Here is a 68363-nt window from a genome sequence, read left to right on the forward strand (position 1 = left end):
GTGGAATATGAAATATTGGGGCTGCAAACACCCTCCTGCTCTTCATTGTTGGACAGTGTCTTAAAGGGACTCTAAATACTCTCCATGGGGTTAAAAATGTTCATCCATGGGTTAAAAATGTGCATTATAGGGTATGAATGTTCATCCATGGGGTTATAAGTGTTCATTGTAGGGTTATAATGTGCAACCATTTTTTAAAAAATGTTCATCCATAGAGTTAAAATGTTCATCCATGGGTTAAAAATGTTCATCCATGGGCTTATAAATGCTCATCCATAGGGTTAGAATGGTTTATCCATGGGGTTTAAGTGTTCATCTATGGGTTATAAGTGTTTATCCATCAGGTTGTAAATGTTCATAAATAGGGTTATAAATCTTCATTCATAGGGTTAATAATGTTATCTGTGGGATTATAAGTGTTACCCATCAGGTTATAAATGTTCATTCATGGGGTTAAAAGTGCTAATCCATGGGACTATGAATGCTCATCCACAGGGGTGTAAGTGTTCACCCCTGAGGTTATAAATGTCCATCTGAGGGGTATTAAGTGTTTTTCCACCAGGTTATAAATGTCCATCCAGCTCTTCAATCTGATTGGGAGAGTAATAACTCTGCTCATGTGCTCGTTGCTATTCCAGGCAGGAAAGCTCCTTAAGCATGGGAGGAACCCTCCCCTCCCCTCCCTGACTCAGGGTGATGCCTTCCCAGTGATGCACTGAGGCTTTGGGAGAGAACCTGCCTGGGATACAGCTCCCAAAAATGGGCCTTGACCTCTCCCAGGCATGGCAGCATCACCTGGGTGCTATAGAAGGCAAAATAACAGCTTTCTATTAAAATAAAATAAAGTAAATTAAATTAAAACCAAATAAAATAAAAATATAAAATAAAATAAATTAAAAATACAATAAATAGATTTAATAAATAAATAAATAAATAATAATAAAACCCCCCCCCCAAATAAAATAAAATGCTTATTTGGAAATACTTTCTCATTTTGGAATAAGAACTGATAATACAAGTGCTTCAAAATACAAAAAAATAAATCAGGTTTGTCTGTTTGAGCCTCCATCTGGATTGATTTGTGGGAGATGGGAGAAGTCAGTCCCACTTGTGGAAGATATTTGGTGTCTGCTCCAGTTTCCTCCCAGCTTTGGATTTAAAAATAACCTTTCCCAGTGCCCTGGGAGCAGGACACGAACAATCCCCTGCTGTGTTGGGGAAAAGGCCGTAACCCTGCCTGGAAAGGGCTCCTTCTGTCCTTGGTGTCAACAAACCTCCTGTTCCTCCCGCGGGGCAGCGTTTTGTGCTCCTGCAGAACACGCTGTTCCTCCCCGGAGCTCCAGAACAAACCCCTTCCCAGCCAACCCAGGCCAGCTCCCCACAGAGCGGGGCCTTCCCCACCTGGCTCCTGCGCAGGAAAAGCTGAATATCCTGTTTTCCTTTCCTGGAGCGGGGTTTGCAAGACATGACTCACCGGGAGGTTTTCCTCTCCTTCTCTCCCGTTTATTTTTACCCTGCAATCCCCTTTCCGGGCTCGGAGCCACCCGGGGTGACACGAGCGGCCGGGCTGAGGTCACCCCGTCCGAAATAACCCGGGCACACCCGGGCCGGGGGAACTCGGTGCCGTCAGCTCGGGATCGCTCATCCCTGCGAGCTCGCATCCTGCTCCGGGAAACTGCTCCTTTCCCAGAATTCCTCAGCTGGGAGCCCAGAGCTCGTAGGAAATTCAGGCGGAGGGGTTTAAATGTACTCCCACGCAGAGACAGGAGCAGCTTGTGGAGGTGTGATGGACGCAGGGATAATATCCTTGGGCTCTTCCTGGCTGGGCTGAGTTGGGAAAAGGACAGGAGAAATCGGTTCTTGGGGCTCCCTGTGGATTCCTGGCTGGGTCGAGTTGGGAAAGGAGCAGGAAAAATCAGTTTTCATAGTGGGAAAATGGGCTGTGGGTGAGCTGGAGAAAGCTGAACCCCAGGAAATGCAGGTAAATGCTTGGTTTTTATTTAAAAATAAACTAAGTCGACTGATAGACTGAAACAAGGACCAGGTTGGAGAGGGAGAAATATTTTTTAAATATATATTTTTAAAATATTTTATTTCTAAAATATCTTTTTAAAATATTTATAATATTTATTAAATATTTATAATATAATTAATAATATTCATATTTTAAATATTCATTTTTAAATATTTATATTCAAATATTTATTGTTAAATTTTAAAAATTATTTTAATTTAATTTAATTTTAATTTTTATTTACTTTGATTTTAATTCTCTCTTTTATTTGTTTGAATTTTAATTTAAAACTTATTTTTACATTTTAAAAATGTATTTTAAAATTTTTTAAATTATGGTTTTCTCTTACACATCTAATTTTGGCCCAGGATTTTGCCTTGTTTATTCACCTGAGAACAAAACAAGCTTTCACCTCCCCTGACCTGGTTTCTCACTCACATGCTTGGTGAGGATGAGATGATTAAACCCAGCTGGCTCACAAAATTGTCGTGTAAATCCTCTTAGATGAGCTGGGGAGGATGTTTCCACTCAGATTTTCCCCTCTTCCTCCATGGAAAGTGTTCCCAGGGCTGGGGCTTTGTGGGGTTTCATCCCCTTTTGCTCTGGGTGTAAATGAGAACAAGCAAAGACAAGTTGGGCGTGGGAAATGTGTTGAGGGAAATCAGGTCAGATTTTTAGGATTAAATGATTTCCCATGGGATGTGCCGCCCCCCCATCCCTTTTGGAGCATCTTCCAGCTGGGATGTTGCCCCAGGATGACACATGACTCTGTCCAAAGCCTTCCTTTCCCCTAAAGCAACAATTTCAAGGCTTGTGGTTTATAAATGTACCACAGGGACCTTTATACACCAAATATCCTGGCATTAGATGTCAAATCTGCTCCTTCTCAGGCCCTTTTTCTTGGAAAGGGAGCTGCTGCTGAGGAACAGCTTTGCCATCAGCTGTGTGGGAGCAGGAACAAGCCCACAGTCATTGTCTGGCACGAGGAAAAGCCCAGGGGAGCCTGGGCTGCTCTGGAGATGCTCAAGATGCTCCTGGGGAGTTGTCATGGGTACGATGCTCATCTCCATGGCTACAGGGGAATGTGAGGGATGTGGGAACGGTGCTGGGAGCTGAAATGCTGCACGTTCTCCCTCAGCTGGTGTAAATAAATATGGTTGGAACCATCCAAGAGGTTTATTTCCAGGGTTAACAGCTGGGTTTTAGCTGGAGCTTGGGGACAGCTGAGATTCCAAACGGTTTTATTTATGAACAACTGAGATTTGCAGCATCTCCCCTGAGGTGTTTCCGTGGTGGATTCCCTGGGGATCCAAGTGTGATGCACTCAGAGGAGGCTCAGGGGGTTTTACTCACCCTTAGCCAATGTGATTGAAAATCCCAGATAACATTCCTGCTTCTGAGCCAAGATTATGTGACGGGAATGGCTCCCTGAGAAATAGTCGTGTACAGATGGGGCAGTTCAGTTTTGACAGGGATATGGAGAAGGAAACATTTTGAAATGAGGTGGGGGGGGTTTTCCCCAGTTAACAATATTTTGGATAAAAAAAGATTATGCACAGCAGGACCATCTAGTTAATACAGTCTGGATTTTGGATGTGCCAGTTTCGGGAGATGAGTGGAGAGACATCAGAGCCAACAATTCTCCTGAAGGATTTCTCCTTAATTTTATCTCTAACTTTACCAAAGCAGATCTCAGGCCGCATGGAGAACACCAGGACAACAGAAGTCATGTTCCATCTGTGCAGAGGGCTGGGATTCCAGGGGAAGGAGCCCACAGGCTTTTCAGAGCCTGGGATTGCCGTGACCTCTGTGCCCTCGAAAGAAAAAATCCAGAGGTACCAAGCACAGGATGCAAAGCATTTTATCTGGTGATGCTTCAAGGGGATGGAGAATGGTTTAGATGATGAAAAGAATGGTTTAGATGATGAAAATAAACCTTGTTGTGAGTCTGGTGGGAGGAGCACCAGAGGGCAAAGCCCAGCTTGGGAAATGTTTTACTCCATGATGGGCAAAGAGAATTTTTTCTCACCCTGTGATTATCCCCAAAGCTACCTCTGACTGAAGGACACAACAGGAAAGTGCCCTTTCCCAGTAGCTCTGGCGACCTTGGCTTGGTTTGCAGAGCATTTCTCAAGCCCAGAGGGACCCTGAGTGCAAAATAATGATCAAAAGGCAAAAAAGGGAGGAGATTCCATTTGCAGCAGAGGATCAGGATGGGCTGCTTATCCCGAGCTCACTCTGGGTTTGTTTCACAGGATCATCCTGAAAGCAAAGCCTCATCCAGAGCCATTAGACAACAAACAATAATCAGCACTAATAAAGCAACACAGTTTATTGTTCCCAAAACTTTATTCTGGCCTGAAAAATCTGTGCCATCCAAAATATTCTCATGGCATCAAAATTCCAGGGGGTTTTTCATGTTAAAAACAAGGAAACTGGAGCAAAGCCTCTGGGACTTGGGTTCTCACAAAGCTGAGCTTGTTTGGGAATTTGGGTTAAGGAGTCAGTGGGTAATTCATGGCTCAAAAAAAAAGGGATTTTGGTATAATTACATAACTCCTCAGCTGAGATTAAATGAAATTTAAGATGAGAATTGGGATCTTATTCCTCCCTCATTAATTGCTGGAGCTCTGCTGCACAAACAGCTTGAAAATGAACATTTTGGAGATGGGAATGAAATTCTGAACAACTCTCCATGGCAGCTGGTTTGTATCTAAGCTTCCTGAGCTGTTTTTAGGGGATGATGAGAAGAACAGATGGAAGAGGTCACGGATCCTTTTTCTGGAGGAAAAAGGGAGGTTGGTATTCATTGAAAAATAGGGAGAAAAGAAGGGAAACAAGATAACAATGGTAAAATTGGATACTATTGTAACTGCAGGAATAGACTGATTCTGGCAAAACTGGCTGCACCTTTCCTGTGTTTCTCCTTAGTTCCGGGAATAGAGGAGAACAATTTGGATCCTGAAATAGGTGTTGGGGGGAAACACACCTGGGGTGAGCAGAGATGCCAACCCAGGCAGAGTTGCTGCCTCCAGCCTTTGAATTATTAATTGGGATCTATTAATTATAGACACTTCTGGGGTCAGTGGGTGCAGCACAAGGAAGGTGAGGTGTCCCAGGGGTTGAATTCCAAGAGGAGGATTTGAGAAGGGAAGTGGTTTAATCAACACCAGTTTGGTTCAGTCTTTAGAAGTCGCCCAACACAGATCCAGACAAACTGAGATATGAAAAAAACCTCTCTGGCAGAGGGGACACCCACTTTTCATTAAAAAAAATACTTTAAGGAGCTGGAAACGAGTTGATTTCAGTCTTTAATTTATCAATACAAATAATCAAGCAGAGGGAAGGTCCCTGTGTGGGGTGGGAGTGGAGGTTAATCATAAATCATGACCTGGCTTTGGGTGGGGAATTATTATCCAGCTTGTCCTCGCTTTTTTTTTTCAAAATCAAAGTGCCCTCCAGGTGGTTTAGAACAATTTTCTGGGTTATTGCTTGGTGATTTACCATTAACTCAAAGTACTCATTTTTAATCCACCTACCTGCCAGGGAGGGAGCAGAGATAATGCAGTGCTGACCATACACATAATATGCATCTCTTTGGGGTGAATCTCCCTGTTATTCATTATTTATCTGTTATTTATTGTGACCCACCTACAAGAAATGATTTTAGGAAGAAAAACCAGATGAATTCACTTTGTTTGTTTGTTGGCCTTGATGATCTCAAAGTTCTTTTCCAACCTAAACAACTCTGTGATTTTGTGATTTTTTTAATCAATGGATGAGCTAAATAAATATTATTGCTTTTATGTTACTTAACATTTAAAGCAGATAATCCCTGTGCTCTTCTGCACCACAAAGTGGGTATTACTGAGTTTAAAATGTAACACTGCCATGGAGAGGAGCTTATAAAATGAGGCAGACCTTCCCTTTTTAATTATCAGCATTTCATGACTCTCAACCTTCAAAATACATCAAGCTGGGAGCAGGAAAGTCAAGAATGTATTTCCTGATTGAATCCCAGGTATGAACATCACTTTTCCCCACCACCAGCCCTCCTCTGACCACAAAATACTCCGTTTAAAGCTGATTTTTGCACATGACGCCACAGATGTTTTCCAGATGGGCCGAGGGCATCCCTGGAGATGGGGGTTCCTGTAGAAATCCTCCTTCGGGCTTCAACTCCCTAAATCCCTTTGGAAAAAGCCTTTCCAATACTGACCTCTGCAGGCGAGGAACTGCCTAAAACCAGCTGACTCTGGGCAACAATAACCTAAATAATACATAAACCAGGTGTTTCCTGCTGGCTGTGGGTAGGAAGAGCCTTTTAATAATGCATAAAAATGGGGCACTTCTCTCGTGGTTGGCAAACAGAGACTATTTCGGGGAGGGAGATCCTGGGAAATCCTCGTTTGGTGGATCTGCAAACTCCTGTATGGATTTTGTAAATAATTTGCTGGTTGGACAAAGCAGAAACGAGGGGATGAAGGATATGAAAGAAAAGCAGGATTTTCATGCCACAAAGGTATAAATTGGGAGGCAAAGCCCTGCCTGGGCTTCCCTGGGAGCAGGGGAAGAGCCCCCTGACCATGGCAAGGGGATGGAACGATGGATCTTTAAGGTCCCTTCCAACCCAACCCATTCCATGATTCCATGATTGACAACACAGCAACCCCCCTTGACCTGCAGTTTTGCCCCTGAGCCCCCAGCTCTAATTAAGCTCTAATTCAGCTGTAATCCTGAGGGCAGGAGAGCCCTGAACCCTACGGTGGGAGGGGGTTTTTTGTGCTGGATCTTGGGGGATGGAGTCGGGGGTCCCGTGGGCCACTACCAGGGGCTTGGCCCATTCACCTCCTCAGCCCCAGAGCCCCCTTGGCCCTGGAGTCTCCTTGGATCCAGCCCTGGAGCCCCCACCTCCATGTCACCCTCTCAGCCCTGGAGCCCCCTTGGCCCCAGAGCCCCCTCAGTCACAACCCCAGCCCTGAGACCCCCATGGCCAGGGTAATTCCTCAGCCTTGGAGCCCCCATTCAGCCCCTGAGCCCCCTCAGTCCCTGAGCCCCCTCAGCCATGGGCTCCCCTCATCCCCAGAGCCCACTCAGCCCCAAAGCACCTCCAACCCCGGAGCCCCCTTGGCCCTGGGCCCCCCCAGCCACAACCCCAGCCCTGGAACCCCCTCAGCCCCCGAGGCCTCCTTGGCTGTACCCCCCCCTCAGCCTTGGAACCCCCTCACCCCCAGAGCCCCTTGAACCCCAGAGACCCTCAGTCCTGGAGCCCCCTCAGCCCTGGAACACTCCTCAGCCCCAGAGCCCCCCTTGGCTGTGGCCCCCCCTCAGCCCTAGAGTTCCCGTGGTCCCAGAGCCCTCTTGGCCCTGGAGCCCCCTCAGCCACAATCGTGGCCCTGAGGCCCCCCTTGGCTGCAGAAATTCCTCAGCCTCAGAACCCTCTCAGCCCCGGGGCCCCCTCAGAACGGTTCCCTGTGGAAAGCAGGGAGAAGGAGGGTGCAAACAAAGGGATCAGTGGTGGGTTTGGCTGGGAAGGGCTTTAATGTGCCCCACAGCGCCCGGGGGTCCCGGGTGTGGGGAAGTGTTGTGGGGCAGTGGTGGGTGTCCATCCTTGGGGGTCTGTGAGGGGTGAGCTGGTGGTGAGAGAGAAATGGGGACCCTTCCCGTGCACCCTGGATCAGCCAGGCTCTGGGAGCATCCCTGAGGAGTGCTTAGACCCTGAAGGGGGAGGAGGGACCCCAAACTCCACAGAGCACTCCTCAACGGGGAAGGATGTCACACCCGCAACAACACCGAGGAAGAGATGTCAGAGGGATCTGAAGCCCTGTAAGATGTCAGAGGGATCCAGACCCTGCAGTGGTTGGGCACAGGTTTGGTGGGAGCTCATGGGGTGTGAGGCACACTCAGCAGACCCCCATCCTACAGCTTGAGTGCCGTGACACGGGGATGTGGAAGGGACAGGTCTCCTCTGAGCCTGTAGAGCTGCAAAGGAGAAGAAAACAGGGGGGGGGGTGTCAAGGAGGAACTGAATTCCCCCTTCCCTCTGTCCTCCTACAGCCCACCCTGTGCCCACCCCCCGCCCACCACTCACATGAGCCGGTTGCGGATGGGGCGGAAGTGTTTGGTGAGTCTGATGGCAAAGATGATGTTGGGGATGAGAAAGAAGGTGCAGCAGCCCAGGCTGAACCAGAAGGCATTCTGCAAGGAGAGAGCACGGGGCTCCTGCTGAGCTGTGGGGAAGGGGCAGCCCCCAGGCTCTGGGGGAGCTTGGGGAGTCATGGAATCACAGGATATGCTGAGCTGGGGGGACCCACAAGGACCATCAGTCCAACCCTCAGCCCTGCACAGGTCCAGCCCCAAGAGTCACCCCCTGTGCCCCAGAGGATCAGCCAAACCCTCCTGGAGCTCTGGCAGCCTTGAGGCTGTGCCCACTGCCCTGGGGAGCCTGGGCAGTGCCCAACCACCCTCTGGGGGAAGAACCTTGTCCTGGTCCAACCTGACCCTGCCCTGACACAGCTCCAACCATTCCCTGGGTGCTGTCCCTGGTCCCCCAGAGCAGAGCTCAGTCCCTGCCCCTCCTCTGCCCCTGCCCAGGCAGTTGGAACTGCAGTGAGGTCTCCCCTCAGCCTCCTCTGCTCCAGCTGAACACACCAATGTCCTCAGTGTCCTCACACTGGCCCTTCCCCAGCCTGGTTTCAGGTCCCCTCTGGGCCCCCCGGAGGGATGGGATCCTTACCCAGGGGTCAGCGATGCGGTCGCACAGGATGACCCTCCCGTTGTCCAGGGCCGTGGCCAGGGCTGGCACGAGGCCACGTCCTCCCTCAGCTGGAACAGGGGGTAGATGCAAGGCATAAGCGCTCTTCTGGGATGCATTTTGCTGCCAAGGTTCAGCTCAAGGATTGCATGTGGGATCTGTGGGAGGGTCCTGGCCCCAAAGAATCCCCCTGGGTTGAAGGGAGCACTCACTCACCGTTTGCCCCCCAGTTCAGGTACTGGGTGAAGTACCGCAGCTCCTTCCTCGTGAAGCAGCCGATCTCCTAGGAAGGGGAAGGCAGCGTGGAAGGACAGTGCCATGATTTCCAGCCCTGCTCCAACCACCTCTGGGCTAATGTCACACTTGGAACAAGAGCTGGAGGCTTCAGGTGCTCCTTCCCCTCTTGTGCTCTTTCCTTCTGTGATTTTGTACCCCCGAGGGCTCATTCAGCCCCGTCTCACCTGCCGCAGGATCTGCTGGGCTTGCACGGGCAGCCGGGCTTCCACCGAGGCCGTGGTGGCCAGTGTCCTCTTCACCCGCTCCTGGGGGGGCACAACAAGAGCATCCTTAGAGCAGGGAGCAGCAGGATGGGTGCCCCGGGTGCTGGGAGCAGGGTGTGCCAAGCTCTAAGCTGGGTCTGGTTGCCGGAGGGCAGGGAAAGAGGGATGTGCCCCTGTTGCAGGGGGATTTCTGATTTGCAGCAAATCTAATCACCAAAGGAGATTGATCCTCCCTGGATGGTGTTTTTCCTGGCTCTCCTATCACCCTGTAACTGGTTTTTTTTTGGGACACTGGCAGATAGGACCCACAGGGCACCACATTTTTTGGAGCTAGAAGATGTGGAAGTACCTTGAGATGTGGCGCCAAGCGGGAGAGGAACTGGACGCTTTCCCCCAGCTTTGCCTGTGGGACAGTGAGGTGAGAAGGATGAAAAAGCCTTCAAAGGGACACCACTGGGCAGTGCCAGTGGTACCACAAGCCACCAGCCTGGCACAGACTCACCACCAAAGCCTCCTGTGACTGCACTGTGGAGTTTTGCATCTGCCACAGGGCTCGGGCCTCGGCTCCCAGCCGTCCTGCCACCGTGCTGTTCCTCTGTGGGGGGACAGCGGGGTGAGGACACCCCCATGGGCACAGAGGGATCCCCCAAGGGCATGGAGAGATTCCCCACCACCCACCCTGCTGCTCACCTGCATTTTCTGCAGCCCCTCGAGGTTCCTGGCCAGGCCAGGCAGGTTGGTCTGCACTAAGGGGTTTTTCATCTGAGGGAAAACAGAGTCGGTGGCTGCCAAAAATCCAAACCTGGAGGACTGTCCTGGTATGGGGCTGCATCCTGCTCCCTGCAGAGGGATCCACTCCCCTCACCTCCTCCTGGAAGCGCCCATAGTCCACCTCATCCAGGCCGCTGCGGGCGAAGGTCTCCAGGTCCTGCCTGCCCTCGCTGCGCAGGAGCCGCACGTCCCCCAGGTGGGCAGTGAAGTCTCCCAGGCGTTTTTGGAAGTCAGCCGTGTACTGTGAGGGTTGGACAAGGGATCCTGCAGGGCTGAGGGCAGACACCTCCATCCCAGTAACCCCAGTAAAGCTCCTGCATCCCTGAGCCGTTACCAGCAGCTCTGGCTGGTGCCGCCCTCACCTTGGGGGTTTTCAGGTGCTCATCCAGGTCGTAGGACCTGTCGAGCTGCAGCACCTCCCACAGCCCTGCACCGCTCTTGCAGTCCCTGGAAGGCAAAGGGATGTTGGCAGCATGATCCCAAACTTGCCCTGGATGTGCAGGGACAGGGGTGGGCTCTTGCAGCACCCACCGGTACGTGGCACTGAGGTTGGAGTCCCTCCTCAGGTTGAGCTGGCGGGTGAGGTTCATGGATGGAGGGAGATTCCCAGGGGTGTCAATGAACTGGGTCAAACAGGAGGAAAGAGAGGGTCAGAGTCAGGCAGAGGCATTCCCAGCAATGATTCTGGGGGTGCTCTGCCCTCACAGTTGTGTCCTGAGGTACCTCATCCCATCCAGAACTAATCTTGCCTTTATTTGTACGGTCCCCACTGCAGAGACTCACCCAGTGTGTTCAGAGGGAAAGCAGTGGACAGCCCTGTGCTGGGACCTGCCTGCATGTGTCCAGCCATGGGATGAGTCCCGATCCCATCCCCAATCCCCCAACCCCTCTCTCAGCACCATCACACCATGTGCCAGCCCCAAGCACCCCAGGGATCCCCAAGGACCAGGAAACAGGGATCCCACAGGTAGCAAATTAACAGCCTGAAGGAAATTCCCTGCTGCTGATGCAAATCCAAGGACATCATCCTAAACTTAATCTTCTGGTCTAGGATGGGGCTTTTCCAGTCAGGTTTAGTGGGAGGATTAGTGGGAGGACAAAGAGTGTTTGGAGGCATTTTGGCTCACGCAAGCAGAGATTTATGTGGTGACAGGTGCATGTGTGGCCACCCACCTTATAAATCTCCTGGTTGACCCAATTCCTGCAAACCAGCGTCTGGATGTTGCCCCCAACCAGGAAGGTGGCAAAAACGAGGAGGATGAGGAGCCAGGAGAACAGGAAAGCCAGGCCCACACCGCTGCAGGAGGGAGAGGAGGGGGTGGGTCTGCAGCCCCAAGAGGGCAGGACCAGACTTGCAGGGACCTGCCCGTCCAGCTGCAGCCCCGCTGCTCCTTCCCGAGCCCGGGCACGCTGGGCTGGGAAGGGCCCTGGGAGTGGGGTGTGCCGGGCAGCGGGGCCAGGGCACAGGAGCTGCCAGCTCCCAGGGAGGAGCCGCTTCTCCCACTCCTCCCGGCGCAGGCGGTGGCATCAAAAACCTTTCCGCTGGGCTGCCTCCCAGCTCCTCCCTGGGCTTTGCCCTGCTGGGTTTTTTTTGGGGGAAGAGATGGAACAGCGCCTTCGGGACACAGGGGGATGCTTACACCAGGAGGAACTTGGCACCAGCCTCTCCTCGGCACTCGTAGTCACTCGGGTCCTCGCGCTTGGAAAGCCCGTAGGCTCCCAGGGCCATTCCCATCACGTTGCAGGCAAGGATGAGGAGGACGATGGAGCACAGCACCGTGCCCGCGATCCACCTGGGGGCAGAGCAGCAGGGCACAGCCTCAAGAGAGTATCCTGTCTGTTTAATCCTGAGAACCAGCTGAGGAACAGCTTTGTATCACAAGACCACTACGTAAAGGAGAGTAAGGTGCATCACTTCGGAAAAGGAAGGGCAGCACTCAAAGTGCTTGATCAACAACGACTTCAAAGTCTCTAAATCCATTAACCTGATGTTACCACAGTTCAGTTTAGCAGCACGTTGAGTGTAACATTTCTCAAAGTTGCTTCAAGTTGTCAGTTTGTGTTCGTGTTTGTGTTGTGCCTGGCTGAGATGGAGCTCATTTCCCCACAGCCCTCATATACGGGGCTGAGGCAAGCTGGGGCTCAGCAGGGCTCAGCACCCACCCCTGCTGCCCCCCTGCCCCCCTCCCTGCTCCCCAGAGTCACCTGTAGTGCTCGAAGCGCTCCACCCGCAGGTAGGGCCGGCTCCGCTCCTCCGCCGTCACCAGGGCTTTGCTGGCGGGCCGGGTGTAGTCGGGGAGGGGAAGCTGTCAGCGATGGATTGCACCTTCTGTGCGGTGTGGGACAGCTCCTCCCGCAGATCTGCAGGGCCAAGGCTGTGCTGGAGGCGTGGATGGTTCCCTCATCCCACCCTGTGCCCCCTCAAATCAGGGTTCGCCCCTTGGAGGGTGTCCCTGGTCCGACCACCTCACTCACCCTGGATGACCTGTGCCATCCTCTCCACGGCCAGCTCCGGGATGGAGTTGAAGGTGCCATTGCCCTGCAAGGAAAGAGGGGGTGCTGAGCTGGAGCTGCGTGTGGGCGCTGGACCCCCCTGCTCCACCCTGACCCCCCAAACCTGGCGAATCATCTCTGCAAAGTCGCTTCGGGGCAGCCCGGCCATGGCCTTCAAAACCTTCTCCACCGACGGCACCTTGGGGTGGAAGAATCACAGAATCACAGAATTACAGAGGCTGGAAAAGACCTCTGAGATTGTCAAGTCCAACCTGTGACCCACCCCACCTTGTCCCCCCACCATGGCACTGATGCCACATCCAGGCTCTACTTAAACCCCTCCAGGGACGGGGACTCCCCCCCCTCCCTGGGCAGCCCATTCCAAGGGCTGATCCCTCTCTCTGGGAAGAACTTCTTCCCCATGGCCAACCTAAACCTGCCCTGGGGCAGCTCCAGGCTGTGCCCTCTTGTCCTACTGCTGGTTCCTGGCAGCAGAGCCCGACCCCCCCCGGCTCCCCCTCCTGGCAGGGAGCTGCAGAGAGTGAGAAGGTCTCCCCTGAGCTCCTCCTCTCCAGGCTGAGCCCCCCCAGCTCCCTCAGCTGCTCCTCACAGCACTTGTGCTCCACACCCTTCCCCAGCCTCGTTGCCCTTCTTTGAACGCGATGCAGACAAGAAGGAACCCGTGAGCCCCGGGGAGGTGGTGGGTGCCCATCGCCCCGTCCCACCTTGCCGTAGTCAGCGCCCAGCTCCAGGCTCTGTGCCCTGCCCAGGGCGCTGGCGCAGGAGGTGCAGCGGGGATCGTCGAGCAGCGCGACCACCCGCCCCCGCCGCTCCCGCAGCGCCGGTTCCAGCTCGGCCCGCGCTGCCGCCAGCGCCCGCGAGGTCCCGTCAAGAATCTGTAAATGGTGCAGCGAGGTCTGTAGGTCTTAAAGAGAAAGCCCAGGGCTAGTTCACGCTGCTCCGGAGGCTCGGCCACCCCGGCTCCCCTTCGACCCGGGCCCCGACGGAGCCGCGCTCCGGCCATACCTGCAGCCCTGTCCTGCAGGTCTGAGAGCGCCGCGTAGGTCATGGCCTTGAGCTGTGTGTGGATGGAGAGCCCCACGCTCCGGCTGAGGCCTGCAAGGCACCGGGAGCCGCGTCAGCATCCCCGTGGGAAGCTCGGGATGCGCCCTCCCCAGTGCCCGGCGAGGCGCTTACCGCCCAAATCGGAGATTATCTGCTTGCGGGGCACCTCGAACTTGTCCACCACCATCTGCACGCCCTGCCGGGAGAGAGGAGCCGCTCAGCCCGGGGGAGCAGCCGCGGGGAGGGGAGGAAGCCCGCGTTGGCCATTCAAAACGCATTTTCAAATACAGCCGCGTCACCTCCTCTGCCTTCCAAACCACCCTCCCTGAGGGAAATGCGGCCACCTCTGGGCAGCGCCCTGTGCCCGGGGTGAGGCCGCCTGGGGACCCACCTGGGGACGTTGGCGAGGTGCTGCCGCAGCGTGCGCAGGGTGGTCGGCACAGCCCCCAGCCCCGGCTCCATCTGCCCCTTGACCCGCTGGCTGGTGACAAAGGCGCAGGTGACGCTGATCCTGCCGGGGATGAGCGGGCGGTCACGGGGCTGCCCGCGGGACACGGTTCCCCCCCACCCAGCACGAGTTCACGGGGCGTTCCGAGGGACTCACAGGATGACGAGGGAGGTGAAGGACAGGCAGGCCAGCAGGCAGTGCCGCCGGCAGCCCAGCGAGCGCCGGTGGGCGCGGAGGCGGCCCCCGCAGCGCCGGCGGCTCCGGCAGTAGAAGCACATCCCGGCCACCGGCATGGCCACGGTGAAGAGCAGGGCCACGGCGGCACAGACCACATAGCCCAGCTCGTACTGCACCACCTGAGTGATGGGAGAGCCTCATCAGTACTGGGACACTGAGTTCGGGGTGCTCTGTGTACCCAGGTGCCCTGTCCCAGGTGGATAACACTCTCATGGGATCCCCTGCCCCACATCCTGACTCACCTGCGATGTCCGCACTGATCCAGGGTCATTCAGGGCTGCCCGGAGCAACTCTGGAAATAAATCATGGCACTGGTGAAATAGGTCCCACCGATGCTCCCCCAACCTTCCTGGGGCTGCAGCACCAGGATGGAGGCAGAGTCCTCCTCTGTGGAGTGGCTCAGAACCCCTGGAGCAGATCCGGATGTGGGAAAAACCCTGGGATCCTGGCACTTGCAGCAGTGGGATCCCGGCACCCCCAGCAGTGGGATCCTGGCACCCACAGTGGGATCCTGGCACCCACAGCAGTGGGATCCTGGCACTTGCAGCAGTGGGATCCCAGCACCCACAGCAGTGGGATCCCAGCACCACAGCAGCGGGATCCCAGCACCCCCAGCAGTGGGATCCCAACACCCACAGCAGTGGGATCCCAGCACCCCCAGCAGTGGGATCCCAGCACCCACAGCAGTGGGATCCCAGCACCCACAGCAGTGGGATCCCAGCACCCCCAGCAGTGGGATCCCAGCACCCACAGCAGTGGGATCCTGGCACTTGCAGCAGTGGGATCCCAACACCCACAGCAGTGGGATCCCAGCACCCACAGCAGCGGGATCCCAGCACCCCCAGCAGTGGGATCCCAACACCCACAGCAGTGGGATCCCAGCACCCCCAGCAGTGGGATCCCAGCACCCCCAGCAGTGGGATCCCAGCACCCACAGCAGTGGGATCCCAGCACCCACAGCAGTGGGATCCCGACACCCACAGCAGTGGGATCCCAGCACCCACAGCAGTGGGATCCCAGCACCCACAGCAGCGGGATCCCGGCACCCCCAGCAGTGGGATCCCGGCTCCCCGGGCTCAGGACTCACCCGTGGGCAGGGGGTTCTGCTGGATGAGGTCCAGGCAGCGCCGGACGAGCCCATAGAGGGGGTCGAGCGGGCTGGGCACCCGGTGCAGCGCCGGCACCCGGATCTCGGCGTGGCGGTCGGTGAAGCGCAGGACGGTGGCGGGCCGGCGGGGTGACACTGCTGCGTGCCCGCGGGGTGCAGCAGTGCCCAGGCCACCAGCAGCGCCCGGGCCAGCAGTAGCCCTGCCGCCCGCATGGCTCCGGCGGCGAGAGAGAGAGCCGGGGGGCTCCGTCAGCCTGCGAGCGGGCGGAGGGGCATTCCCAGCTCCTGGACGGCTCTCCCCAGGCACGGCTCCTGCCCCGGGAAACCTGCCTGACGGGTCGGCCGCCGCGCACAGCCCAGACGCTGCCGTGGCTTGTTCCCCCGATGGGCTCCCCGGGGCGGCTGGGCTTGGCGAGGCTGCGTGGAGGCGTCTCCCAAACCATCCCGGGCCTGTTTCGCAACCCCCCCGGCATCCCTGAGTCACCGTCGAGGGGTCCCCCTCTGTCCTGCCCCTCCTCCTTTCCCAAAACTGGTGGCAAAGAGGGGTAGGGGGTGGTGAACCCTGTGTGCCTGGGCTGGAGGGTGATTGTCCCTGTCACAGACACATCAGAAGGAGGGATTTGGGATTTGAGCATCCCTTCGGGGGTGGAAAAGCCCTTGTGGGGGGATCCTCATCTGTGGGTGGGGTCCTTGTGTGGCAGAATCACCCTTTGGAAAAGCATCTCGAGACCTGGGGTAGCAACAAGAGGGGAAAACAGGGGGGAACACATGGAAAGGGATGCTGGGCCCCAGCTGGCAATGCCCACTCGCTGGCCAGTGTGAGATGAGTTTTCCAGGCTCAACCGGTCCCTGTCCCACACCCCGAGGCAGCCACAGCTCCTTCCCAGGGCCGGCTCCTGCTCCTCGGCCGAGCAATAATTACAGGCTTGGCTGGAAAAGCAGGAGGCTCAACCTGATCTCCTGTGGGGGGGAGCAGCCCCCCTGTGCCCAGACGGCCCGGGGCACCCCCGGAGCCGGGACCCTGCTCGGTCGGGCGGGTCCAACCGGCCCTTCCCGGTGTGGATGCTAATCCCTGTGCTTCCCCTCCCTCTGGAAAAGGGGCTCTGCTCCCAGCTGGAGGTGCCGGCAGGGTTTTTCCAGGCTGGGCACAGGGAGCTGCTCCCCACCACCCTATTGGGAGTAGGGTGCTGAGGACTGGAAAATCCTGCCCTGGCTGGGCTGGGTCCCCATCCTGGGACTAAATTCCCAGGGTCAGGAAAGCCTGGGATCTTAGCATGGTACATTTATATGCGTGTCTGTGCACGGCAAAGGAGCCTTGGCTGCCCACAGTGGGGTGGGGATGGGGACACCAGTGATGATTTCCCATTCTCAACACAATTTCCCACTCCCATGACAATTTCCCAGTCCCACCATGATTCCCATGCCCATGATGATTTCCCAGTCCCACCCTGATTTCCAATCTCCACCACAACTTACCATTCCAACCATGATTTCCCATTCCCACCGTAATTTCCCATTCCCATGATGATTTTCCATCTCCACCCTGATTTCCCACCCATGATGGTTTCCCATTGCTGATGGGATGGGGGATGCTGGTACTGGAGCTGTGGGTACTGGGAATGGGGTGGAGATGCTGGTTCCAGGGATGCTGGTGGCAGGATGGGGTAGGGGATGCTGACACTAGGAGTGCCAGTACCAGCAAGGGGTGGGGATGACAGTACTGGGGTCGAGTCAGGGATGGTGGTACCAGTGCTGGTGCAGGGTGGGGATGCCAGTCCTGGGGTTGTGATGCTGGTGTTGGGGTGAACTGGGGTGCTGGGACCGGGGCAGTGGTGCTGGTACTGGGGTGGTGATATTGGTATGGGGCAACGATGCTGGTTCTAGAGAGGTGGTGCTGGTGCTGGTTCTGGGGTGGTGACACTGGTATTGGGACAGTGACATTGATACTGGGGTGATGATGCTGGCACTGGAACCGAGATGCTGGTACAAGTTCTGGAGCAGTGATGCTGATCCTGGTACTGGAATGGTGATGTTGGTACTGGGGCACTGATGCTGGTTCTGGTACTGGAATGGTGATGTTGGTTCTGGGCCAATGACACTGGTTCTGGTACTGGGCAGCTGACAGTGGTCCTGGTTCTGGTTCTGGGCCACTGATGCTGGTCCTGGTCCCAGTCCTGGCCCTGGTCCTGGTTCAGGGCAATGCCCACTCACCGGCCAGGTGTGAGATGATTTTTCCAGGCTCAGCCAGCCCCTATCCCATATCCCATGGCAGCTACAGCTCTTTCTCAGGGCCGGCTCCTGCTCCTCAGCCGAGCACTAATCACAGGCTCGGCTGGAAAAGCAGGAGTCTTGGTGCCAGCCCTATCCTGGTCCTGGTCCTGATCTTGGTTATGGCCCTGCTCCTTGTCCAGGTCCTGCTCCCTGTCCCACTCCCTGTCCCTGTCCCACTCCCCATCCTGCTCCCTGTCCCGCTCTCTGTCCCTGTCCTGCTCCCTATCCCACTCCCTGTCCCGCTCCCTGTCCTTCTCCCTGTCCCTGTCCTTGTCCCTCTCCCTGTCCCTGTTCCTGTCCCTGTCCCTGTCCTCTCTCCCTCTCCCGGTCCCTCTCTCCCTGTCCCTCTCCTGTCCCTGTCCCTCTCTCCCTGTCCCTCTCTCCCTCCCTGTCCCTGTCCCTCTCCCTGTCCCTGTCCCTGTCCCTGTCCCTCTCTCCCTGTCCCTGTTCCTGTCCCTGTCCCTCTCTCCCTCTCCCTCTCCCTCTCCCTCTCCGTCCCGTCCCGCCGCCGTCGTTCCACCGTGACCGCTAGGCGGCGCCAGAGCCCCGCGAGGCCGTGGGGGGCGTGGTCTCACCACCTGTGGGCGTGTCCTTCACTCTGTGGGCTCACGAACTGTGGGCGTGGTCTCACAGCTACGGGCGTGGTCTTCAGCGTGGGCGTGGCCTTGCTGTCCCCGCGGGGCCGGGCGGAAGCGGAAGTGACGCGTGGGGCGCGGTGCCATCGCTGTCATGGCGGGCGGGGGGCTGCCCGGGTCCCCGAGCGGTGAGTGCGGCCCTCACCCACCGCGGTGGCCACGTCACTGGGAGTGGGCGAGGGAGGGGAGAGGGGTGAGGGTCTGCGGGACAGGGGGCGTTAAGGGTCCGCGGGCGTGTGAGGGTCGCTGGGTCTGGAAGGGTTGAGGGTCTCGGACCGGGGGGGTTGAGAGTCCCCGGGCCAGAGGGAGTTTGGGGGTCCCGGATTTGAAGGTCGGGGCAGTTTGAGGATCCTGGGCCTGAGGGGGTCAGAGGGTCCCCAAGCCTGGGGGCGTTTGAGGTTCTCAGAGCAGGGCGTGTTTGGGGGTCCTGGGCCTGGGGGGTTTGAGTGTCTCCAGACCTGGGATATGTTTGAGGGTCCCGGGCCAGGGGCTGTTTGTGGGTCCCAGGCCCGGGGTCTCCCCTCGGTTTAACCCCCCCGTGCCCGGATCCAGGTGGACAGACTACATCCCCCTGGGCAGGAGGATGCCAGGAACCCGCTTCATTGCCTTCAAGGTGCCCCTGAAGAAGGTGAGGGACCCCCAGGGGCCTGGGGGGCATTGGGGTTGGAAAGGACCCTGGGAAAGGGGCACTTTGTGGAGATCCAGGGAATGAATTCCTGATGAACACAGTGCCAGAGTCACATCTGGGGAGTGGGGGCTGTGAGGGGTCCCTGTGGCACAACAGACCCACCTGAAACACACCCAGGGGTGAGTCCAGGGGGGTCCCAGAGCTCGTGGTGGGGAGCAGGGCTGGGTGTTCACCTGGCACAGGGGGGAGAGTCGGGTTGGGGAGCTGGGGGGCTCAGCCTGGAGGAAATGAGGCTCAGGGGGGACCTTCTGTCTCTGCAACCCCTGACAGGAGGGGGAGCTGGGGGGGTTGGGCTCTGCTCCCAGGGAACAAGGGACAGGAGGAGAGGGAATGACCTCCAGCTGTGCCAGGGAGGGTCAGGTTGGACATTGGGGAAATTCCTTTATGGAAAGGATTGGTTAAACACTGGAACTGCCCAGGGAGGTGGTGGAGTCCCCACCCCTGGAGGTGCCCAGGGAAGGCCTGGATGTGGCACTCAGTGCTCTGGGCTTGGGGGGATCAGTCACAGGGTGGATTTGATGATCTTGGAGGGTTTTTTCAGCCTCAGTAATTCTGAGATTCCATGGGTCTGAGCTGAAGGACCTGGTTTACAGCTTCCACCAAACAGCACCTTCGGTGTCTGGGGCTGTCTCTCACCGTGGTTCTGCCTCAGGGGGAAGTTTTTGGTGACTTTTGGAAGCCCACAGCTGAGCTGTCCCAAAGCCCAGCCCTGCCCATGGCAGAGGTGCAGCTGGATGAGCTTTAAGGTCCCTCCCAACCCAACTCCTTCCCTGATTGGACCCAGTAACTCTGTGTCCACCTGCCTCAGCCTCTGCTCCTTCCCCGAGTCCTTCTCCCTCATCTCCTGGAGCAGGAAATTCTTCCCACCCCTCACACACACTCCAATTTAATGTCTGCTCTGAAACATGATTTCCCCTCAGAGTTTTGACAGGAATCTCCTTCCAGAGGAGAGGTTTTCCCCTCGTGACCTCATCAGGAAAGTCAGGGAGAGGAAGGAGGAGCTGGGGCTGATCATCGACCTCACCTACACCAGGCGCTACTATGGGCCAGAGGTGAGTCTGGACGGCTGGGAATGGGCAGGATTTGCTTCCAGGAGGAGAATTGGAAGAGTGTGAGGCACTGGAATCTCTGACAGGGGATGAGATGAACCATTGCAGCCCCATGGGGGTCTTTGTCCTTGCTCAAGTACCACGCTGGGGTCTCCAACCCCAGACCAACCAGCACAACTTTGGGGATACCCTAAAGCTGCTTTTATGGGATCTGCTGATTGCAAACAGCTCTGAGTGTGTGGATAATTGCTTGGAAAAGTGTTCCAGCCTCTGTGTGCCTGGGAGGAAAGAGAGGCAGAAAAAATAATGTGGAATTTTGGTGCCATGTCAAAGGAGTGAGCAGAGCTTTTCTTACCTAAAACTGTGTTACTGCTCTTTACGCTCAGTTGAAAATTTCATTTTCTGGCTTCTGGTTCATTATAATAAAAAAATCCTTATACTTTTTCTGGAAATTATGGACTGTGCTTCTTGCAGGAGCTCCCAGCCACACTCTGCTACTCGAAGATCCTGACCATGGGACACGAAATCCCAAACAAACAGACCATTTTCCAGTTCAAATGTGTGGTAAAGCAGTTTCTGAATGACAACAAAGACAATGGTGAGCGTGGGTTTCCCTGGTGTTCTGGTACTGGGGTGGGCCAGTGGTGTTTTAAGGAACAGCAGGAATTTTTTCCTTCCCTTGGCGTGGGAATGTCAAGGCAACAGGTTGGGTTTGTTTTAGGGATGGAATTCCTGTTGTCCCTGATAATCCAGGCCAGGTTGGACAGGGCTTGGAGCAACTTGAGACAGTGGTAGGTGTCCCTGCCCCTGTCAGGGACGGGCACTGAAGGGGCTTTAAAATCCTTTCCAGGCCAAACCATTCCATGATTCTGGGATAATTGGGCAGTGAGTGGAACTTTGATTGAGTTTGAGTCATGGGACTGTACCAGAAGTAAGGAGTTCTATCAGGGCTGCTGGTTAGACATAATAGACATAAATAAAGTTAGACATAATAATACAGTAAGTAAGAGAAGGTAAAAATAAATATTAATAAATAAATTAAACATAATTAGACATAAATGTCGTGATGTAATATTGTGTGTGCCCACCTCTGTGTAGTTTATTGGTGTCTGATGGAGGGTTAATGCAGAGGGGCTTGTTTGGGGGGATTTTGGGGAAAAGACACTTAAATATCCTCTGATTTGTGTGTTCCAGACAAACTCATCGGGGTTCACTGCACCCATGGCTTGAACAGGACTGGATACCTGGTGTGCAGGTGAGTTGTCCTTATCACGGGGGGTTAAGTGGTGGCATTTCCAGGAGGAAATAATGCCAAGGAAATAGAGTCAAGTGATCTGTGTAATCCCAGACTTCCATAGATTTCACTTTTTTTAGGGACACTTTTTATTCCAATTTCAGCACAGCAGATGCTGATACTCCATTCTGGCATGTAAAAAAAGCCCTGCAAACTTCCCAGTTCTTTCTTCTGCTTGAATCATCACCAACCTGTGGATGTTTTCCTCGTTAATTGTGTGTAATTAGGGTTTTCTTGCTGCTCTGCTCAGGTACCTGATTGATGTTGAAGGCATGGAGCCAAACACTGCCATAGAGTGTAAGTGTGGGTTCTTGATTGGATGTGGGGTGTTTATTGGGATTTGGGATGGTCAGAAGGTTTGGGGTGGCCCCAGGGAGGGGAGCTGTGCTTGGTTGAAGGGGTTAAAATCCTTGTGAAGGGTTTTAACTGCTCTTCAGCCCCAAGGTTGTAGCTCAGACCTGTCCCTCTCCAGTGTTCAACAAATCCCGAGGGCATCCCATAGAGAGAACCAACTACATCCAGGATCTCAGGAACAGAGCTGGGAAAAAGTGAGTCCTGGTGTGTCCAGAAGTGAGTGATGGGCCCTGGGAATGCTGCTGGAAAGGAACAGGGGATAGACATGGATGGCTCCAGGAAGGGAGGTGGGACAGGCAGGAGAAGGGCAGGGAGAACAGGACATTGGGAATGGTTTAAAACTCATGGAGGGTGGGGTTAGATGGGATATTGGGAAGGGATTCTTCCCTGGGAGGGTGGGGAGGGCTGGGATGGAGTTCCCAGGGAAGCTGCGGCTGCCCCTGGATCCCTGGCAGTGCCCAAGGCCAGGTTGGACAACGTGAGATAGTGGAAGGTGTCCCTGCCCATGGCAGGGGGTGGCACTGGATGGGCCTTGAGGTCCCTTCCAACCAAACCATTCTGGGATTCTGTGATGGCTTTAAAGATCCTTTTCTTTACTCTGCTTTCTTTCCTTGGCCCTTCCCTTTCTGGGTGAGCAGTGCCACAGAGGGGTGGGTTTGGGTGTGGGGAGCTGATGTGGTCACTCAGTGGACACAGGAACACACGGAATTCTCTTTAAGGAAGTGTGGACTGAAGAGTTTGGGCTCAGGCCCCTTCAGAGAAAAAAGCAGTGCCCCAGCAAACCCCAAAAAGCAGATGGTCAAAGCCCACCCTCCTCGCGCCAGCCCCCCTGGCAGTGCCCAGGTAGGTGTTTGCCCCTGCCCTCTGTGCCCTGAGCTGAGCAGGCACAGCCAACAGCTGCTCCCTCAGCTTTAAACACCCTGAACTGGACTTTTCCCGAGACCCACCCGTTGCTTTCCCAGCTCTGAGGGGGGAGAAAACCTCTCTGAAATGATTGTATCAGTGGTGAGGTTCTTGTGCCTGCAAAGCTCTGCCTCTGAGTGACATTCCTGTGCCTGTGGATGTGGAATGACATCACTGCCAGGGCTGGAGCTGGTTCCCAGTGGGGCTGGAATGTTCTCCTGCTGAGGCATTTAAAGGATTTTGGATCAGCAAGTGAGGCAGCTCCTCCCTGAGAGTGAAGTGGGGCCTCTCCCTGTTCCTGGGCTCAGCAGGGAAGGAGCTTCCCCTTGTCCTGGGGGGCAAATCCCAGCTGGGAGAGGTGTCCTCCCACCTCCCACCTGTGGGAGCTCCAGACCCACTGCAGGGACATGTGTGGAGCCAGGGGGCCTCCGAGGGGCTTGTCCAGCCCCACTCTGAGGGGCATGAAAAATGATCCCTGCTGAAAACTTCCTTGCTGTGGGAAATCAAGAGGGTTTTTTCCATTTCTCCCCCAATTTTCACCCTATTTCTTCCAGTTTTTCCTACTTCCTCCAGTTTTTCCTGTTTTCGCCCCATTTTCCCTTTTTCTTTGTTTTTCCCATTTCCCTCCGCTTTTTCCGGTTTTTGTCAATTGTCCATTTCCCCCCCATTTTCACTAGTTTTTCCCCTTTCACCCCATTTACCCCAATTTTTCCATTTCCCCCTGTTTTCCCCCATACCAGGCCCAGCAGGACTGGGGAGTCTGGAACGTATCCCCACAGACTCATTTTACACCAATTTAACACTGTTTTTCCCATTTTTCCCATTTCTGCCCATTTTTTCCCATTTTCTTTTCACCCTGTTTCCCCCCATTTTCTCCCTTTTTCACTGCATTTTCCTTTGAGCTGGGCGTTCTTCCAGGATGTCCCACCTTTCAGGAAAAGGCACCAGTAAGCCAGAGGGGGTTCACAACCCTCCTTTTGGGGTGATTGGGCTGATTCCTGATTTTTCCTTCCAGGAATGCCGGCAGTGCCAAGAGGAAGCACCAGCCAGCCCCACGGCCCTGGCACAGCCCCTGGATTGGGACACGGGCAGGAGGCCCCGGAGCAGAGGAGGATGTGCAGCCTGGCCCCAGGAACTGTTGGGTGTACCAAGGGACTCTCTTTCCCCCACCCCAGAATTCCCAGAACTCCAGGAGGCCACACCCGCCAGGAAGCGCCGGCACCGGCGCAGGAAACACGTGGGGATGGAGCAGGGAATGTCCTGACAGCGCCCAGGGAATGCTGTGCTCCGGGACAGCCCTTCCAGGGCCTCAGCTCTGCCCCGAGGGAGCGCGGGATGGGGCTGGAACGGCTGGAACCAGGGGCTGGAACTGCCGGGGACTGCCAGCCCGGGGGTTGCTCAGCTCAGCAGGGCTCTGGTTTTTAATTTTTTCTCTTTCCTCAACCCCCTCCCCCGCTGATTTTATGGATCTCACGGGAATTTTCTACTCTGCACCGTAACTCGCTCCCAGAGGGATGTGAGGGATAAACAAAGACTCGCAGCTGGGAGAATCCTAAAGGAACACCCTTAACCTTCAACAGAAAGAGCTTTTCGTGGTTTCTCGATATATGACAAAAAATAGGATTGGCCTGAAAATATAGCTTTTTTTTTCCCTTTTCACTCGTTTTTGCTGAAGTAAATCCCTGCAGTGTGTAAAACTGTGTGGAGCTGTGATTTCCCCTGGGTGGACCTGAGGAGCCTGGAAGGCTGAGCCCGACTGGACTCGGGGTTGTTGGGCCAGTTTTGGGGTGAGAAGGGCCAGTTTTGGGGTGGGAAAGGGGGTTTTGGGGTCAGAGGGCGGTTTTGGGGGTGAGAACGGCTGGTTTTGGGGTGAGAAGGGCAGTTTGGGGTGGGACGGCCAGCTTTGGGCGGGAGGGAGGGATGGGGGAGGGGGGAGGGATGGGAATGGCGATTTTGGGGAGCAGAAGGGCCGGTTTTAGAGTGGGAATGGCCAGTTTGGGGATCAGAAGGGCCGGTTTTAGGGCTGGGAGGGGGTTTTGGGGTGAGAAGGGCAGTTTTGGGGAAAGAAGGGCCGGTTTTGGGGCAAGAAGGGTCAGATTTGGGGTGAGAAGGGCGGGTTTTGGGGCGGGAAGGGCCCGTTTTGGAGCAAGAAGGGCCGGTTTTGGGGCGGTCCGGAGCCAAGGGCGCTGCCCCTTTAAGGGTGGCGTCATCGCGCCCGACGTCCCGCTGAGGGCACGAAGTCGCGGCACGGCCGGGCGGAAGCGGGCGGTGCGATTGGCGGTGCCCGGATGTGGCGGCGGCGTCGGATTGGTCGGCGGAAGCGAGGCAGTCGGGGCGGGGCGGCGGCGGTCGAGGAAGAACCCGGAAGTGCCGAGAGGAGGCGGTGGCAGGTCCCGGACGGGCCCCGGGGATGGGGGAGCGGCCTGAGGGGCTGAGCGGGAGGCTGGGGGAGCGGGACCGGGGAGGCCCGGTTGTGTGAGATGGGGTCTGGCATCGAGGGCAGGTCGGGGGGTCTGGCTGGGGGAGGTTTCCTTGGCAATGGGGATCCACTCGGGAGTCTCTGACTGGGGGGGTCTCACCTTAGGAAGGAGGATCTTCCCCTTAGGAAAGGTGAACTGCTCAGGAAGGGTCCGGCTGGGGGATCCTCCCCCTTAGAAAGGGGGATCTTTCCCCTAGGGAAGGGGGATCCACTGAGGAATCACTGGCTGTGGGACCCCTTAGAAAAGGGAATCTGGTCAGGGGGATCTGGCTGTGGGATCTTTTCCTTAAGAAGGGGCTCTGTGGGATCTTTTCCTTAAGAAGGGGGATCTTTACCTTAAGTCCCCCCTGCCTTAGGAAGGAGGATCTGGTCAGGGCTGAAGGATTTTCTTAGGAAGGAGGATCCATCCAGGAATCTCTGGCTGTGGGATCCTTCACCTTGGGAAGTGGTATCTTTCCACTTAGGATGTGGGATCCAGTCAGGGCTGTGGGATCTTTCTCCTCTGGAAGAGAGATCTTTCCCTTAAGAAGGAGAATCCACTTGGGAGTCTCTGGCTGTGGGATCTCACCTCAGGAGGGAGGATCCTTTCCCTTAGGAAGGGTGAACTGGTCAGGAGGGGTTTGGCTGTGGGATCTTTCCCCTTGGGAAGGAAGATCCGGTCAGGGGCTCTGGATGTGGGTGTGTTTCTCCTTAGGAAGGGGAATCTTTCCCTTGGGAAGGGGAATTCGGTCAGGAGTTCTCTTCCCAAAGAAGGGAATCCTCTTTGGCTGTAGGATCCTTCCCCTTAGGAAGGGGATCTTCCCCTTAGGAAGGGCTCTGGCTAGAGGATCCTTCCCCTCAGGAGGGGGACCTGGTCAGGAGGGGTCTGGCTGGAGGATCTTATCCTTGATAAGGGGGATGTCTCCCTTACGAAGAGGAATCTGGTCAAGGGCTCTGGGATCTTCCCTTAGGAAGGGGGATCCACTCCGGGGGCTCTGGATATGAGTGTGTTTCTCTCTGGGAGGGGGATCCTTCCCCTTATGAAGGGATATCTGCTCAGGAGGGGTTTGACTGTGGGATCTTTCCCTTAGGATCTGCTCAGGAGTCTCTGGCTGTGGGATTCTTCCCCTTAGGAATGGGGATGCAGTCAGGAGGGGTCTGGCTGTGGGATCTTTCCCCTTGGGAAGGGGGATCCACTCAGGAGGCTGTGGATGTGGGTGTGTTTCTCCTTAGGAGTTCTTGGCTGTGGGATCCTTCCCCTTAGAGAGGAAGATCCCTCCTTTAGGAAGGGTGAACTGAGGGAGGGATCTGGCTGTGGATTTTCCTTAATAAGGGGATGTTTCCCTTCAGAAGAGGGATCTGGTCAAGGGGGTCTGGCTGTGGGATCTTCCCTTAGGAAGGAGGATCTTTCCCTTAGGAAGGGGGAACTGCTCAGGGGCAGCTCTGGCTGTTGGATGTTTTCCTTGGGTAGGGGGATACGGTCACAGGGGCTCTGTGGGATCCTTCCCTTAGGAAAGGGGATCCAGTTGGGAAGGGCTCTGGCTGTGGGATCCTTCCCTTTAGGAAGGGTGAACTGGTCGGGAGGGGTCTGGCTGTGGGATGGGCAGGAGGGCTGTTTTGGGGGGACAGATAGTGGGAGGGGGCTGTTTTTGGGGGATCAGGTGGTCTTGGGGGGGCTCCTCTGCTCTCCCCAGCAGGGCTTGGGGGTTGTGGGGGGCTCTGATTTTGGGGAGGGGTCTCCCTCTCTCCTGGTGGGCTGGGGAGGGGCTGGAGTTTGGGGCTTGCAGTTTGGGGGGGTTGGTTTTGGGCACTTTATTTTGGAGGGGGGCTGTGGGATCAGAGGGGGGTTCTGCTCTGGGGACACTGGGAGTTATGGGGTGAGTGAGGTCTGTTCTCCCATGGGAAAAACTATGGGATTTGGTGTGTGGGATTATTTTGGGGAGGGATCAGAGCTCTGGCTTGAGGAAGGGGGACAGCTGAACCCCCAGCAGAAGCATCAGTTTTGAGGGGGAAGCTGAAACCCCCCCTGAGCTGAGCTGTCTCATCCCAGAGAAGCCAAATCCCACAGGGAAAGGGGCTTGTGGGGGCTGGGAAACATGGGAAAAAGGGGCTCCTGCTCCGGGATAACCCCAGGAGGGCCCTGTCCTCCTCCACCAGGTTCAGCTGGGGCCTTTTCCTCCTTCGGGAAGGAGCCACAGTCCACCCTGGCACTGTGGAATTGCTGGAAGGCTTGGGAGGTGCTCTGGGATTCCACAGGGAGTTTAACCCTTGTGTGGCTCCAGAGTGGCTTTTCCAAGGAAAACCTGCTCCTGGTGGAGGAGGAGGAACGTTGTGGAGGTTCCTGGGCTCAGTCTGGGCGCTTCCTCCCCGTGGAATCCATCGGCTCCTGCCGTGGGTGGGGAGGGTTTGTTGGGAAGCAGCCCCATGGATCAGACTGTGGAGCATTCCTGGGATCATGGGAGTGCCTCTCACAGCACTGGGAGAGGGACTGAGAGTTTGGGATGGAGCCTGTTGGGTGAGGAGGGATCTGGGAGGATCCCTTGGCACCGTCCACATCCCATAAGGAAAAGGCTGAAGAGTTGAACCCTCTTGTGGAGCTGCTCCTGGGAAATTCCTTGGCTTTGTGATCCCAAACTGGGCACCAGCACTGGGTTTGTCCTGTGGAGAAACAACTGGGGAGAGCTGCCTTGGGTGGGATTCAGAGGGACCAAACCCAGCAGAGCTTGAAATTAATGTCCAGGGACCAACATGATTATATTTCTGTTTATTCACACACACACACACACACACACACACATATATATAATTACATCTCATAATAATTTCATTAGTATATGTAACATATTATACATTCTATATTATATTATAGATAATATTACTTTTATTAATATACATCATTATATTACAATATATTAGATTACCTTATTAATATAATATTATATTATCTTATGATATATTATGTATTTATATATCTATTATATGCTATTAATTTTATATGTACATATATTAAAACACAGCTATATATTATATTAATTTTGTTAATATTAGATATTATTTATTTATATATACATTGTCTGTTTAATCTATTCTATTAATTTGTGTAATTTTACATAATAATATTTTTATTTATTATATTTATATATATATATTAATTATAAATTAATGCCAGGGACTGAACTTGCAGCTGCTTTGAGGTCCTAGAGGTGAATATCCCAGTGCTGTGTCCAAACAGAGCTAGGCTTTTCCCAGGTTTCTCCCTCAGGGCCTGGCTTGACTTGTGGATTAAATGTTTTTCTGCCAAGGGGGTGATTTGTGTCAGGGAAAGACAATCCTAAGGAACGTGGATGAGGCAGCTCAGGACTGGAACAGGAACTGGAATAGGGACTAGAACAGGGACTGGAACAGGACTGGAGTAGGAACTGGAATAGGAACTGGAACAGGGACTGGAATAGGGAGTGAAACAGAGACTGGAACAGGAACTGAAATAGGGACTGGAGCAGGGACTGGAACAGGGACTGGAACGGGGAATGGAACAGGGACTGGAACAGGATCCCCATGATTTAAGCCAAAGCTCCAGGAATGCTTGGACAGTGCTCTCAGGGACAGGGTGGGATTATTGGTGTGTCTGTGGGATCGTTGGGGTGCCTGTGGGACTGTTGGGGTGTCTTTGGGACTGTTGGGTTGTCTGGGGGATGGTTGGGGTGCCTTTGGGATTATTGGGGTGTCTGGGATAGTTGGGGTGCCTGTGGGTCGGATGGCTGATCCCGTGCGTCCCTTCCCAGCGGGGCCGTTCCCGTTTCACGGCCGTGCTCCCGCAGGGCTCCGCTCGGATGTGTGTGACCATGCCGGGCCGCGGGCTGCCCCCGGAGGAGCGGGTGCGGCGGCTGATCCAGGCGGGCAGCAGCGTGGAGGTGAACGAGGACATCCCCCCGCGCCGCTACTACCGCTCGGGGGTGGAGATGCTGCGCATGGCGGCGGTGTACGCGGGGGAGGGCAACGCCGAGCACGCCTTCATCCTCTACAACAAGTACATCACGTAAGGGCCGGGCACAGGGGCTGGGCTGGGGGGCTGGGCTGGGCTATGGGCTGGGCTATGGGGCTGGGCTGGGCTATGGGCTGGGCTATGGGGCTGGGCTGGGCTATGGGCTGGGCTATGGGGCTGGCTGGGCTATGGGCTGGGCTATGGGGCTGGGGGGGCTGGGCTGGGCTATGGGGCTGGGGGGGCTGGGCTGGGCTGGGCTGGGCTCTGGGGCTGGGCTCTGGGCTGGGCTGAGCTGGGCTGGGCTGGGCTATGGGGCTGGGCTGAGGGCTGGGCTAGGCTGGGCTGGGCTGGGCTGAGCTGGGGGCTAGGCTGGGCTCTGGGGCTGGGCTATGGGCTAGGCTGGGCTGGGCTGGGCTGAGCTGGGGGCTAGGCTGGGCTCTGGGGCTGGGCTATGGGGGCTAGGCTGGGCTATGGGCTAGGCTAGGCGGGGCTCGGCTGGACTGGGCTGGGCTCTGGGGGCTGGGCTAGGCTGGGCTCTGGAGCTGGGCTATGGGCTAGGCTGGGCTCTGGGGGCTGGGCTCGGCTCTGGGACTGGGCGCTGGGCTGGGCTGGGCTGGGCTGGGCTAGGCTCTGGGGGCTGGGCTGGCTGGTCTAGGCTGGGCTCTAGGACTGGGCTATGGGCTAGGCTGGACTGGGCTGGGCTGGGCTCTGGGGACTGGGCTGGGCTCTGGGCTGGGGGCTGGGCCATGCCCTGGCACTGCCAGGGACCCTTGAGCTGGGAGAGCTCTGCTCTGCCCCTCTGGGATTTGGGGTCCCCACAGCTGGTGGGACTGACCCACAGGGGTCATAAAAGGGATCTTTCCGCTGAGGAAGGGGGATGTGGTTGGGAGAGCTCTGACTGTGGGATCTCTTCCTTAGGAAGGGGGATGTGGTTGGGAGGGTTCTGACTGTGGGATCTCTTCCTTAGGAAGGGGGATGTGGTTGGGGCTCCTTTTGCTCTGTTGTGGGGGGTGGGAGCCTGTGGGGGCTTTGGCTGGGGGGGTCCTCCACTCGTTTAGAGAGGGGAGGGGCAGGGGGGCTGTTTTGAGGGACAAGTAGAGCAGGGGGGCTGTTTTGGGTCTCTTTTGGGGGGTCAGACGTGAGGTGACTCCCCACAGTTTCACCTCAAAGTGTGAGACACAAACCCACATGCAGCTGACTTGTAAAAGTTCACAGAATCCCAGAATTGTTAGGGGTGGAAGGGACCTCTGGGGCTTGGGGTGGACTGACCAGGCAATGTCACAGAGGTGTGAAGTAAAAACCCACAAACTCACTTCACAGAATCCAGAATCCCAGAATTGTTAAGGGGAAGGGACCTCTGGGATTTGGGGTCCCACAGCTGGTGGGACAGGCCAGGAGAGTCATAAAAGGTGTGAGGCACAAAACACAGAAGCAGCTGACTTGTAAAAGTTCACAGAGTCCAGAATTGTTAGGGGTGGAAGGGACCCTGGGGTTTGGGGTGAACTGACCAGGAATTGTCATAAAAGGTGTGAGGCAAAAACCCACAGAATCTCAGTTCACAGAATCCAGAATCTCAGAATTGTTAGGGGTGGAAGGGACTTCTGGGATTTGGGGTCCCACAGCTCTCTTGGTGAGCCAGGGAGGGTCTGGAGGTTGGGGTCCCTTGGGTGGGGTGGTTTGGTTTGGGCACTTTATTTTGAGAGGTGCTGTGGGAATTAGAGGGGGGTTCTGGTCTGGGGGCACTGGGAATTACAGTGTGTGACTGGGGTCTGTTCTCCCCCGGGGAGGACTGGGATCTGGCAGGAGAGGTTGTTTTGAGGAGGGGACTCAGAGCTCTGGCTGGTGGGACTGACCAGGAGATGTCATAAAGGTGTGAGGCACAAACCCACAGACACAACTCCCTTCACAGAATCCAGAATCCCAGAATTCTTGGGGGTGGAAGGGACCTCTGGAGATCCCCCAGTGCAAACCCCAACCCACCTGGAGCAGGTGGCACGGGACATGTCCAGATGGGTTTGGAAAGGCTCCAGGTGGGTTTGGAATGTCTCCAGAGGGAAACTCCACACCCTCCCTGGGCTCTGCCACCTCCTCCATGGAAAGTTCTTCCTCCTGTTGAGGTGGAACTTGTCATGGTTCACTTTATGGCTGTTGCTCCTCATCCTGTTGCTGTGAACCACTGAAAAGTCTGGCACCATCCTCTTGGTACCCTTTGGAGATATTTATATGTATTAATTAATGAGATTCCCTTTGGAAAGAGGCTGATCTTGGATTCCTCTGTCCTTCTGGAGACTCCTGTCAGCAGCAAAGGGGTTTTGTCCACCTGTAAGTCAAAGCTTCCAGGTGTTTTATCACCACAGAGGGGCTAAATTGGCCTTGTTTTTCACTAGGTTGGTTGTGACATCATATGGATTGGCAGGGATCCATCACCAGGAATATCAGAATCTAGTATCCTGGAAAGGATTGAGGTTGGGTGGTGGTTTCTCTAATAAACCACTTTCAAAGCCTGTTTTAGGTTACTACAGCCTTTTACAGCAGGGAGTGAGTCCCTCTTTCAGGAGCAGGGACCAGTGGGAGATTTATTTTTACATGTCAGGTTTGTTTTTACGTTTCATAAGGATTATAATTCTCTCCCAACCCCCTCAACAATGCCCTGGTGTTTATGGGGCTGAAAATTGTGGTCCTCAGAAAATACCCCAATGTCATAGTGACCTGTTCCTGTAGGTTTTTTGGGAAAAATCCTGCCCCTCCCACCCAGTGCCCCTGGTGAGGTCTGTGCTGTGCCCACACTGCCTGCTTACCCAGAACATGGTTGGCACCTCCGTGGGCATTTCCCCTCCCTGCCCTTTGTGCAGGTTCCTGCCCCTGAAATCCAACACATTTTTCCCTGATTAGGCTTTTCTTCCCGCCTTGCACTTCCTGAGCTTTTATGGGCATGGGAGCAGGGCCCTGGGAGGCTGCACGGGGAGCTGGGAAGTGTAAAACCCTTGGGAAGGTTTCCAGGCTGGTTACGCAGCTGGGACTGGGGGAGGAACTTTTTAACTAAACAAACTCAAAGCACCTTGGCTGTTTCATTGTAGCTCTGAGAGGTGCTGGGGTGGCTCTTTCCAGCAGCTTTCTTGGAGTTTTCAGCCTGGGCCGGGCTGCCAGGAGGGTGGAAAACCTTCCCTTGATGGGATTTCTGCATTGCTGAGTTTGAGCTGCTGCCCTGGATTGTCCAAAGATATGAACTTAATGTCACCATCTTATTTCTGTAAATGAAGATGGGAAGCTGAAGCTCAAGCAGCGGGATTGGTGTTTTCTAGATGTCCTGATCCAAAGGGCAAGATCCACATGAGGGCATGTCCTGATCCACTGGGAACTGGAGCCTCTCGTGGACTTGCTCTGCTCTCCCTTTCCTAGGAATGGGACCAGGCTGGGAGAGCTGGGGGGTTCCCCTGGAGAAGGAAGGCTCCAGGGAGACATGAGAGCCCCTTGCAGGGCCTGAAGGGGCTCCAGAGCTGGAGAGGGACTGGGGACAAGGGATGGAGGGATGGGACAAGGGGGAATGGTTGTAAACTCACTGAGGGCAGGGTTAGATGGGATATTGGGAAGGAATTGTTGGCTGTGGGGTGTTGAGGGGCTGGGATGGAATTCCCAGAGCAGTTGTGGCTGCTCCATCCCTGGAAGTGTCCAAGGCCAGGCTGGAGCAACCTGGGCTAGTGGAAAGTGTCACTGCCCGTGGCAGGATGCAGAACTGGATGAGTTTTAAGGTCCCTTCCAACCCAAGCCATTCCATGATTCCATGGCTATCTCTGGGAATAACCAGGCTGGATTTTAACCCATATCTTGTCACCTGATAAGACTTTCCTTGCCTGTCATCCTGAGCAGCTTATTTTCTGTTGATCTGAGTGGTTGTTTTCCTTGGATCCCCACCGGGAACACTCGAGTCGATTTTGGCAGAGCCAAATATGAAAGAAAAAAGAAACAAGACACAACTTTTGTGTGGTGCTTGGGCTCCTTGGTTTGGTGCTGCTGGGATCAGCTCCGGGGGTGTCACAGGGATTTGGGAGCGCCAGCTTGGCCTGTGCTCCAGAGCTGGGCTTAAAAATAGCCTGGGCTGGGGCTGCTCAGTGCCAAGCAGCTCCTGCTCCAGTGGACTGGGGAACAGCAGAGGTTTGAACAAGCCCAAAGCTCCTGGAGGTGGGAGCTGCAGGTTCTGGTCCTGCCAAACCTCAGTGGGGCTGTTGATGGGAGATGTGGGCTGTTCCTACCCCTCCTCTGCCCCTTCAGCTGCTGCTCCTGCCCCCGAAATTTCCTCTGCTGCCTGAGCCCTCCTCTCCTCCTCCTGCCTGCTTTTTCCCGCTTCCTGACTTGTGGAAACCCAGCTGTCCCTGCTGGTTTTTCCATCCTCCCCAGCCCCAGCATCTGCTCTTAATCCTCCCTAATTAATCCCTTCCATTTTAATCCACGAGCTGTTGGCAGCGCTCGGGGCCTTGTTGTGTCTCCTCGACACAGTGACCTACTTCACACCACCAGCTGGGAGAGGGACCTTGCTGGGGCTTTGGGGTGGAACCACGGCTTCTCTAGGGCTCCATGGGTGCTTATCCTGCATCCTCACCCTCTCCCTGGCAACCAGGAGCATTCAGGGTGGCAAAAAGTCCTTCCTTCTCCCAGAGGACTGAGAGTTTGGAGCAGCTGGGTTTGTTTACTGCACACACGGGTTTCTCAGAGCGAAGAGTCTCACTCTGTCCCTGCTGAGTTTTTCCCTCTTGGCTCTGCTTGGTTCGTGCTGCTCCCTGGGGCACAGTCCCATCCTCTTATTCCCTTATTCCTTGTGCCTGGGAATGAGGCTGCTCTCTGGAGCTGGAGTATCCTTTGGATGCTGGAGCTGTGTGGGAAAAAGCCAGGGGGAGGGCAGGGATTTGGGGTTAATCCCAAAGCTTTGTGGATGCCCAGAGCCAGGACAGCTCCACTTGCAGGAGACAAGGGCCCAGCTAAGCCCACCCTGAGCTCAGCCTGAGCTCAACCTGAGCACCCTGTCACCACTGGGGACTTGGTCACAGGGTAACTCAGAGTGTCCCAAGCCTGAGCCAGAGGGAGCTGCCCTGTGTTTATGGGCTTTCCCCCTGGTATTAGTGCCTGGACAACTCTCTCTGCATCTTCACCTCCATGTCCTGCAGAGCTCCATGGAAGGACCTCGTTGTGGCCTTCCAGGACTTAAAGAAGGCTTGTGAAAAAGAGGGAGAGGGATTTTTTACATGGGCAGACAGTCATAGGGTAAGGGGGAACAGGAGAGATTTGGGTTGGATATTGCAAAGGAATTCCTCCCTGTGAGGGTGGGGAGGGGCTGGGATGGAATTTCCAGAGAAGCTGTGGCTGCCCCTGGATCCCTGACAGTGTCCAAGGCCAGGTTGGAGCAACCTGGGCTAGTGGAAGGTGTCCCTGCCTGTGGCAGGGAGTGGGACTGGACGGGCTTCAAGGTCCCTTCCAACTCAAACCAGTCTGGGATTCTATGAGGGGGAAAACAGTTATCCCATTTGTAGAGGAGCCAAAGTTGAACCTGTTCCCATGCTGGCAGTGGGATGCTGCTGTGATTTCCCTCCCGAAAGCCAGCACAGGAATTCCCCTCCAGCCTGGAATACCTGGGGCTGCTCCAGCTGCAGAGCCCAGAGTTTCCCAATGCAGCAGTTGGGGATGTTGGGAACTTGCTTTTAGCTCACCTGCAAGTTTTCTCTGTTCAAGGTCTGAGTCGTTTCCCCTCTGATGCACAGAGTGTCTGTCCCTCTGAGCAGAAGGACAGTGAGCACTGAGTCAGCTGAGTCCTTGTGCTGGGACTGAAATCCCGGGATGCTCCGAGGTGTCGGCAGGTGCCCAAGCACCTCCTGAATCACTGCTGTGCCCTTGGTGCTTCAGACCAGCTTATTAATGGTTCTGTTGAAAACAAATGTATTTATCCCTGAGGATCATCTCCAGAGTCCAGGTGGAATTACAGCCTGTGTGAGGTGCTCCCATGGGACTGAACAAGGTCTGTGTGCCATGAACAGCTCCAAGGGTCGATGGAGGTTTTCCTGCAGAAAGACTGTCCTGATGGGCAGCGCAGGACTCAGGGATCTGTACCCCCAAAGTGCCACTGGCTGTCTTGTGTCTGTCCCTTCCTGCCATGATCCCAAACTGCAGTTCCTGTCCCGTTTTTCCAGGCTCTTCATTGAGAAGCTGCCACAGCACCGTGATTACAAAACCGCCGTCATTCCCGAGAAGAGGGAGACGGTCAAAGTAAGTGGTGACATTGCCAGGTCCTGAAGGGAAACATCTTGGCATCATTGACCTTGGGTGTTCATGGCTCTGGCATGGCTGATCCACACAAACACTGGCATGGCCAGGCAGTCCTGACCCCTTGGAGTTCAGTTCTGGGCTCCTCTCCAAGACAGACACTGAGGGGCTGGAGGTGTCCAGGGAAGGGAACAGAGCTGGGGAAGGGGCTGTAGCAGCCGGAGCAACTGAGGGAGGGGGGGGCTCAGCCTGGAGAAAAGGAGGCTCAGGGGGGACCTTCTGGCTCTGCAACCCCCTGACAGGAGGGGGGAACCGGGGGGGGTTGGGCTCTGCTCCCAGGGAACAAGGGACAGGAGGAGAGGGAACGGGCTCAAGTTGTGCCACGGGATGTTTAGGTTGGATATTGGGAAAATTCCTTCCCCAGTAGTGTTGTCCAGCCCTGGCACAGCCTCCCAGGGCAGTGGTTGAATCAGCATCCCTGGAAGTGTGTAAAACACTTGGATGTGGCACTTGGGGACATGGATTAGTGATTGGCATGGCAGTGCTGGGGGAAAGGTTGGACTTGATGATCTTGGAGGTATTTTCCTCCTAAACAATTCCATGATTCTCTGAGTTATGGTTTGGGCTCTTCTTACCCTACTGTATTTACCCTGGTGTCCAGTTTACTTTCTGTTGAGCACTGGAGTGTCCTTTTGTCCTGTTAAACCCCCTGCTTTTTAAAGACCACATGGCTTTTCCATGCATGGGAGCTGGATGCTCAACATGGTGAGATTTGCCAGGGAATCCTTGGAGATTCCTCACAGCCACAAGAAGCCATGGCTCCTCTGCTTAGTGCTGCAAAGGCCAGCACTGCTGGGTGGTTTTGGGGTTGTTGCAGCTGCTCAGGGCCGGTTTTGTTGGCACTCAGATTTTTCCTGCGTTTCTCCCCCAGAAACTGAAGGAAGTAGCCTTTCCCAGAGCGGAAGAGCTCAAGGAGGAGCTGCTAAAGAGGTACGCCCAGGACTATGCTAAGTACAAGGAGCAGGAGGTGAGTGAGAGCAGACTGCAGGCCTGTGCTCCCCAGGAGACCCTCAGCCACCAAGGGTTTGGGAGAGGGCAAGTCTCCAGGGCTCCCTGGGTGCTCAGGAATGTCCACTGTGGGGATCCCCCCCTGCAGCACAGGGCTGGCCCTGCTGCCACTGTAGGTTCATCTGAGTCTCTCTTCCTTGTGCATCCCAAGTTGGGGCTGTTTGATTGGTTAATTCTCTTTGTCCCAACACAAGATCCAGGTTTTGTGATCCAGAACCCCGGCATGGGCAAGGATGTGGGATTGTGGGCAAACCAGAAACCTCCAGGATCGGTTTTGCTGCAGACAAGTGTGATTTGGGAGACAGGATAGAGGGAAAACAACCTGGAGTTGTGCTTCTGTGGAAGAGGGAGGGTAAGGCAGAGGTTTTAGGTGCCCTGGTCCAGCTGGCTCTCCTGATGGAAGTGTGGATCTCTGCAAGCTGAAGCTTCCTGCAAGGAATGCTCTCTGCAGACCCTTTCGAAGCAGCCTGGGATTGCTGAGGGTCTGCAGCGCAGAGGCTCCATGTTCCCGTCTCTGCTCATGTCCCTTGGGATATTTCTTCTTAGGGAAGGAGGAGGAAGAGTAATTTGCACTCACTTTGGCTTTGCAGCAGCAGCTGGAGGAGGAGAAGAGCCGGGTGGCCCTGATGAAGCAGCAGCAGGCAGAGCAGGAGCAGTTCCACGCCTTCGAAGGATGATCCGGCGGCAGGAGCTGGAGAAGGAACGCCTGAGGATAGTGCAGGAGTTTGGGAAGCCAGAGCCAGAGTCTCTGGATGGACCCCTCATCCCTGGAGTGGAAAAGCCCCCGACTGATTTAACCCCAAAGGTTCCAGTGTCTTCAGTTCACCCAGCAAGTCCCTCAGCGGGGACTGTCCCACCCAGACCTCCCGTTGTGGACAGATCTTTGAAGCCCAGTGCTTTGGGGAGCACAGAAACCAGTTAGTACCTCTGGGAGCATCCCTATCCCTTGCTGGGGCTGAGCCAAATGTGGCCAGTTTGTCTGGGAGGCTCTTGGAATTATCTGCTCCTGGCTCCATCCCTTCTGGGGGTTTGCTCTTCCGAGTCACTGTTGTTCAGTAAAGGTTTGCAGGGCTTGGGAGAACTGTCTCCTCTTGGGAATGCACCCTCCATGCTTTTCCAGCCCAGTCTTTCTGCTGTTCCAGACTCTGCAGCCTATATGCCTTTCCTTGATCCAAGCACTTCTTGGGAGATTTGTGTTTAATTCCTGGCTGGGCCGACTGAATCCTCCTCCTGACCAAATCCTGCTAAACAGCTCCCAAATACTTATCCAGACATGTCCAGTGACTGGTTCTTGCCCAGTGACACATCCTACCTTAAATAACATGCTGTGAGTGTGTGTGGTTTCATTTTTACTACAAACAAAAGACTCATTTTTGACACCCTGCTGAAGGATTCTTCCCCTCTCTGTTCTGAAGGAGGTGGTGCTTGTCCTTTATCAGTGTCCCAGTGACACATTTATCTCTTGGTGCCACTGGAGGGGCAGAGCCAGAGCAGTCCACCCTTCCAGGTGCATTTTTTCAGTCTCATCCCTTCAGGGCCTGCCCTGAGGGACCATTTCTGCTCCCCTGGCTGTGTCTCACTGTGCTCCCGTTCCCCACAGGTGCAGGAGTGGATGTCCTTCGCCAGGTCATTGTCCCCAGGGAGCTGTGCCACAAATTCCTCCAGCTGGCTGATGCCAACACGGTGCGGGGTGTGGAGACCTGTGGGATCCTCTGTGGGAAGCTGGTAAGGGGACAATCCGTCAGGAGACCTCGGAGCGGCACAGGGGTTGTTTGTCACGGCACCACCGCTTTGGAAATGGCTGCAGGACCCTGATCTTTGTCCTGGAATTCTCTAGTGCAGTTTCAGGCTTCCCTGTGAGCATTAGGGATGATCTGCCTCTCCCTTTCCAGGCTTTTAGGTCAGGATTTCCTCACCCTGGCACTCAGTGCCAACCAGAGTCCCCACTCAGCTTCCTCTCTGCTGATGATGACTCTGTGTACCTGCCACAAGCACTGGGACAATCCTGGGGACAGGAGCTCCAGGGACTTGTCCTTTGGGTGCCAGCAGGACTGGGGTGTCCCAGCTGGTGATTTCACCCACACAGGGCTGACAGGACACTGTTCTCCCCAGGAGTTGTGTCCAGGTTTTGTTGGCAGCTGCAGCCCTGAGTCACTCCCAGGGGTTTGCTTTGAAATGGAGCTGTTTGAAGTAGCAACTTCCTGCCATCCAGCTGCTTCCAGACACTGGGGATTATTTAGGGATGAGGCATCATCTTGAGTTGCTTCAGTGGGTGTTCTCTGAGCTGTGTGGGTGCTCTGCACAGCAGGGAAGATGAAATAGGAAGAAAACCCTGTGACTCCTTTGTCAGTAACTGGGAGTTGCACCTGCGTGGTGCATGGGCTTCTTGAGGAGAAGTTCCCAAAACTTAAGGAATTCTCTCGGCTCCCTGTTTCCTGCTGGGGTGTCTGGGGGTGCCTGTGCTCCCTCTGATCCCCCTGTGCTGCCTCTGCCCTGCAGATGAGGAATGAGTTCACCATAACCCACGTGATCGTGCCCAAGCAACACGGGGGCCCCGACTACTGCAACACCGAGAACGAGGAGGAGCTGTTCCTGATCCAGGACCAGCACGGCCTCGTCACCCTGGGCTGGATCCATGTGAGTGCCTCCTGCCCCTGCCTTCAGCCTGGAGGGAAAGGGCTGGGGGAGCAGGGCTGGGGGAGGAGAAGTTACAGGAGGAGATGGTGTGGAGTGGGCAGCAGCCTCTGGATGGGTTTCTCACCTCTGGTTTGGTGTCTCCCTCTGGTTGGATCTCTTGCCTCTGGGTGGATTTCTCCCCCTGACTGAGTTTCTCCCTCCAGTTGGATTTCTCCCTCTGGTTTGACTTCTGTCTCTAGTTGGGTTTCTCCCTCTGGTACAGTCTCATTCGCTACTCTACTGGAGAAATCCTGGCCTGTTTTACATTTGAGTCCCTTCCCAAAGCATCAGGCCCTTTGAAAAGGAGAGAGGGCAGGGTTATTGGGATATTGGGATATTGGGAAGAAATTCTTCCCTGGGAAGGTGGGGAGGCCTGGCACAAGTTGCCCAGAGGAAACCTTAGAGCCCCTTCCAGAGCCTAAAGGGGCTCCAGAGCTGGAGAGGGACTTGGGACAAGAGATGGAAGGACAGGACACAGGGAATGGCTTCCCAGTGCCAGAGGGCAGGGCTAGATTAGATGTTAAGAAGACATTCTTGGCTGTGAGGGTGGGGAGGCCCTGGCACAGGTTGCCCAGAGAAGCTGTGGCTGCCCCTGGATCCCTGGAAGTGTCCAAGGCCAGGTTGGAGCAACCTGGGCTAGTGGAAGGTGTCCCTGCCCATGGCAGGGGGTGGAACTGGCTGATCTTTGAGATCCCTTCCAATACAAACCAGTCTGGGTCTGTGCAAGTGGGATCCTGGACATGCAGCTCATGTGTCCTCCAGCTAAAATCCAACTCCTGAGGCCCCGTCAGGGCATCCCAAGCCCTCCTGCTGCAGGGACACCTCTCCCATGCTGTCCCTGGAGTGGTGCTGCTGTTGAGGCAGCTGTGCCGTGGGATGTGCCAGTTCCAGATTCCTCCCTGGCTGCAGCAATTCCCTGCTGTCCCCACGGAGCCCTTGGCAGTCGGATCCGTGCCAAGGAAAATGTTTGGAGCTGCTGAGAGTAATCTCTCGAAAGCAGCTGCTGCCTCACAGCCTTGGACTGTGCTGCCTGTGCCTGATCCCTGAGGGGGCAGCTCTGCCCTGCCAGCCCTGTCACACCCAGGGACCCTCTGGAATTCCTGTGCCCCTTCTGCTGGCCTTGGCAACAGAAACCTCACCAGCAAAAGGAGCAGGAGCTTCCAGCAGGAGTTAAGGTGTGAAATCCATGAAATCCAGCTGCAGGCAGGAGCTGGGTGAGGTGGTGGCTGTCAGGGATCATACAGCCCTCTGGAATGGGATATCCTGAAGTGCCAGGGCAGGATGGGGTGTGCTGGTGCTGCTGCACTTGAGAAAGGTGTGAATTCCCTGCAAGGACAGTGTTGGGCCTGAAAGTGGGACTTTTTCATGTAATAGGACAGGAATGTAGAGCTCCTTTTGTACTTCAAATGGAAAAGAGGAGCAGGTGTTTTAAGACAGTCCAAAAAGAAAAGGGGGGGCTGCAAGAGAGCTGGAGAGGGAATTTTGATAAGAGCATGGAATGATGTGATAGGACAAGGGAGAATGGCTTCCCACTGCCAGAGGGCAGGGTTAGATGGGATATTGGGAATAAATTCTTGTCTGTGGTGGTGAGGGTCTGGGATGGCATTCCCAGAGGAGCTGCGGCTGCCCCTGGGTCCCTGGAAGTGTCCAAGGCCAGGTTGGATGGGGCTTGGAGCAGCCTGGGCTAGTGGAAGGTGTCCCTGGATGATATTTAGGGTCACTCCCAGCCCAAACCATTCTGGGATTCTACACAAACCCCTCTTAGTGTGTCCCCTGTGCCATCCCAGGAGCTGTGTCTCCTCTGTCACAGCCTTCCTTTGGCAGACACAGTCCCTTGGAACCATTTTCCCAAGCCTGCTGTGACTCCTGTCCGTGTGTTGCCTGTTCCAGACCCATCCCACACAGACAGCCTTCCTGTCCAGCGTGGACCTGCACACCCACTGCTCCTACCAGATGATGCTGCCGGAGTCCATCGCCATCGTCTGCTCTCCCAAGTACCAGGAGTGAGTATGGACTCCCAGGAATGTGGATGGGCACCAGGAGTGAGTGGGGACACCAGGATGTGGGGTGGGGAAGGCCTTTCCTTCTGCCTGGGCTGTTTTACCACACCCTTCCTCCATCGGATCCCTGGTGTGGAGATAAAATGCCAGGTCACACACGTGGGACTCCACAGCTCTTCTGGGCTGGATCAGGATCAGGATCAGGATCAGGGGGTTGGATCTGGGCAGTGGTTGCCCACCTGTGACAGGAGGGTGATCTGCAGCCCTGGGGCTGGGAAGAGGAGGAGTGTCCCAGGAGGAGAGGTATCCCAGGAAGAGGGGTGTCCTGGGAATGGGGATGTCCCAGGAAAGGAGGTGTCCCAGGCAGTGATGTCCCAAGAAGGGGGTCTCCCAGATGGGGATGTCCTGGGAAGAGGGGTGTCCCAGACAGAAGGGTGTCCCAGAAGGAGGGTTATCCTGGGAAGAGGGGTGTCTCAGGAAGAGGGATGTTCCATACAGGGGTGTCCCAGACAGAGGGGTGTCCTGGGAAGAGAGGTGTCCCAGAAAGGAGGGTGCAGAAAGGGGGGCTTTCCCAGGAAGAGATGTCCCAGACATCCCAGACGGTTGTCCCTCAGCCTCAGTCTCTGCCCCTGCCCAAGATGAGCTGCCCCAAAGGTGCTCTGTGAGGCCCAGAGGACGTGGCTGTCCCTGCAGAGGTCCCTGTGCTCCTGGGTGTGTTCCCTTCTCCAGGACGGGGTTTTTCCGGCTGACGGAGCACGGCCTGGAGGAGATCTCGTCCTGCCGCCAGAAAGGGTTCCACCCACACCAAAGACCCCCCTCTCTTCACGGTGAGTCCCCCCAGGCACTGGGGGCTGTGGGGTGGGGGGTTGGTGTGTTGGACCCTTCACTGGAGTTAAATCCCTGTGGGATGCTGGGCTGTGACAGCAAAGGAGGCTCAGCCTGGCAGGGGCCGGTCTCCGATTCCCAGGGTGGAGATGCAGGAGCTTCCCAACGTTTTTCACGGCTTGGAGGAGTGATGGGGAGCTCCTCCCTGCAGGAACAGGGCGAGGCAGCACTAAGGGGTGTGTTTGGGAGAGGGATCTGTTTCTGTGTCCTGCTGTGGTCACTGTGTGATCCAAGGAACGGCTCCAGGGGCTGTTCTGGGAAGGACTCTGGCTGCAGGTCGTGTCACCTGAGCTGTGGGAACATCTGAATAACCCCCTGTCCCCTCTCTTTCTTCTCCCAGACCTGCAGTCACGTGTCAGTGGTGGAGAGGGACGTTGTCCTGCTGGATCTCCGATAATCCTCCTGCCTTATCCGCTCACAGGAACCTCCCACCCTCCTCTCAGCCTTAGGGATTGGTCCCTCCTGTAGCAGATGATTCCCACCGTGTAGAGATCCCTCCCCTCCCTCCCCCAGTGCTGGTGGGATTTCCAGTGGAATCACATCCCTGACCTCCTTGGGAGCACGTGGATCCTCAGTGCCTGGAGCCTGCTGAGGTCCAAGGTGTGGGGAAAAGCCAGTTGGGAATTCAGAGGCAGGAGCCAACACTAAAGCAGTTTTTAACACTCTAATCCGTGGCTGGAACGGCCTCCTGGGGAGGTTCCTCATGATTTGCTGCAACCACGAGGTGGGGAAACCTCTTCAAGTGCTTTTGGGACTTGCCCAAATTAACCCATGCCCCGTGTTGTCCCTCTGCGGGTTGCTGTGGGCTTAGAGCAGCTTCCAGGAGTAGATAAACCTTTGCTGTAGTTTAAGATTAAACCCTCCTGACCCCTCTCCCCCTCACGAGCTCAGCCCCGCCGAGCTGAGCCACTCCTGCTTCCTGGTACTCAGATCTTTGCCTGGGGAGAGAGGGGACTCAACTCCTTTAGGATCCCCATTTCAGGGATGAAGGTGCCTGGACGGGGCACAGCTTTGCAGGATCTCCCTCATCCCAGCAGTGTTTAGGGGTGTCTGGTGACTTTATTCCCTTTCCTGGCTCTGGGATCCTCTCAGCCCATGGTGGAGCACTGGGTGTCCCAGCTGCCATCACTGCTCCCAGACGGAATTCCAGCTGCTCTGGCCACTTCCATCCTCCAAGATCCCACAGCCTGATTGCCTCTGAGCTTCCCAGAGCAGCTGGAAGCCCGTCCTTGCCAAACCCGAGCTCTCCGTGACGTCGCTGCCGTGCGGTACGGCCGGATCCTGCTCCGAGGTGCTTTAGTCGGATGCCAAGCAGAGAATTCCCTTCCCTGTGCTCCAGGCCGAGCCTCCACCCTCACTGGGTAGGAAGCAGCAGAATTCCAAGGTGGAAGGCAGCTGGGCTCAGGGCTGAGCGTGACCCACACCACCCCCTGCAGAGGGATGGTCGGCACATGGCTGTGCAGGGCTGGGGGGGCTGGAGCTGCCTTCCCACCTGGCATGAAAACATCCCTGTCCTCGTGCATCCAGCACCCCTCCGTGTTCCCGTGAACACACATGGATCACATTATCTGGGCTGGGTCTCTTGTGCCACTTGTTTTCTTTGAGCTCCCCCGGTGGGTTGGGGGGTCTGGCGGGGGGGGATCCATTTGTTTGGGGTTGGGGTGTGTTTGCAGCAGCTCCTGCGTGACAAAGGGCTGCTCCCAGCTTTTCCAAAGCCAGTTTTGGGAACAGGGAGGGGGGGGAGGCGGGGGGCCTTCGGGACATCTGTGGGAACTTGTTTTCAGACCTGATTAATTTGAACCATGCTCGGAGGGGGTTGCAGTTCAGTGTGGGATTGTTCATCCCATAGCACGGAGCAGCTCCCCCAGAGCATTGCAGGGACATGAAGTGGGAAATCCCATCTTTCCAAGCAGCAGTTCCTTCAGTTTGGTGTGGAATATCCCAAGGAATTTATCCCAACTCCACATCCCACCAGGTCTCAGGTCTGAGCTGCCTTGAGCACCCACCAGAGAGTGGAGCTGGTGGCACTTCAGCACTTTTTGTCATCCCAGTAACAGATAAACCTTCGCAGGGAATATTCCACATTCCTCAGAGGAAGGGCCCAGTTCCTCAGTCAGGGCTCAGCTCCCACCTCACTCCCAGCCCTGCTCCCTGAGCTCCTGGCTTTTCCATCACGTTTTTTCACTTGGAGTCCCTGAGCCATCAGTTTGTTTATCAGGATGGATCTCGATAACCTGGTCCCACCATCCCACCCTGGCTCTCCAGCTGTGCCAGATGTGACTGTTCCACCTTAAAATCACCCAAAACGGGGTTGGATTTGGGAAGAGTTGACCCCAAACACTTTGTAGGAAGGGTTTAGTGTCTGTAACGAGGTGGATTGAGTGTCTGGGGTGTTCCTGCAGGCAGGGAGTGATGTTTATCTCTGCTTCAGGATGGGAGCAGACCCAGATCCCTCTGATCATGCCTCTTTCCCCCGGTTTGCCCATCCCCGGCAGCATCCCGGGAGGTTCCAGGCATGACCATTCCCTTGAGGGAGGTGCCGGGGGCTGGACCGAGCGCCGGGAGTTTTGAAATCCAGCGGTAGAGCCGGGCTTGCCCCCTGCTCGTCCCGCGTCCGTGCCGCGGGATGCCGGGCGTTCCTGAGAGCATCCCGGGCCGCCCGCGGCTCCATTGGCTGCGGGGGCGAACGTTGCCTTTTTAGGCTGCGCTGCCGCCGGGCCGGCCCGCGGGGATGGCGGGATCCCGCGGGGATGGGCGGCCTGGAGCCGACCTGCCTGTCCCCACAGATCCCGCGGGGGAGGAGTGATGGGGCTTGGAGCTGCCGAGCGGGGCCAGGGGTTGATGCTCCGCGCTTGTGCCAGCCCGGGATTCAGGGATGTCTGAGGTTTTGGGTTTATCCCCCCACCTTGGAATGCGATGGGGTCCTGCCACCAGCCCCTGGCACAGCCGTACCCTCCCCGCGTTGGTTCTCTCCAGCCTCTGCCTCCATCCAACCCCTTTTCCCACCCCCACGGCTGGGTTTGGGGTTAATTTTTGTAAGGTGGTTTGGGTTTTTTTTTTTAACAGCCTTTCTCCTCAGTGACCTCATGTCTGGCAGGATCCCAAGGGATCCGAGGTGGGATGTGAGGCAGCAGAAGGACCCCGGGGCAGAGGGTGTGGGGGGGACACCAAGTACATGACCAGGGGACAAATCCAGCCTGAGATTTCCCGGGGAAAGGGAATAACCAGGACGGAGCCATCCCTGGGGGACTGGAGGTGTGAACAGACTGGGAATGGTGGGGAGACACTGTGTCCCGTGGAGTGACAGCCCTGAGTCACTGCTCCCTCCTTCCAGGACAGAGCCATCCCTGGGGAATGTTAGAGGTGTAAAGAGTCTGGAGTGCTGGGGGGACACCGTGTTCCATGGAGTGACAGCCCAGATTCTGCTCCTTCCCCCCAGAACAGAGCCATCCCTGGGGGATGCTGGAGGTGTGAACAGTCTGGAGTGGTGGGGGAGACACTGTGTCCGGGGTGACAGCCCAGATTCTGCTCCCTCCTTCCAAGACAGAACCATCCCTACGGGGTGTTAAAGTTGTGAACAAGCTGGAGGGACACTGTGTCCCTGCCCTGCCCCACAGGGTGACAGCCCAGAGTCCTCTCCCTGCAGGACCATGGGGGACACAGGACCTTTGGATCCCTTGGTGGTGGTGGGACCTGCAGCTCCTTCCCCTGCTCCAGTGCTGGGATGTCCCTGAGCACAGGGAGCATCCCGGGACCCCTGGCCTCAGTTTCCCCTTGTGCCCCCCAAGCTCCCCGAGCTCCGGGTGGTGGTTCCTGGGCACCTCTCCTGCCTCCTGGGTGTTCCAGAGAGCTCCAGTGTGGGCCTGTTGCCCTTAAAAAGGCAGCAGGAGTTTGGGAGCTGCTGGTTGGCCTCTGCCAGGGCCACGGGCCTGGCGGCTCCACTCCCACTGCCAAGGGCTGGGGTGGCTGCGGCCCCCCCGAGCTGTGTCCAGGCAGGGGGGCACCCACAGAGCCCCGTGGAGCTCCAGGCTCATCCCACCTCCCAGATCCTCCTGGGGGCACCCACAGTGTGGGGCTGGGATTTGGACTCACAACTCCTGGCCTGGCTCAGGCTGAGGATTTAGGGAATTGAGGGGCTTTGGGACCAAAAGCCCAAAAATGGGGGTGGAGAGGAGAAAACCACAAGGAGAGGCATCTCCAAAGCACAGAATTCTGGAGATCCCGGGGAGCTGAGGCCGGGAGGAGGCGATGCACTGACCCAGGGCCTTTCCAGCAGTGCCAAATTCCCATCCCTGCTTGGGGTGTCCCCACGGTGGAGCCCCCACACCCACCTCCCCAGGGTGGGGTTTCTCCATGTTCTCCCGGGAACTGGAGTTACTTCCACCTCCCTTTTCCGAGCCTGTCACTTATAAGGATGTCTCACTTGTTTATCGGAGCGGAGCATAAAAGGAACAGACTCACAACTGGGCCGTTGCCTCCCAAAGCATCCCCACATACATTTTTCCTACAATAATTAAAGTGCTGGGTCCTACCACCAGCCCGAGGTCAATTTAATGAAATAAAACACCTTATATGGCCATATGGCCAACACACCATCACTGAGCCTATTTAGGGTCTTTGTTTAGAGAGGATCCGCCTCTGAGGTTCCTCGGGCTCGCTGGTATTTATACCCACGGCACAGCGGGGCTCGGTCCCAGAGGAAAGGAGCTCTCGCCTCTGCGGTGAGTACTGCCCTGCCCTGCCCTGCTTCCCAGCTCCTGGGAGGAGAGGGGAAGGAATAACACCCCGGGGGGGGGTTTGGGGTGCCCCAGCCCTTATGGGGCGGCCCCAGCTCAGTTTGCATGGCACAGAGGGGGTGCCAACCCCGGGGGCTTCCCAGAGGTGACAAGAGCTGGGCTGCAGCCAAGGCGGGTTGTGCTCTTCCAGAAATCCCTGGGATTTGGGATTTTTTGCTTTCTGGGCTGAGGCCCAAGGCAGGTTGTGCTCTTCCAGAAATCCATGGGATTTGGGGATTTTTGCTTCCTGGGCTCCTGCAAGGTTTTTGCTGCTTCCCTCTGGATTTGGGGGCGCATCCTCCAGTGTAGTGGGGGGAGCCCCTAGGAAGGTTTGGGTTTTTTCCCATTATTGGGAGCAGATGCAGCAGGAGGCTGCTGAGACAGAATCGGATGAGGGGGCATCACCTGACACACCTCTGCCTGCTTTTGGGGGGCACCAGCTGGGCTTGGCAACACCGGAGCTCCCCGGGGGGCTTTGGCACCGATTTTGGGCACCAGCTGGAGAAGGATGGAGAAGCAGCACCAGCGTGGAGCAGCACAGGGGGAATGAGCATCACCCCACTCCCAGCATCACCACACCGGGGTCAGACTGGGTGGCCAGCCCTCGGCACAGCTCACAGAGGACTTTGTGAGACTGCCCATTCCCAAGGACTCCAACCCTTCCAAATGGATGCAGTGCCGCGGGAGAATCCCCTCCCCCGTTCACCCTTAACGCCATTTCCCCCCGGCCCCAGCTTTTCCCCCAGGTCCCCCCTGAGCACCAACCACTCCCAGCCCCACCATGTGCGAGGAGGAAACCACTGCCCTGGTCTGTGACAATGGCTCCGGCCTCTGCAAGGCCGGCTTCGCCGGCGACGACGCCCCACGCGCCGTCTTCCCGTCCATCGTGGGGCGGCCCCGGCACCAGGTGGGTACCCAGGGGGGTGAGGGGCAGCCCCCACCCTGCTCCAACCCCTGCAATGAGGGTAACGAGGCCTTGTCTCTCCTGCTGGCTTTAGGGTGTCATGGTGGGCATGGGGCAGAAGGACAGTTACGTGGGCGACGAGGCGCAGAGCAAGAGGGGCATCCTCACGCTCAAGTACCCCATTGAGCACGGCATCATCACCAACTGGGATGACATGGAGAAGGTGAGACCCCTGGCCCTGGGATGGGGAGAGGGCACCAGCCCCAGCTTGGGTGAGGCCCCCATTGTCCTTTGCCCGCCGTAGATCTGGCACCATTCCTTCTACAACGAGCTGCGCGTGGCCCCCGAGGAGCACCCGACCCTGCTCACCGAGGCCCCCCTCAACCCCAAGGCCAACCGGGAGAAGATGACGCAGGTGAGGTGCTGAGGGTCCCCCGGGGGTGGGGATGGACCCTCGGAATCCGCAGGAAGGTCTGGGGGGGTTGGGGGGGTGGGGTGGAGGAGCAGGCGGTGGGGGCGGTTTGGTGTGGGATAAGGGCAGAGATTCTGGTGGGAAGTTCACTTGCTTATGTAGCCCCAGGGGTCTCTCCAGAGCATGGTCCTGTGGGATTTGCCACGCAAGGCGCTGCCCCACATGTTGTCCATGCCATGCACAGCCCCACATGACTCTAATGCAGTGACTCACATTTCCACGGGATGTGTTGACCCACATTTCCCACACCACACACCCACTCATGTTTTCCATGCATTTTCCATGATCCACTTGTTCTGTTCAATGCACTCACCCCCATGTCCGTGCCATCCAACCATCCACCCGTTTTTCCATGCAACGCAACAATCCCTGTGTTTTTCCATGCATTGCACTGACCCACATGTCCGTGCCATCCAACCATTCACTTGTTTTTCCATGCAGTGCAACCATCCCTGTGTTTTTCCATGCAGTGCCCTGACCCTGGGAAGGCACAGGCCCTGTGGGTCAGGGTGGGACCCCCATGCTCCCCCCTAACGCTCTCTCTCTCCCTCCCAGATCATGTTTGAAACCTTCAATGTCCCCGCCATGTACGTCGCCATCCAGGCCGTCCTCTCCCTCTACGCCTCCGGCCGCACGACCGGTGAGTCGGACACACGTTTCCCTGGGGTTTATCTGTGATGGGGAAGGCACCAAACCACCTTGGAGCCCCCTCCCTCACCTCCCTTCCCTCCCCAGGCATCGTCCTGGACTCCGGGGACGGCGTCACCCACAACGTGCCCATCTACGAGGGCTACGCGCTGCCCCACGCCATCATGCGCCTGGACCTGGCCGGGCGGGACCTCACCGACTACCTCATGAAGATCCTCACTGAGAGGGGCTACTCCTTCGTCACCACCGGTACGGGGTCAGGGAGGGGCGTTGTGGGGTCACGGGGACCCTGCGGTGCCGCGGCGGCACCGGGTTGAGCCCCTTGGCCGTCACCTCCTGCAGCCGAGCGGGAAATCGTGAGGGACATCAAGGAGAAGCTCTGCTACGTGGCCCTGGACTTCGAGAATGAGATGGCCACGGCCGCCTCCTCCTCCTCGCTGGAGAAGAGCTATGAGCTCCCTGACGGGCAGGTCATCACCATCGGCAACGAGCGCTTCCGCTGCCCCGAGACCCTCTTCCAGCCCTCCTTCATTGGTGAGCCCACCCCCCAATTCCTGGTGGTCACTCTGCATCCCCACCACCCCAAACAGCTCCTCTGGGTGCCCCCCAGAGGCGTTTTGGGGCTTTCCCAAGCGCTTTGCACCCCAAAAGGTGGGATTAACCCCAAACAGCTCCTGTGGGTGCCCCATGGAGGCGTTTTGGGGCTCCCCTAAATGGTGGGACAAACCCATGGATGGCTCTTTTGGGATGCCCGGAGGAGACAGGCGTGGGGGGGAGTCAGGGTGCTGACACAGCCCCTTCCCACCCCCAGGCATGGAATCTGCTGGGATCCACGAGACCACCTACAACTCCATCATGAAGTGCGACATCGACATCCGCAAGGACCTCTACGCCAACAACGTGCTGTCGGGCGGCACCACCATGTACCCGGCATCGCCGACCGCATGCAGAAGGAGATCACGGCACTGGCCCCCAGCACCATGAAGATCAAAGTAGGTCCTGGGGGGGCAAATTGTGGCCACCAACACAACGGGACGAGGTTCACCAAGGCCAAGGGCCGGGTCCTGCCCTTTGGCCACAACAACCCCCAGCAGCCCCACGGGCTGGGCCAGAGTGGGGGACAGAAAGGGCCCTGGGGGGACTGACTGACAGCAGCTGAACAGGAGCCAGGGGGGCCCAGGGGGGCAAGAGGCCAATGGAGCCTGGCCTGGCTCAGGAATAGTGTGGCAGCAGGAGCAGGGCAGGGATTGTGCCCCTGCCCTGGGCACTGGGGAGGCCACCCCTGGAGTGCTGGGCCCAGCTCTGGGCCCTCAGTTTGGGAAGGATGTGGAGGGGCTGGAGCAGGTGCAGAGAAGGGCAACGAGGCTGGGGAAGGGTGTGGAGCACAAGTGCTGGGAGGAGCAGCTGAGGGAGCTGGGGGGGCTCAGCCTGAGAGGAGGAGGCTCAGGGGAGACCTTCTCACTCTCTGCAGCTCCCTGCCAGGAGGGGGGAGCCGGGGGGGGTCGGGCTCTGCTGCCAGGAACCAGCAGTAGGACAAGAGGGCACAGCCTGGAGCTGCCCCAGGGCAGGTTTGGGTTGGCCATGGGGGAGAAGTTCTTCCCAGAGAGAGGGATCAGCCCTTGGAATGGGCTGCCCAGGGAGGGGGGGGAGTCCCCGTCCCTGGAGGGGTTTAAGCAGAGCCTGGATGTGGCATCAGTGCCATGGTGGGGGGGACAAGGTGGGGTTGGGTCAAGGGTTGGACTCGATGATCTCAGAGGTCTTTTCCAACCTCAGTGGTTCCATGACTCTTGTCCCAGTGCTGGTTTGGGGGGTTGGATCCAGAGGTGCACCCTGATGTCTCCTGTCCCCACAGATCATCGCCCCCCCGGAGCGCAAGTACTCGGTGTGGATCGGCGGCTCCATCCTGGCGTCCCTCTCCACCTTCCAGCAGATGTGGATCAGCAAACCCGAGTACGACGAGGCCGGACCCTCCATCGTCCACCGAAAATGCTTCTAAGCCCCTCTCCACCCTGTGGTGGCCACCCTGGCCTGGGCTGGGGGGCCCCACTCCTCCTCCTCAGCCCCTGCTGCTCCTCCTTCCCCCCCACTGCGCATTAAAAAGCCTTTTCTCCAGGGTCTGCCCCTTCTCTGGGAGATTTGGGGGTGGGGGGTGACAAGGGCATCAGGGGGAGCTGAGAGTAACAAGGGGAGGGCTGGGGGACCCCCAACCTCATGGTGGTGTCCATGAGGTCATGCTGATGGCCTTGACTCTGCCTTGATGCCCCCAACCCTGTGTCAGTGCCCTCGACCCCATGTTGGTGCCCCCAGTGTTACGTTGGGTGTCCCCAACCTTGTACTGATGCCTCCAACACCATGGTGAGGCCCTCGACCCCACGTAGGTGACCTCGACCCCTTGTTGGTGACCCCAAACCCCTGTTGATGCCTTTGACCCCATGCACATGACTCCAACCCCTTGTTGGTGACCCCAACCCAGTGTCTCAATGCCCTTGACCCCGTTGGTGACCCCAAACCCATGCTGATGACCCCAGCCCCATGCTGATGTCCTTAACCCCCATTTGGTGACCCCAAACCCATGTTGATGACCCCAGCCCCATGCTGATGTCCTTAACCCCCATTTGGTGACCCCAAACCCTGTGTTGGTGACCCCAGCCCCACGTAACTGTCCCTAACCCCATGTACGTGACTCCAGCCCTATGTCAATACCCTTGTTGGTGCCCCCAACCCCTGATGATGCTCTTGCCCCCATGTTGGTGCCCCCGACCCCACAGCGCTACATCCACCCCATTTTTGTGCCCCACCCTCTCCCTCATTGGCCGCTCATGTGGTGGGCGGAGCCTCATTTACGTAAATTACAACACTCCCCCTCCTCTCCGCCTTTCCGTGGCTGTTTCCTTCCCCCCTTCCCTTCTCCCCTTCCTCCCCTCCCCGACATTTCCTCTCCCGCCTTTCGTTCCCCCCGCCCACTTCCCGCGCGATGACGTCACGCGGCCCGCTCATTAGCATGTCATTAGCATGTGACGCGGGAAAGGCGGAAGCGGGAATGGGGCGGTGCGGGGCCGCCCTGCGCCTGGCCCTGGAGGGGAACATCGGTACGGGGGGACACGCGGGGACGGGCCGTGGCTTTGGGGGGCGAGGGGACAGGAGGATTTGGGGTGTGATGGAGGAGGGGGGGGCACAGCCCGGAGCGTCCGGGGTGCCAGTTAATGGCTGCAATTAATTAATTGTTGCTGGGGGGGGGGGTTGCGGGGAGACGGGGTGGGGGCACCCGGGCTACCCCTGTGTTTGCTGGGAGTCGGGACAGAGGGACCCCCGGGCTCACCCCGTGGTTCTGGGATGTGGGGCTGGGGGACGCCCAGGCTCACCCTGCGTTCCCGGGAGCCGGGATGGGGCCGCATTCGGGCTCGTCCCCGCCTTCCTGGGAGTCCGAGCAGGGGACACCCAGGCTCACCCCACGCTACTCGGAGCCGGGATGGGGGGACGTCCAAGCTCACCCCGTGTTACTGGGATCTGGGACAGGGGACACCCAGGCTCATCCCATGGCTCTGGTATTTGGTGGGGGGGACACCCAAGCTCATCCCGCGGTCCTGGGAGTCAGAGCAGGGGTACCCCCGGCCTCATCCCGTTTTTTCCCAGGAGCTGGGGTGGGGGACACCCAGGCTCACCCTGTGTTACCAGGACCTTGTGTGTGGGACACCCAGGCTCACCCCACATTCCCAGGAGCTGAGATGGGGGACAGCCAGCCTCAACCTGTGTCACCATGAGCCGGCACAGGGGACATCCAAGCTCACCCCACATTCCCGGGAGCCAGGATGGGGGAACACCCAGGCTCACCCTGTGTTACTGGGAGCTGGGACGAAGGAACACCCAAACTCCCTCCACATCCCAGGAGCCAGGAAGGGATGGACACCCAGGCTCACCCTGCTCTCCTCCCCCCTCCCACAGCCGTGGGGAAATCGACCTTCCTGAAGCTGCTGGGAGCCACCTTCCCGCGATGGCACCTGGTGACAGAGCCCGTGGCACAGTGGAGGAAGGTGCCGGCCGGGGCACTGCCCAGGTAACAGGAGCAGCTCCAGCTCCATCCCGGCTCCATCCTGGCACCCTGGGGAGGTGGGTGTGGGAGCTCTGCCGTGGGGACACCCGGAGGGGTGGAAATTTGGCACTGCTGGAAAGGCCCTGGGTCAGTGCATCACCTCCTCCCGGCCTCAGCTCCCCAGGATCCCTGGAATTCTGTGTTTGGAGATGCCTTTCCCTGTGGTTTTCTCTCTCTCTGCCCCCATTTTTGGGCTTTTGGTGTCCCAAAGCCCTCAATTCCCCAAATCCTCAGCCTGAGCTAGGCCAGGAGTTGTGAGTCCGAATCCCAGCCCCACACTGTGGGTGCCCCCAGCTCTCCACCCTCCCCGGGAGGATTTGGGAGGTGGGATGAGCCTGACCTCCCATGGTGCTGATTCTCTGCCTCCAACTTTCGTCCCCAGAGCAGAGACATGTTGTGTGGATGTGTTTGAGTGTCTTGTAGCAAGTCCGGGGGACATTTCCAGAGGGACCCCTCAGTCCCTGGGCATCTCTGCCTAAAGCCAGAGCCAAGGCAAGATCCTACTCATTAGCAGTGTCACCTCTGCTCTGGTTGAAATAGAGCAGTTTGGAAAACCCTGGGAAGATTGCTGATCCCTGCTCTAGTTGCTAGCCCAGCTTTGGCCCTGGTGGTACATTGCTAAATCTTTACCATGCAGTGGGACACTTTTAGGGGGAGCTCAAAGGAGACGTGCTGACCACCCCAAGTTTTCCTTCCCTTTCTGCTCAATGCAAACTTAATTTGGAGAGGGAACTGGAGGTGGCACAGAGAAGTACTGAAGGTGACTCCATCACTGTTCTGATCAAAGGCCGGGTCAGTGGGTGCTGTCCCTGGCCCCCCTGCCCCAGCACAGCCCGGGGGGTCCAGAGCCACCCCCACCCCTTGGCAGGGGGAGCAGAGCCACTGGGGCCCCCAGCCCTCATCTCACAGCTCTCCCTCTGTAGGAGTCCACGGGCTCCACCAACCTCCTCCAGATGATGTACCAGGAGCCGGCCCGCTGGTCCTACACCTTCCAGACCTTCTCGTGCATGAGCCGGCTGAAGGCGATGCTGGAGCTGCCAGAGGAGCCCCCTGGAACCCCCCACCCCGTGAGGGTCTTCGAGCGCTCCGTGTACAGCGACAGGTACCCAAAAAGGGGAGGGAGGAGGGATGAAGGGATTAAATGGGATATGGAGCATCCTGGGACCCCCAGGGTGGGCGGAGCCGCCATCCCTGTTGACACCTGGAGCGATGCTTAACTACAGGAATGTGATTCTTGGATAATTTGGGGGTTTCTGTATCCTCTGGATAATTTTGGGGGGGTTCCATCCTCGTCTGTGTCTGATGTCTCATCTACCCCACCCTCACCTGTGTTTGGTGGCAGCGTGAAGCCCTGTGGGTGGTGCTGAGCTCGGTGGGGCTGAACTGTGCTGGACACTGCACATTCCAGTCCCAAATTAGGGATTTTCACCCTAATTTAACCACCTGCAATTCCTGATTGGTGGATAAAAGGTGGAAGAATGTCTGTGAAGCCCCCTGGGCGTGGGGATGACTCGGGGATCCTGCTGCCAACGGTCCCCTCTCCCGTCCGTTCCAGGTACATCTTTGCCAAGAACCTCTTTGAGGTTGGGCACCTGAATCCTCTGGAATGGGCCATTTACCAGGACTGGCACGGCTTCCTGCTGCAGCACCTGGGCCCTCGTGCCACCCTCCATGGCTTCCTGTACCTGAGGGCAACCCCAGGTGGGTGTCCGTGGGAACAGGGATGTGGGAGGCATTTGGATCCTGGATATCTCAGCAGGCACCTGGAATTGCCCAAAATGTTGGGGTTTAGCCATAAATCGCCGCCCTGGAGGAGCAGGGCTTGCTCCTGTTCCCATGGGAATGTTGGTGGGAGTTTTGCTGTGGATTCTGGAGCAGGTTTTGGGGAGGGAGGGCTGCAGCATCTTCTGGGGTCCCTCCCATGGGAATGTCGGTGTTCTGGAATGGATTTTGGGAAGGGGGAGCTGAGCATCTTCAGGGCTCCCTCCCATGGGAATGTTGGTGAGAGTTTTACTGTGGAGTTTTCTAGGCAGATTCTGGGGAGAGAGGGCTGAGCATCTTCTGGGATCCTTCCCATGGGAATGTCAGTGGGAGTTTTAATGTGGAGTTTTCTAGAGCTGATTTTGGGGAGGGAGGGCTGAGCGTTTTCTGGGTTCCCTCCCATGGGAATGTCGGTGTTCTGGAATGGATTTTGGGAGGGCTGAACATCTTCAGAGGTCGCTCCCATGGTACTGCTTTACCTGATGCCCACATCCTTTCTTTCTCCCGTTAACCTCCCATGTCTCCCGTTAACCTTCTGTTTTCCTGGATCCCCTTAACCTCCCATCTCTCCCATTAACCTCCTCTCTCCCTCTGTCCTGTTAACATCCCCCTCTCCCGTTATCCCTGTTTCCCGGGCGGGCACAGACGTGCCTGGAGCGGCTGCGGCGGGCGCGGAGCGAGGAGGGGGGGATCCAGCTGGGATACCTGGAACAGCTCCATGCCCAGCACGAGCACTGGCTGGTGGACAAGACCACGGAGTGAGTCCCAATCCACCCCTGTCATCCAGCAGGCTCTGGGGTTTTGGGGTTGTTATCTGGGGGGTTTAACCCCTCCTGTCCGCCCCCAGGATCCACTTTGGGGACGTGCAGCGCGCGCCTGTCCTGACGCTGGACGTGGAGCAGGACTTCGAGCACGACGGGGCTGTGCAGGGGTGCTCATGGCACAGGTGAGGGGGCACAGCCGGTGCCATCCTGGTGCCCGGAGCGCTGAGAGCACCGGTGGAGCTGTGCTGGCCCCAGAGCCTCTTCTGATTTCCATGGGAAGAATCGTTCCCACCTCCTGGGTCCGAGTTGGTTGAAATCTCAGCCCCTGGCCATCCCCGGTGCCGTGATGGTGCCAGCCTGATGCCATTCCCTACACCATCCCAGTGCCATGAGGGTGTCATCCCAGTGCCATCCAAGCGCCATCCCAGTGCCATCCCTGCACCATCCCGGTGCCATCCCAGTGCCATCCCTGCACCATCCCGGTGCCATCCCAGTGCCATCCCTGCACCATCCTGGTGCCATCCCAGTGCCATCCCTGCACCATCCTGGTGCCATCCCAGTGCCATCCCTGCACTATCCTGGTGCCATCCAAGTGCCATCCCTGCACCATCCTGGTGTCACCCCAGTGCCATCCCTGCACCATCCTGGTGTCACCCCAGTGCCATCCCTGCACCGTCCTGGTGCCATCCCTACACCATCCTGGTGCCATCCCGTGCCATTCCTACACCATCCTAGTGCCATGATGGTGCCATCCCAGTGCCATCCCTACACCATCCTGGTGTCATCCCAGTGCCATCCCTGCACCATCCTGGTGCCATCCCAGTGCCATCCCTACACCATCCTGGTGCTATCCCAGTGCCATCCCTACACTCCTGGTGCTATCCCAGTGCCATGATGGTGTCATCCCAGTGCCATCCCTACACCATCCCGTGCCCCCTCTCAGCTGGATTCTCCTTGCAGGTGGAGGCCTTTGTGACGTCCCTCGGAGCCGCTGCCTCACCGTCACATCCCGATGCTCTCTGAGCACCACCTGGTACCCTCCGGAGCTGGGAAAGGGCATCACCCCCTGGAGATCCAACACCAAGGACAAGGGACAAATCCTGGTCCCCAACTGCCCCCTCAGCCATTTATTCTGGGTGAGGGGTGGATTTGAGGCGCTCTGGGGTGGTTTTAAGGCAGATCAGGGCGCGGCCGTGGGATGAGTTTTGGGGTGTCAGGGTGGACTCCCCACGCTCCCCCTGTGCTTGTGGGACCAGCTGTGACCCTGTGTTTCCCCCCATACTTGGGGGGCACGTGAGACCCGTGATCCCATGTTGCCCCTGTACTTGGGGGACCAGCTGTGACCCCATAACCCCGTGTTTCCCCCCATATCTGGTCACAGTTGTGACCCCTCCCCATCTTTTGGAATCCCCAGCTGGGGATGCTCCATAGGGTGGGTTTAATGCACTGGTTAAATTCCCATGGAAAACGATCATAGCTCATGTTTAAGTTTCCCCAACCTCTATATTTAATTATTTTATAGGTATTTTTTTTCCCTTAAATTAAAGCAAATCAATGTTGAGCTTTGTCTGTGTCTTGAACAGGGTGGGGAGGGAGTGGGGTTGGGGGGGCTCCAGAGGGGGCTGTCCATGGAGGGAACATTATTCCCTCAATTTTGGGGTGTTGTGACCCCACAGAGTGAGGGGACAGAGTCCTGGGCTCTCCTGGGTGTGGGCCAGGCTGGGCTGGGCTTGGGGGAAAACTGAGGGGATTTGGCACCTGCTGGGTGGGTTTTGCTGAGAGGGGTTAGTCTTTAGGGGGACACCTGAAGGGGGGTGGGGGATGGTGGGCAGCCCCCTGCCTTTAGAGGGGCTGCAGTGGGTGTGTGATCCTCCATAACACAGGGGGGGCACCTGCCCTGGGGTAGTGGGGGGGAGCTCTGGAGTCAGGATCTGGGAGGGCTGGAGGGGGCTGTGGGGTAGGACATGGGGCAGGAATTGGGGGGCTCTGGTAGGGTTTGGAGAGGGAAGAGGGGATTTGAGGGGAGGTTGGGGGGCACAGGAGCCAGGCAGCCACCCCCAGGGTTTCCTCTAGCAACCCTACGATGACACAGAGCAGGACCTGCACAGACCCCACTAATGACTCTACACTAACAGAGTGCGGATGCTGACAAGGACCCACAGCTGACAGCCCTACAATTGTTATTGTAGCCTCATGGCTACGACCCTACGATAACAACCCAGTGCACCCTGACATCCAGCAGCCCCAAAATAACCCAGTGCACCTCCACCTGACAACCCTATAAAAATAACCCTGTGAACCCCACATCCAGTGACCCTACAATAACAGTGCACCCCCACATCCAGCGACCCTACAATAACAATCCAATGCACCCCCACACTCACCGACCCTACAACAACAACCCCGTGCCCCCCCACCCGACAACCTCAAAATAACAACCCTGTACACCCCTCCACCGACCCTACAACAACAACCCACTGCCCCCCACCTGACAGCCCTATGAAAACAACCTGCTGCACCCCCACACTCAGCGACCCTACAACAACAACTTAGTGCATCCCCACCTGGCAACCCTATAAAAACCCCCCGCAGTGCACCTCCACATCCACTAACCCCACAACAAACCTCCGTACAACCCCCCTCCCCAAACGCCCCCGCCCCGCTTCCCCCAGACCCCTCCACCACCACCAGGACGCTCCCCCCTAACCCCAGAGGGTCTGGGTGCCCCCCAGCCCCAAAGCCTGCCGGGGGGGTGCCCCGGAGCCCCCCGGAGCCCCCCGGAGCCCCCCGGCCGCCCGGCGGGTCCCCCCGAGCGGCACCTGCAGAACAAAGGAAGCAGCAGAGCAGGAGCAGCAGCACCAACGTGCGGCTCCTCCGCGACACCCTCGGGGTGCGGGGGCACCTCCAGAGCCGCCCCCCGGCCCCGCTTTTCCACCCCCGCCGTCCCACCCCGCCGTGCCAGCGCTTTGCCCCGGGGGGAGCCTCCCCCAGCCCCCCGTTCCCAAGGGGGGGCCCGGACCCCTTTTTTTCCCGGTAAATCTCTTTCTATATAATTTTTTTTTTGGGGGGTGGGGTGGTGTTGGTGGAAAGTTGCCGGTGCGCGGCTGAAGTTTGTGCGGCGGCGGGGTGAAGTTGTGAGAAGCCGGCGTGGTTTTGAGGGAGAAAAAAAAAAAAAAAAAGAAAGAAATAGGAAAATGGGGTTGGAAAAAATCAAGGGGTGGGATTAAGGGGAGGGGGGCGGTGGGGGTGGGAGGTGGCAGCACCCCGTTGTGGTGGGGGGGGTTTGGAGAGAGGAGAGGTGGGGAGTCACAGGGGCCGCCCCGGGTGGAATCGCCGTAGGAATTAAAAGTCGGGGTGACTCCGCTCGGCTCTGTCCCCACAGAACCGTCTGGGGTCCCCGGGGAGGGGACACGGTGACGCCGGGATGTCCCTCCTGCCGGGCACCCGGCTCTGCCAGCCCAGTCCGGCCGCCGCGTCCCCCCCGGCCGGGGGGAGCCCCCAAATCTGACGGTCACCCCCCAACTTAGATGGAGAGGCTTTGCCGTGAGGTGAGTCCCCCCGAACCCCCCGTACCCATCCCCCTCCTTCCCACACCTTCACCTTTTTGGGGTGACTCGTGGCCTCTGCAACGTCACAGTGACTTGGAGGGGGCTTGTCGGGGTGGGCAGGGAAAGCCCCCTCTTGGCTGGTTGATGGGTTTATTTTTTTAAGGGTATTTCCCTGAGAAATGGGACTTTCTGCTGCCTTAAAAGCCGCTTTGATGTTTCAACCTCCACCCCCCACCTCAAAAAAAATCTCAGTTCATCCCTGGGGCATTCCCAAAACACCGCCGTGGGATGTGCGGGGCAAAACCTACCTTTACATTGAATTTCTTGGAATTTCTTGATATAAAAGAGCAAAACATTGCGTGAAACCCACCCAGGAGCCATCAGGGGGTCCTCCAAAAAGCAGGGGGTGGCAGGGAGGGGAGAGCAGAGCCATGCCCGAGGGGAGCATCACTGAGCTAACAAGTCTTGGCATTTTCTCCACCAAAAATTCCAACGCCTTCCAATGCCGGTTTTACCGGCCAGGGTGGTTGGAACTGGGATCTCTCAGTTCTGTGCCCGTCATGCCCACGCAGGAGACATGGAGAAGGGGGGCTGCTCCAGCTGTGGGGTCTGCAGCTGGAGAGGTGGGAGGGAGGAACATCTGCTCGGGGTTGATTTTTGGCGCTTTGCCACCCCAAAATTTGCTGCTGCCTGGCTTTTTGGGGGTTGCGGGGGTTGAGCCTTGCGCCTCTGAGTTGTGTCCGGCAGGTTTTTCCCTTGGGATGGTGGGATGGGGTGGTGGGGACATGGAGACAGGTGGCTCGGCTGGCATTTGGCACATGGCAGGGCCGGGGAAAGACTTTGCCCTTGGCAAAGCGCCAGTGAACGCGGCCGGTGGTGAGGATTTGTCCAGGACACTTTTCCATGGAGCATGTGCTAAAAAAGGGGATTTATAAGGATGTTGCCGGAGCCGGGGCCGGCAGTGGTGGGATACCCCGGGAATCAAAGTGCCAGTGGGTCCCTGCCTGCTCCAGGCTGGTCCTGGTGGTGCCGGCAGCCGAGTGAGGGGTGTGTCACGATTCCCACGTCCCGGCGCCTTTCCTGGGGTGCTTTGGCAGATGGAGCTGGCTGGGCTGCCAGCCCCTTCCCAGCACCAGTTCCACCAGTTCCTCCGGCTCAGCTGGGCCCGGGAAAACTGGCATCTCCCCTTGCACCTCCATCGCTGCAGCCGAGCTCCTGCAACCTCCCTTGGGGTCCATTTCCGTGCATCCCCATCCAGAGGGTTTGGGAGAGGAGGAGGAGGGAAGATATCAGAGGTCAAGGTTTTGCTTTGCTCCCCATCCTGTGACACTACTGGACCCTCTCCTGCCCTCCCAGGCGGCTCTGGATGCCTTTCCCATTTGCATAACTAATTAACATCTTGAAAACCCTCTCATTAATTCCATGGAATACCCAGCAAAGCCTCAGGAGCTGCCGGTGTCCGCCCAAACCGCCTCGCAAAGGCCGGGGCTGCCAGAGGGGAGGGTGCTCCGACCCATCTCCCTGAGCTCTGGGGGGACAAACCTGAAATAAACCCCAAAGAAAACTCTATTCCTGACAGGAATGGTCACACCAGACCCCCAAAACCCCTTTTTGGAGGGTGATGGAATGGGATGCTGCTCATCCCTGGTGCATTCCCAGCGTTGGGAAATGAACAGCTCAGCCTGGAGTTGGCAGGCTGTCTCTGGGCCGAACACTGGAGATTAGGGATAATCTCATTTAAAGCATTATAATAAAAGTTACTAAATTTGTCTATCTTGAGGGGTTTCCCTGGAGGCTTGAGGTGGGATTTTTTTTTTCCTCCAGCCTGAAATCACCCCAAAACATGTCTGGCATCTCCAAAAAAAGCATGGGGGTGATGGGTGGGATGAAGGATCGGCTGGGGTTTGGCTTGTTTCTGCCCGGCGCATCCCAATGCCACCTGCAGGACATCACCCAGGATGTTCCCGGATAATCTGGAGCGGTGCCTTCGTCTCCATGTCTTTGTTGGGAATATTTCAGCTCTAGGCTGTGATGGGAACAGCTAAAATTACTCGGGAGCAAATCCCATGGATGGTCGGGCTGGAGGAGGAGGGTGGGAGGAATGAAATCCCTGCCGCGGGTTTGGCAGGGACTTGCTGCACGGCAGAGCCGAGCTGGGCCGGGAAAAGGAGTTCTGCAGCCATCATGCCAGGCTGGAAATTTGGGGAAAACCAGTTCCCAGCACCAGTTTATCCTATTTATTCCCGTGGGAGCCGTGTTGCTCGGAGCAAAGGTCGGACCCCGGAGGGCTCCGGCTTTGCAAGAGAGCTCTCAGCTCATGTGTGGCCTTTTTGGGAAGAGATGAGCTCCAGGGAATGTCTCAGGGATGGGGATGTCGGGTCTGTGCTTGTGTTTTCCACCTGGATTTGGGATCTGGTTTATCTGTCCCACTGTGCTTTACACAGGCTCTGGGATTGCTCCTTCTGCCGCAAATCCCTTTGGAAAACAGTTTGCACCGGGATGCTCCTGGGAAACCTTTGGGAATTTTCAATTTGTAGCAGTTTTGCCAGCAATTTCGCCAGGAATTGGCTTGGAAAACTCCAAACATTCCTGGAGCATCACCTGGATGGGTAGTTTTTGGGGAATTCACTTTTCCATTCCCCTTTTTCCTTCTCCCCCCCACTAAATATTCCTGTGCATCCTAGCGAGACCTGCCAGCTCCAGACAAGGGTTGGAAAAGCCGGAGCTGATCCCACTGGGACTGTTTCAAGGATCCAGCCCTGGCTTAACCCTTTCGCCAGCCCATTCTCACCACTTTTCCTGTGGGAAAACATCCCACTCCCCCTTTTCTTCACTGGGGTCTGGATTTTAGGGAGAAGGGGGTAGATGGATGAAGTGAAGATTCTTTGGAGGGGGAATTTAAATGTTGCAAAGCTCTAATGTCCCCAAATCGATGAGGGACCCAAATTAGTGATGTCCCCAAACTGATGAGGGCCTGAAATTAATGATGTCCTTAAATTATTGATGTCCCCAAATTATCAATGACCCCAAATGAACCCCACCAAATCAATGTACCCAAATTAACAAGGGTGCCAGGGGTTTAATGGCAGGAAAATATGTGTCCCTCCCGTGTCCCCCCCACATCTCCTCTGTGTCCCCCCCAGTCTCCTCTCTCATGTCCCCCCGTGCTCCCCCTCTTTCCCCCCTGTGTCCCTCCTCCTGTCCCCTCCTTTTGTCCCCCTCATGATGCCTCAGTTTCCTGGAGGAATATCACACCCATGACCAGGGTTTGGGGGTCCCGTTACCCCATTTTTTGGGGGGGGGGTGTCACATGTCCATGTCCCTCTTGCGTCTCCCTCGTGTTCCCCCTGTGTCCCCCCATGTCCATCGCTGTGTCCCCTCCTTGATGCCTCAGTTTCCCAGGGGACAATCACACACACGACCTGGGTTTGGAGGTCCTGTTACCCCATTTTTTGGGGTGCGGGGGGTTGCATGTCCCCGCTGTGTCTGTACCCCCCGTATTCCCCTCTCGTGTCCCCTCCTTAACGCCTCAGTTTCCCAGGGGACAATCACACACGACCCTGGGTTTGGAGGTCCCGTTACCCCATTTTTTGGGGGTGGTGGTCGTGTGTCCATGTCTTTGTCCGTGTCCCCCTTGTGTCCCTCCCATGTCCCCCCTCGTGTCACCCCGTGTCCTCCTCTGTGTTCCCCCCGTGTCCCACTCTTGTCCCCCCCATCATGCCTCAGTTTCCCGGGTGACATGACTGGGGTTTGGGGGCCCCGTTACCCCATTTTTTGGGGGGCGGGGGGTCGCGTGTACCCCCTATGTCTCTGTCCCCCTCATGTCTCCCTGTGTCTCCTCGTGTCCTCCTCTGTGTTCCTCCTGTGATCCCCCTGTGATGCCTCAGTTTCCCGGGGGGCAATGACCTGGGTTTGGGGGTCCCGTTACCCCATTTTTCTGGGTCGTGTGTCCCCGCCGTGCTCCTGCCCCCTCACGTCCCCCCCCCGTGTGCCCCCCGTGGTCCCCCCCACAGCCCCGCTCCTGCGCAGCGGAGGGAGCGGGCGGGCGGTGCCACTGCGTGGGGAGGGGGGGGGGGCTGCGCGTGGGGGGGAAAGAGGAGGAGGAGGAAGAAGGAGGAGGAGGAAGGAGCGAAGAGGAGGAGGGGGAGGAAGGAGGAGGAGGAGGAGGAGGAGAGGGGGAGAGCAGGGATGCGGCGCCCATTCCCCCCCCCGGCTGCGGCGGGGCGGCGGTGAGGGAGCGCGGCGGAGAGGGAGACAAGATGGCTTCCTCCTGAGGGCCGGCGCCGAGCGGGGCCGGCGGGGGCTGCGGGGGCGGCGCGGGGGCCGCGGCGAGGTAAGAGCACCCCTTCCCCTCCAAAAAAACACCCCTCTGCACCCCCAAAACACCCCCTCCAACAAAAATACCCCTCTCGGGGCATGCGGGGCGGTGCGGGTGAGGTTAAAGCCCACCCCCACCCCCCCACCGGTGTTGGCGGCCCCGCGGGGCCGCGAGGACAAAGCGGCGGGGCCGGGGGACACTCACGGGCCTACCCCCCCTTTGGGGCTGTTTTCCGTCTTTCATCCCTTTTCCTTCCCCTGCAGCATCGCTTCGTGGGGGGGGACGGATGGAGACGGGAGGGGGATAAGCCCTAAGGTGCCCCCCCCCCACATTTGCATTACCCCACATGCTTGTGGCCTGTATTAATTATTGTTATTTATTAAACCGATGCCGCCCATCTCCGAAATGTGCTGAGCTCAGAGGTGATGATGCTAAACAGGGCGATGAGGCTCCCGCTGCGTGACGGTCACCCTGACGTCACCATGCTGGTGGCAGCTGGTCACATCCCTCGCCGTGACGAGGACTCGGGGTCCGGGCGGGCACCCCCCGCTTTCCGTCACGCCGGGATGGAGGTGGGCATCAAAAACCGGCTCGTCCTCCTCGCAGGTCTCATTCACCCGCCGAGCCTGCACCTTGCTCATCCCGGTGCCCACGAGCGGTGGTTTGGTGGCAACCAGGGACACCACCACCGCTGAAGGGACATCACCGAGGTCAAGCGTTGTCAAACGCGTGGCCGAAGTTTGAGTCGGCGGTGAGGACCGGCTCCGGCACACGTTTCCGTGGGGGATCCGGGGATGCTGAACTCTCTCGCACCCGCGTGCGCCCGCCAACGCTGGAGCTGCCTCCGTGCTTTGGGAAAAAGATAGAAACCCTAGAGCCCACGGCAGGTGCCGGGGTGGTTGGTGGTTGGTGGTTGTTGGGGTGCTGGGGGTGTGCTGAGCGTCGCCGAGGTTGCATCATGCCTGGGAAGGGCCGGGAGCAGAGTCCTCCTGGGGTCAGGTTGTTATGGGGGCCCATAAACGAGCCCTGCTTGTGGCCTTTGGCACCTCGTTAGCCCTGACGAGGTTTGTTTTTCGAGATTGCCGACATGGATTCTTCATCGCAGGTATCCGGGGGAGGTGGCTCTGAGGAGGAGGCAGTGGGGTCTGGGAGAAGGCAAAAATGTGTGGCCCCCAGATTTTGGCCTTTCGTGTGCGGTTTTGCTGGCCCCACTGGGAGCTGGGATGGCGAAGCGTGGCGGTGGTTGGCTCTGGGATGTGTAGTTGTTCTACGGGTCTGTGTCCCAAAAAAACCTTTCCTGGGGTGTCCCTGGCACTGCTGGCACGCTGGGAGTGAGCTGTCCCTGGTCCCCTGTCTGCATGTGCTGAGGTCCCTAATCCTTGTCCCCATGTCACTGGGGGTCCCAGTCTCCTGTCTGCATGTGCTGAGGTCCCTAATCCTTGTCCCCATGTCACTGGGGGTCCCGGTCTCCTGTCTGCATGTGCTGAAGTCCCCAGTCTGTGTTCCCATGACATCAGGGTCCTCAATCCCTTTTCTGCATGTGCTGAAGTCCCTAATCCTTGTCCCTATGGCACCAGCATCCCCAGTCCCCTCCCTGCATGTGCTGGGGTCTGCAGCCCCTGTCCCCATGGCATCAGGGACCCCAGCCCACATGTGCCAGGGTGCCCGGTCCCCACCCCTATGGCACTGTGCATATGTTGGGGTCCCTAGTCCCTGTCCCCATGCCATTAGGATATTCGGACTCCTTCCTGCACGTGCCAGGGTTCCCAGTCCCCATTCCCTTGTCGTCAGGGTCCCTCCCTGTGTGTGGTGCCTGTCCATGTGGCATCGGGGCCCTCCGGTCCCTGTGTGTGCCCGTGTGTGTCCCTGTTCCCATGGCATTGGCGTTCCATTGCCGGAGTTTCCTGGTCCCCATCCCCACTGCACCAGGGCCTGGTCCCTGCTTGTCCCAGTGTCCCCATCCCCATGGCAACCGTGTCCACTGTCCCCCACCCTGTGGCACACTGGGGTCCCTGCTCCTTGTTTCTGCAGCCTCGGTGTCCCGGTTCCCTCCCGCTCTTCAGAGGTCCCTTGTCCCCATTGTCTTATGCCATCGGAATCTCCAAGATCTTTCCTGCATGTTCAGGAGTCCCAATCCTCTGCCTGCATGTGCAGGGTCCCTTCTCCCCATTCCCATGGGATTGCCAGTCCTCTCCATGCATGTGCAGGGTCCCTTGTCCCAGTTCCTGTTCCACTGGGGTCTGCAATCCCATGCCATTGGGGTCCCCAGGCCCCTCCATGCACGTGCAAGATTTCTAGTCCCCATTCCCATGCCATTGGGGTTTTCCAGTCTCCTCCTTGCATGTGCAGGGCCCCTTTTCCTTGTCCCTGGACATCGTGTCCTCAGTCCCCTGCCTCCATGTGCCAGCTTTCCCTGCCCCTATTCTGATGGCAGTGGGGTCCCCCTTCCTGCTCCCTCCGTGTCCCTCACTCCAGGGAGGCAGAGAGCCTTCCCAATAGGATGACAACGCTGAAACAACACCGTGCCCATCCCCTGGCTGTCCCCACTGGATTGGGATGAGGCCGGGATGCCCCCAAAACCCAGCCCCACTGCGAGACCCCCTGTCCCCTGCCATGCCAGCGCGTTAATCCCGTTCCTGGAGCTCTGTGCAAGAGGGTGCCAGACTATTTTTGAGGATGAAAGAGCTGGTTTTATTTCTCCCCCCGCTCCCCGGGCCAGCATCCAAGGGGAGATGAAATGAAACGGGAAGAGGATGGAGGGTGAAACAGCTGCGCTCAGCCCCGTCCCCACTCCACATCTGCCCACCACATACCGCTGCCAGTGCCGATTTGCTCCTGTGTCCCAGGGCCAAAATCCCCTTTTCCTGGGAGCTCAGCAGCGGCTGAACAGGGATTCACAGGAAGGGTTGTCGGAGGGAGCCGTGTCGTGGGGACAATGCCATGCATTTGTTTGCTACAGCTAAAATGGCAGTTCTGAAGGGAAAAAAAAGCGAGAGAGCCAAGTGCTTCTGTACATCCAGTCGCCGCATCTTTTGATTAAATGAGATTTTGCTGTCGAAGGGGGGAGCTGGGGACCACGAGCTCCAGAGCCTGCAGTTCCCAGCGCAGCCAAACGAGGGGAAAAAAAACCCTCTGAGCCACCCCAAGCCCTGAAAATGCTGTAAAAAACCCAAATGGGTCGGAGCGAGTTGTGATCGCTGCAGGTGTCACCGCGGGGGCCGGGATGGGTGTGATGGGTGTGATGGATGGAGGGGGTTGTCACCACAGGGCTGGTGGCACAGCCCTGCTCATCACAGCCCTGATTCCCAGCCTGGAAAAACATGGAAAGGATGAAGCAGCATCCTGGGAGCTGCAGCAGGAGGTGCTGGGGTGCAGAACGGGGATAAGGAGTGGCAGGGCGAGGGGCTCTGAAGACCCTGAGCCTCTCAGAGCTCGGTGGTGTTTGCAGTCAAAGCCTCTGCACTTCAGGCTGTTGTGTTGGAGCTGCTGCAGTTAAAGCCCTCCCGCTTAAATCCACACCAATTAACGCCACTGCAATTAAAGCCCTGGCACTTAATTAGTGCCAGCGCAGCAGCAGCTCTCGTAGCAGTGCCGGCTTCTTTGAATGCCTCCGTGAGCCTTCCTCCGTGGGGTGGTTGGTGCTGGATCACACTGGGATCGTGCTGCTTGTCCTATGGATCACACTGGGATCACACTGGCATCACACTGCCTGCCCTCCAGAGCACACTGGGAGCACACTGGGATCACACTGCTTGTCCTATGGAGCACACTGGGAGCACACTGCCTGCTTGTCTGCATTGCACTGGAAGCACACTGGGATCACACTGAAGCAAACTGGGAATACACTGCCTGCCCTCTGGACCAGACTGGGAGAACAGTGCCTGTCCTCTGGAGCGTACTGGTAGCACACCGCCTGCCCTCTGGAAAACACTACCTGCCCTCTGGAGCACACCTGGGATCACACTGCCTGCCTCTGGACCAGACTGGGAGCACACTGCCTGCCCTCTGGAAAATGCTGCCTGTGCTCTGGAGCACACTGGGAGCATACTGGGAGCACACTGCCTTCTCTCTGGAGCACGCTGGCATCACACTGCCTGCCCTCCAGAGCACTCTCCTGGTCCCTCAGACCACGTTCCCTGCCCTCCGGAGCACATCCCCTGCCCTGCAGGCAGGCTCCCTGCCCTCCAGACCACGCTGCCTGCCCGCACATGGCTTTTTTTAGGTTTACAAACACAAGGGCCCCGTGCACGCGCCGCTTCCCCCCCTCCTTGCCGTGAGTCACCAGCCCTGTCACCGGGCCGGGGAAGCCGGAGGCGGCGGCGCTTTCCCCGCGGTGCCGATGACCCGAGCGAGGGGGAAAAAGGCACAGTCACACTTTGTTTTTCTCTTCTTTCATCATTCCTGTTCCTCTTCTGGGAGGAAGTGGGTGCTGGGTGGTCCTGAATGAGGTGTTTTCAGAGAGGACCCTGGCACCGGTGGGAAGGTGGGAGAGTTTAAACCCCCCTGGCTTCCCTGGCTCCCTCACCCTTTGTCGGTTGGGTTTCCTTGGATTCAAGGCGATGCCAATCGCTGTGGTTTTGGGGATGGGTGAGATTTTAGCAGGGAGAGGCTGGTGAGATCCCAAACATTGGCAGAGGTGCTGGCAAAAGCCTCCCAGCAGCGGTGGTGAGCGTGGCGATGCCAAAGCCCCCCGCGCTGAGCTCATCGTGGAGCCGGTTGGCGTTGGGGCTGAGTGGCTGCGGTGACTCAGCAGTGCCGGTGCTGACTCAGCGGCTCCAGCCCCCCGGGGAGGCAGCGGGATAGCGGGAGAGCTTGAAATTTTTGGGTAGAAAAAGGGCTATTTTTGATCCAGCGCGCTGCAGAGTTGCTGCTGCCAAGCTGGTGTTTTCCACCCTGCGCTCCTTCCTCTGGCTTGGGAAAAGGGATTTCATCCAGAGGGGTCACGTGTCCCACCTGCCACAAGGTGCTTTTCCCTATGGAGAACGGGTCATGGTGGTGAAACCAGCTCCGGGTTTGGCAGAGGCGGCGTTTTCCCTGCTCCCAGATGGGGCAGGGCTCGGCTCCCACTCGTCTCCCGGCTGCTGCCCGCCGGCCCTCGTTCCGCCGACTTGCCCGTGCTTGCCGGTGGGAGGGCGGTGGCACACGCGGTTTCTCCTCCTCCTCCTCCTCCTGCTGTGCCAA

The 68363-nt window shown here is 57.2% G+C and overlaps 5 protein-coding genes across 5 annotated transcripts; 4 read left to right on the forward strand and 1 right to left on the reverse strand.

The window, feature by feature from the left end:
* Positions 1-7933: 7933 nt before the first annotated feature.
* LOC116799460 (prominin-2-like) lies at positions 7934-15603 on the reverse strand. The gene is given in 27 exon segments (XM_032712629.1): positions 7934-7962; positions 7965-7996; positions 8106-8212; positions 8751-8809; positions 8812-8839; positions 8977-9051; positions 9230-9310; positions 9618-9671; positions 9771-9863; positions 9959-10030; positions 10134-10280; positions 10402-10486; positions 10571-10662; positions 11213-11336; positions 11680-11832; positions 12245-12338; positions 12341-12400; positions 12515-12578; positions 12657-12731; positions 13258-13457; positions 13559-13648; positions 13730-13793; positions 13985-14108; positions 14202-14401; positions 14525-14574; positions 15370-15510; positions 15513-15603. Coding segments are annotated over 27 exon segments (2484 nt in total).
* Positions 15604-17589: 1986 nt separating this feature from the next.
* On the forward strand, positions 17590-24281 carry DUSP11 (dual specificity phosphatase 11). Its single transcript, XM_032712425.1, has 10 exons — positions 17590-17608; positions 18295-18424; positions 18849-18924; positions 19905-20036; positions 20508-20631; positions 21228-21288; positions 21578-21624; positions 21800-21875; positions 22401-22524; positions 23600-24281. The coding sequence occupies exons 1-10, from the start codon at positions 17590-17592 to the stop codon at positions 23846-23848; spliced, it is 1038 nt and encodes a 345-aa protein (XP_032568316.1). The 3' UTR covers positions 23849-24281.
* Positions 24282-24877: 596 nt separating this feature from the next.
* Positions 24878-43471, forward strand: STAMBP (STAM binding protein). The gene is given in 12 exon segments (XM_032712512.1): positions 24878-24974; positions 28862-29078; positions 35201-35276; positions 36205-36300; positions 36932-37010; positions 37013-37258; positions 37942-38066; positions 38841-38978; positions 40908-41020; positions 41747-41821; positions 41823-41844; positions 42243-43471. Coding segments are annotated over 11 exon segments (1233 nt in total). The 5' UTR covers positions 24878-24974; positions 28862-28872; the 3' UTR covers positions 42300-43471.
* A 1145-nt stretch (positions 43472-44616) lies between these two features.
* On the forward strand, positions 44617-50810 carry ACTG2 (actin gamma 2, smooth muscle). Its single transcript, XM_032712513.1, is given in 10 exon segments — positions 44617-46623; positions 47412-47584; positions 47676-47804; positions 47886-47996; positions 48609-48693; positions 48789-48950; positions 49044-49235; positions 49513-49626; positions 49629-49693; positions 50554-50810. Coding segments are annotated over 9 exon segments (1128 nt in total). The 5' UTR covers positions 44617-46623; positions 47412-47458; the 3' UTR covers positions 50698-50810.
* Positions 50811-51702: 892 nt separating this feature from the next.
* DGUOK (deoxyguanosine kinase) lies at positions 51703-56877 on the forward strand. The gene is given in 8 exon segments (XM_032712599.1): positions 51703-51790; positions 52644-52739; positions 52742-52755; positions 53715-53893; positions 54347-54489; positions 55193-55310; positions 55400-55498; positions 56277-56877. Coding segments are annotated over 8 exon segments (753 nt in total). The 3' UTR covers positions 56293-56877.
* Positions 56878-68363: the final 11486 nt, after the last annotated feature.

The sequence above is a fragment of the Chiroxiphia lanceolata genome, chromosome 28, assembly GCF_009829145.1.
Source record: "Chiroxiphia lanceolata isolate bChiLan1 chromosome 28, bChiLan1.pri, whole genome shotgun sequence".
In the NCBI taxonomy this organism is placed as follows: domain Eukaryota; kingdom Metazoa; phylum Chordata; class Aves; order Passeriformes; family Pipridae; genus Chiroxiphia; species Chiroxiphia lanceolata.

Coding starts and splice junctions, on each gene's coding strand:
- DUSP11 (XM_032712425.1), top strand. Junction 20,632..21,227: donor GAATGACAACAAAGACAATG/GTGAGCGTGGGT, acceptor TGTGTGTTCCAG/ACAAACTCATCGGGGTTCAC. Junction 21,625..21,799: donor GCCAAACACTGCCATAGAGT/GTAAGTGTGGGT, acceptor GTCCCTCTCCAG/TGTTCAACAAATCCCGAGGG.